Source organism: Beta vulgaris, chromosome 2 (assembly GCF_026745355.1).
Source record: "Beta vulgaris subsp. vulgaris cultivar EL10 chromosome 2, EL10.2, whole genome shotgun sequence".
NCBI classification, from domain to species: Eukaryota; Viridiplantae; Streptophyta; class Magnoliopsida; order Caryophyllales; family Amaranthaceae; genus Beta; species Beta vulgaris.
In genome coordinates this window covers 26,589,601-26,661,689 of record NC_079203.1, presented here as the reverse complement: position 1 = coordinate 26,661,689, position 72,089 = coordinate 26,589,601, and the positions used below count along the sequence as shown (strand labels likewise).

At 38.6% G+C, this 72,089-nt stretch overlaps 1 protein-coding gene and 1 non-coding gene across 2 annotated transcripts; one reads left to right on the top strand and one right to left on the bottom strand.

Annotated features, from left to right (window-relative positions):
• Positions 1-9,047: 9,047 nt before the first annotated feature.
• On the top strand, positions 9,048-9,154 carry LOC125495411 (small nucleolar RNA R71). The gene has a single exon (XR_007272048.1). It is a non-coding gene; the product is annotated as a small nucleolar RNA R71 (small nucleolar RNA).
• A 37,138-nt stretch (positions 9,155-46,292) lies between these two features.
• Positions 46,293-56,973, bottom strand: LOC104906140 (KRR1 small subunit processome component homolog). The gene is given in 15 exon segments (XM_048638901.2): positions 46,293-46,684; positions 46,780-46,854; positions 46,945-47,088; positions 47,397-47,443; positions 47,446-47,477; positions 47,570-47,652; positions 47,953-48,057; positions 49,252-49,290; positions 49,588-49,644; positions 51,596-51,664; positions 51,870-51,980; positions 53,654-53,730; positions 55,799-55,998; positions 56,649-56,790; positions 56,864-56,973. Coding segments are annotated over 14 exon segments (1,194 nt in total). The 5' UTR covers positions 56,687-56,790; positions 56,864-56,973; the 3' UTR covers positions 46,293-46,567.
• Between the last annotated feature and the right edge of the window lie 15,116 nt (positions 56,974-72,089).

Below are 72,089 nucleotides of genomic sequence, written 5' to 3'. Positions count from 1 at the left end.
GGTATCTCGCCCGATCGGCTGGGCCGCCCGATCCTATCGGGCCGGTCTAGCTAATCTTCGTTTCTTGTTCTTCCTTTGCTCAAAGTCCCGAAAATCATCCTCGGGATCTAGAAACTCGGCATCTAACCCCTCTAATCCACTATGCAATCATGTAAAGTAGGTGATAGCTTCCAAAACCTACAATTCAATACAAAATAGCAAACCACAACTAGATGGAGAGAGTTAGTACCAAATGGCTCCTAAGAGCACCATAATCACAACTTTTAGCACATAATTAGGGGAGAAAACTCTATATAAAACCATAACATCAAACTCCCCCAAGCTAAACCTTTGCTTGTATGTCCCTAAGCAAAGCACAACATGAATATGAATAGAATTTGCTTCACCCCTCAAAGTATGAAACTCAAACATTTTGACCTCAAAAACCTTCAAGCAAGCAAAGTTCAAGTTCAGTTGATCAGATCACTTTTGACTACCAATCACTTAAGCAGATTGTCCGAAATAGCAACCATACATATAACTTGCACATCTTGAAAAGGGTCACCAGGATGTCACTCCTCTCAATTTTTGTGGCGAGCATAAAGTGTGCCCGAACGCTCACCAACCCAACCATAATATCCCTTCCCTCTCACACTCTCATGTGTTTAGAAAAGGTAAAATATCGCTCATCCTACTCAAGTCGACTCGAATAACAAACTTAAACTTCGACTTTGGCACATTGACTCTGTATCATTCCAATAAACATTCAAACAAGTGCTCAAAAGGTCTTTCTGAGGGTTGTAATGGGCTCGGGTAAAGGTATGGGAATTATTTGGGAATGTGGTGGAAAAGCCCAGAAAAGGGAGAAATCAACACTAGTAGTACTAGGTGTGGTAAAACAGCTTCCATGGTCTCGATCACATACCCAAAATAATGACCAACTTTAGATTTTTCGAACCAACCAACAATTGTCTCTTTGATAGTTTTCAGCAAAATGTATTGTTCTGGTTTTTACTCTTTTTTCATGACTCGTGACTTCTTGATTCTTTTCATGTGTTATTTTCTATTTGTTTTTTTTTCTTTCTTTGTTTTCTTTTCTCTTATTCACTTCACCTCATGTCATCATAAACATATTATTTCCAATCAACCCGAAAATCAACCACACAGCCTAGTTCTATCCTAACAATAAACATTGAAAAGGCTCAAGGCATGTAATGTGGCTTGATATAGATCCAAAAAAACTCATTAGGCTCAGCGGGGCTAGGAGGGAAATGATTCTTTTGTAGAAAATTCTGAGGCCAAAAATCAAAACAATTGAACGCTCTATACAGCACAATGTTCAAAGTCATCAGAAATCAACGAGTACAATGCCAAAGTCAAGATAAGAATGATATGAGGAACTAACACACAAGGATAATTCGGACATAAATATGCATCCGAAGGCTCGAATGAATCCTTACAATGTAACCAGTCCAAGCATGCAGTTAAAGTAGGTGTTTTATCATCAAAATCTACTCAAGACCAAGGCAATCAAAGATCACATCACAACATCCCAATCACGAATGCCCGATTATCCAGTATAATGAGTTAAATCATTTTTCAAGGCAAAGTTTGGGGCACAGGGAAGCAATTAGACTATTCATGTTCAAATCGTATTTTTGGTATTTTTTTCAGCAATATTTCATTTTTTTGTTGTTTTGTTTTTATGAAAAGAAAAAGTTAACTAATTAACTAGCTTAACTAACCTAAGAACACAACACTAACCTACCTAAAAAGCAATAATAGTGAGAGTGATACTTACAGAAATCCTCCCCCAAGCTGAACGAGGCAATGACCTCATTGCAACAAGAGGAAGGAGAGACATGGATATCAGTCATCCATGTGCACGTCCTCACTAGCCTCATCTCCATCCACCTCATTGCCGGGCTGACTGTAGCTCGGTTCCAAGTATACCACGAAGGATGTGCATCATGCTCAGCAATGCGATGCAAGCGGCAGTTCTCGTCATACATCGAGTACAAAGCCAGGTGTTGATCGTTGGCTAGTGTATCGACCCGCTGACTAAGATTCTGTAGAAGAACACCATTGGCATCAACCTGCTGGCTGATGCCTTGGATAGCCGCTGTATTGGCTGTAATGCCAGTATCCATGCGATGAAGCAGGGTCATCATTTCCTGAAAATCAAAGGAAGGAGGAGCAGTAGAATATGGGGGAGGGGGAGCATCAGAAGATGAGGGAATATCCTCAACATGGGGACGACGATAATAGGTACGCTCAGGGATCTCGGGGCGGGGGTGGAAAGTCAGAACCTTCAATGGGAAGGTGATAGTGAGGTTGGCCAGGTTTGATTTTGGCCAAAGGGTTGGGCAGGTCAATGGAACGCATTCCGTTAATTTGCCACTTGTATGTGTCCCCACCCCGTTCTAACCAATGCAGGCGAGTGAGATAGGCATAGTCCAAGAGGGTAGGCCTAAGGCTGGCTGATACGGTCTCGTCAAAATCTGGAATGGCCCTAGCAAAAAGAGTGACTAGCCCCCCGTTCACGATGGGCCGAGAGGAGAACGTCCCGTCGGCCGCCTCTTAGGGTATGTGGTGGCAATACGCTCCATTTGGAGCGCAACATGGTGAGGGATGTTGTAGTGGAAACGGCGGGGAGTGCCCCGATACATGTAGCTGCCTATGAGATAAAGCTCATCCCGCGAATGAGCTGCCCTTCAACCCTCCCAAACAAGGTCTTAGACATGAAACGAACCCAAATTTTGAAGATGGGTTGTGTATATACTAGCATGACAGTGTTGCAAGGTAAAATCTAGTTTCATCCCCCGTTATGCATAGTAAACGTCCCTGTGATGATAGTCAGGTGGATGCCCAATCTCCCCCCGGTTGAGGACACGGAGTATGCGAGCAAACTCCGGCAGGGTGAGGGTGAAGTCCCTATTTAAAAGCCTATAGGAAACATGCGAGATTGGTCCTGAACGAGGGTGAGTCACATTCAAGCTACTATAAAATTCATACACAAGCACGGGATAGGTATTGACATGAACAGTATAAAGGGTTCCATACCAATGATTTTCATGAATTCCTTAAATTCATTATGAATGCCCAATTTATCCAAGAATTCAATATCAAGGAATGTAGTAGGACTTACCTCGCGCCCCTTGAGGCGCTGAAATCGTTCCCTCTGTTCTTCCGTGGAGAAGATGACTTCCGGGAAAGTCTCATCTCTGGGAATTTCCGGTGGTGGTGGTGGTGGTGGTTGTGACCCCGTTGTAGATCTTCGTCGCCTTGTGAACATTATGCTAAGATGTGCAAAAATATCAACCTTCAACTCACTCTCTAATGGGGAAAAGATGGGGAAAAACTTGAAGCACTCAAATCCTCACTTTAATGGTGGAGAAAAATGAAGAAAAGATGAAGGGAGAGATAGAGTGGGAGAAAAGTAAAGAAAATAGGGTGAGAGATGAGTAGAAAGTGATAGAGAGAGAAAATGGTAAGAATTTGAAGATTTGAAGGAGGGTCTTCAATGGTGGAAAGGGGGTTTGGAGAAGAAGATGGGAGAATTTGGGGGTTAGGGTTTGGAAGAGAGAGAAAATGTGAGAGGAAGTGAGTGAAAAGAAGGGGAAAATCCCTTTAAAATCGCCAGCCGGACCCCGAGCCCGATCGGGCGAGCTCGCCCGACGCCATCGGGCGTTCTTTTTTTCCTGAAATTTTCCCAATTCGGTTGCGGGCCCGATCGGGCGACTTCGCCCGACGCCATCGGGCGTCTGCCAGTTTTTGCCAGAAAAGAATTTCGTGGGCCCGATCGGGTGTCCACGCCCGATCGGGAGTTTTTCCTGCTTTCCCAATTTCAGTTGCGGGCGCGATCGGGCGTTGTCCCCCGATACTATCGGGCGTTGTCGCGATACTTCGGCTTCAATTTGTGCAAATATGTTGACGGACTTCCGCCCGATCGGGCGACGCACTTTCTTTTGGTTTTTCGAATTTTCGTTGCGCGCCCGATCGGGCAGCCTCGCCCGATGGCTTCGGGCGATGCCCAGTAAGCTCTGTCTCGTTTTTTTTTTTTTTTTGGTAAGCACTCCTGCACACATGTAACCTGAAGAGGATATCAGTACCCTCTCACTCTCTCACCAAACTACAAAAAATGAACAAAGTAAAAAAAAAAATAAAATCTAGAAAAAACTACGAAATAAAAAAGAAGAAATCGGGTTGCCTCCCGATTAGCGCTGGTTTATAAAGGTCCCGCACGACCATAATGCTTCATCCCTCAAACAGAAGGGGATGGGGGTTGAAGGTATAACTCCTCCACAGATCCAACAGGGATTCCGGTATAGTACAACTTCAGACGTTGTCCATTAACTTTGAATTTCTCACCTGTTGCATTCATCACCTCAATAGAACCAAACTTGTTAGTGTTAGTGACAGAAAAAGGACCAGACCACCTAGACTCAGCTTACCAGGAAAAAGCTTTAGTCTAGAGTTGTACAATAAAACCTTGTCACCAATATTGAACTCCCTGCTTAGAATTTTCTTATCATGCCATCTCTTAGTGCGCTCTTTGTAGAGAGCGAACTATCATAAGCATTTAATCTAAGTTCATCAAGCTCATTGATCTGCAATAAACGCTTTTCTCCTGCTAATTTGCATCAAGGTTCAACTCTTTAACCGCCCAAAAAGCCTTATACTCTAGTTCGACAGGTAGGTGGCATGCTTTTCCATAGACTAGTCGATAAGGGGTGGTACCAATAGGGGTCTTAAAAGCAGTTCTATAAGCCCATAAGGTGTCATCTAACTTATCACTCCAATCTTTTCTCGATTTAGCTACCACTTTCTCCAAAATAGACTTTATTTCCCGGTTAGACACTTCTACTTGCCCACTTGTCTGAGGGTGGTATGCTAGGCCAGTCCTATGGTAGACACCATACTTTTTGAGTAGGGCTTCAAAGGTTCTTTTGTGAAAGTGGGATCCCCCATCACTAATGACAACTCTTGGTACCCCAAACCGTGGAAAGATAATCTTTTTGAACATTTTCATGACAACCTTAGAGTCATTGGTCGGTGATGCAATAGCTTCTACCCACTTAGAGACATAGTCAACAGCAACAAGTATGAAATTGTTGCCTGAGGAAGAGGGAAAAGGACCCATAAAATCAATACCCCACACATCAAATAGTTCAACTTCTAGGAGTGGGTGTTTGGGGCATCTCATGTCTACGGGAAATATTTCCTGTTCGTTGGCATGCATCACAAGACTTAACAAAAGTACTAGCATCATGAAAAAGTGTTGGCCAATAAAAACCAGATTGAAGTACCTTTGCTACTGTTTTGGAGGCCCAGCATGGCCTCCACATGGAAGGGAGTGAGAGTGCTTCAGAATGTCATGCACCTCCCACTCTGGGATACATCGCCTGTAGATGGTGTCAGCACAGAGCTTGTAAAGCAAAGGGTCATCCCAAAAGAATTGTTTGGCATCATGGAGAAATTTCTTTCTCTGCTGGTAGCTCAGCTCTGGAGGGGTTTGTCCACTCACACAAAAGTTGGCGAAGTCCGCATACCACGGGGTAACAGAAGTGACTGCCAGGAGCTTATCATCAGGAAAGGAGTCGTCAATGGGAAGACCTTCTTCCATATCTTCATACTGCAATGGGACAAATGGTCAGCCACTACATTTTCTGCACCCTTTTTATCTCTGATCTCCAAGTCGAATTCTTGGAGCAGCAAAATCCACCGAATGAGTCGAGGCTTGGCCTCCTTTTTGGCGAGGAGGTACTTCAATGCAGCATGATCAGTGTAGACAATGACTTTAGACCCAAGCAGATAGGTCCTGAACTTGTCCAAGGATAGACCACAGCTAGCAGCTCTTTCTCTGTAGTGGCATAATTGACTTGAGCTTCATCGAGTGTCTTGCTAGCATAGTAGATGGCATGGAGGATGTTGTCTTTTCTCTGACCAAGGACAGCTCCCACAGCATAATCACTGGCATCACACATAATCTCAAATGGGAGGGTCCAATCTGGAGATCGGATGATAGGAGCAGTAATCAAGCTTGCTTATCCTGTTAAAAGACACTAGACACTCATCAGTAAACAGGAACGGGGCATCCTTGAGGAGCAACTGAGTAAGTGGTTTAGCAATTTTAGAGAAGTCCTTGATAAAGCGGCGATAAAATCCCGCATGACCAAGAAAACCTCTAACACCCTTAACATTCACAGGAGGGGGTAATTGCTCAATCACTTGAATTTTTGCTTTGTCCACCTGGATGCCTCGTTCAGAAATAATATGACCAAGTACCACTCCTTCAGTAACCATGAAGTGGCACTTCTCCCAGTTCAAAACAAGGTGGACATCCTCACATCTTTTCAGTACTTTAGTCAAATTCAGCAAACATGCATCAAAATCAATGCCATACACACTAAAGTCATCCATAAATACTTCCATGATGGACTCAATAAATTCAGAAAATATGGCCATCATACAACGTTGGAAAGTAGCAGGGGCATTACATAGGCCAAAGGGCATCCTTCTATATGCAAAGGTACCATAAGGACATGTAAAGGTGGTCTTCTCCTGGTCATCTGGGTGGATAGGGATTTGGAAGAAACCAGAATAGCCATCTAGATAACAAAATGAGAATGACAAGCTAGACGTTCCAACATCTGATCAATGAAGGGAAGGGGAAAATGGTCTTTCTTGGTGGCAACATTTAATTTCCTATAGTCAATGCACATACGCCACCCAGTAACTACTCTTGTAGCAATTAATTCATTTTTCTCATTTTTAACTACAGTAGTACCGCCCTTTTTAGGAACCACTTGAACTGGACTCACCCACTTAGAATCAGAAATAGGATAGATAATCCCAGCATCAAGCAATTTCATAACCTCTTTTTTACAACTTCCTGCATGTTCGGGTTCAAACGACGCTGACCTTGTATACTAGGACGATGATCATCCTCAAGATGAATTTTATGCATGCAAAAGTCAGGGCTTATGCCTTTCAAATCATCAATGTTATATCCAATGGCCTTTTTATGTTGTCGCAAAACAGACAAAAGTTGAGACATTTGACCATCATTTAATGCAGCACTAACAATCACAGGGCAATTTTCAGAATCATCCAGAAAAGCATACCGCAGAGAAGGGGGAAGGGGTTTCAGTTCAGGTTTCTTTACCTCTACCGGTGGAGTAGCACATACTAACCGTTCATCCTCATGAGTGGTAGTACCATCAAGCTCGACACAGGTAAAAGCTGCTTCCCAAGCATCCACTTCAGTAGTCCGGATAATATCATCACCTGTGGAAGAGGTAAAACAAAGCAAAGCCTCCAGTGGATCCCGCATAAGGGATTGAGGCATGTCATCATTAACCAGCACATCAATGACATCTATTCTGTAACAGGCTTCCTCTAGCATGGGACTTTTCAAAGCATTGGTCAAACTAAAAGTTACCTTATCATCCCCCACAGTCAAAGTTAATTTCCCATTTTTTACATCTATGACAGCTCCAGCAGTATGAAGGAATGGTCTCCCTAAAATGATTGGGATTTGAGTATCCTCTTCCATGTCAAGCACAACAAAATCCACAGGAATGTAAAATTTACCTACCCTCACAGGAACGTCCTCTAAGATACCTAGGGGGTATTTAACAGAACGGTCAGCCATTTGAAGAGTAATGTTGGTACATTTTAAATCTCCCATGTCAAGCTTTTTACAAACAGTCAAGGGCATGACACTAACACTAGCACCTAGATCACATAAGGCTTTGTCAATAAATATGGTGCCAATATTACAAGGGATGGAGAAACTCCCCGGATCTTTCAATTTAGGGGGGGATTGATTTTGCAAAAGAGCACTACATTCTTCAGTAAAGGCAACAGTTTCTACTGCATTAAAGGCTCTTTTCCTAGTCAAAATTTCCTTCAAAAATTTAGCATATGCAGGTACTTGAGTAATGAGTTCAGTAAATGGAACAGTTACCTGAAGATTTTTCACTACCTCCATAAACTTACCAAGTTGGTGATCCAGCTTATTCTTTGATAGACGAGTGGGAATGGAACCTTGATCGCAGGAGTGGTGGAGGACTGTTTTCAGGTACTGTCTGCTTCTCTGCATTTGTGTTGGTGGTAGCCTCAGGAGCTGACGAAGTTTCAGTTATGTCTGCATTTTTTTCTGGCTCAACCGGACCATCCTTAGGCATTGGGGGACCATCATAATGTGTGCCACTCCTAAGAGTGATGGCGTTGGCAGTGTCCCTTGGTTGCATTGATTGTGAAGGTAAGGCCCCAGGTGGCCTACTAGCAGAAGAACTAGCCAACTGAGCTAGTTGAGTCTCCAACATCTTGTTATGCGTGCCCAAATTTTCCAGTTGAGCTTTTGTGTCAGCTTGAAAAGCATTGAACCCCTTCTGCATCTGGAACATCATATTCTTCAACTCTGTCATGGCTGGGTCAGCAGGAGGAGCAGGCTGTGGAGGTGCTTGATTTCTCTAAAACCAGGTGGAGCTTGTTGTGAAGGTTGGTATTGTTGACCCTGTTGTTGAGGTGGATATGGTTGTTGAGGTTGAGGGTTCAACACATTAGTACTCCTATATGAGAGGTTGGGATGATGTCTTAACCCAGGATTGTAGGTGTTGGAATAGGGGTTGAATTGGTTCCTAGGTTGTGATTGGAAAGCATTGACGGCCTCACAGTTATTTCCCAATGCAGGACACTCTTGAGAGTTGTGCCCAGATATTCCACAAGCATCACATATATGCACATTATAGTTAGAAGCACTAGCCATCGCATTAACACTCATATGGGAGGAATCATTACCTAACTTCAGGGAGTCAATTTTCTGAGTTAGAGTAGCTAGTTGCCCAGACAGTTGAGAAATGGCTTCAACATAATGTTTACCACCCTTTTTCAAAGAGGAACGAATGGTAGAGGCTTGATTAGATGCTAGCTTCTCCAAAAGTTCATACCCTTCCTCGATTGCTTTATCCATGAAGAACCCACCAGATGCTCCATCAATTACCCGTCGTGTGTCTGCATCAACTCTAGTGTAGAAAATCTGACACAAGTACCACTGGTCCAACCCATGATGAGGACATAGACGCTGCAGATCCTTGAACCGCTCCCAAGCTTCATATAGAGATTCACCAGGATCTTGGGTGAAAGTAACTATGGCATGTCTCATATCTGCAGTTTTCTGGTAAGGGTACCACTTGATGAGGAAAATCTTGGAAAGTTTTGGCCAGGTGGTGATGGTGGAAGGCAGCTTGTTATACCAGAACAAAGCTTTATCGCGCAGAGAGAAACCAAATAGAAGGAGTTTCATCTCATCAGGAGTAACACCAGCTTGCTGCTGAGTAGCACAACACTGTAAAAATCTCTGCAGATGCTGATTTGGGTCTTCAGATGGTAACCCAGCGAACTGATTGTTCTGAACCATATTCAAAACATGAGACTTGATCTCAAAATTTGTAGCAGCAATAGTGGGCATCCGTACCCCAGTAGGCACGTTATCAGGAGATGGTTGCGCATAGTCTCTGAAGGTTCGGGTAACATTCTCACCCATGTTGACAGTAATAGGTGAGGTGGGGGTTTCTTGGTGTGGGGAAGATGGTGGAGATGGTGTCTTTTGGGAGGGTGTCCCTGCAGACAGCTTAGCTTGTTTAGTTTTCTTTCTGAGTCTACGAGCGGTCTTTTCAATCTCTGGATCGAACGGGATGAGATTTGGGAGGGTGTCCCCGGCAACGGCGCCAAAATTTGACAGGCTAAAGTCGTATCACCTAATCAAAAATAACCTAAGGTCCACTAACTATTAGTCAGGGAAGTCAGGATCGAATCCACAGGGAGAAGTTATACTATTGTATCTGAACTCTAATATTATACTAACAAAACAGATGAATGGTTGTGTTACTAAGCTAAACAGGTAGCAGAATTAAATATGAAGGTGTAAATATATCAATAAAGTACTAGAATCATGGATCACTATGCATACAATTCGGGAAATCCAGGATAAATAATAACCACCTAGTAAGTCAACTGTCTAGGGCACATGTAATTTCTCTCGAACATTACCTCCCTCAAAGATCACCCAGCCGCTCTCGCATAGTCAAGGATCACTTTGCCTAATAATTGAAAGCCTATACGGTATCTCTCCTCTCGAAGTAGATTCAGTATTGCAACAGTAGAAATATAAATCAGGCCTAACTTATAATCCTAGCATGAAGAATCAATCAAAGGAAACAATTGAAATACCAGATAATCAAACTAATCTATCAATCCCTTATTGCATACATAGATCTCCACAATTCTAGATATAGAACTACTCACTCATAATCATGAAATCAATAACAAGAATCGTATAAAAACTCATACTTTGAAACATGGCAAATAACTAAGAGAACAATATAATTAACAATGGAAGAAATAACAAAGAAGTAAAGAAGAAAGATTACCGAATTATATTGAACTATGAATAAGCAAAATATGACTTCGTAGAATTTTCTTAATTTATTCATGTTAGGGGACTTCCTAATGTCAGGGAGAAGTGAGGGTTATTAATAAGAGATATTTTCCACATATATCATCTGCCATGCATCATCATAAAATTTGCACTGTATCTTGTTTGGATGAGATTTGAGATGGAAAAAAAAATCTAAACTATTTACGGAAATAGAAATAACACAGCTTAATTAAGGGTATAAATGTGATGAGACAACTCGCAAGCTACTCGAGATAGATTCTGTTAAAACTTTGTCAAAGCTCAATTCAATAACTAACGAGTCGAGTTGAGCTACTACTTGTCTAAAAAAGCTTGCAAAAAAATAATTGTACATAATACTTGTAATATAAAAAAAATAATTCTCGAACTTTTTTAGAAAATTTAATCCATGAAATAAAATCAACACTTATATAAATAGTATTTTCGTAATGAACTTTAATTATAGTTTGTCTTTAGGTGGAATGTTTTCCCATTGTAGTGTTTAAAAAGAAAATAATTCTCAAATTGATGTAAAGTTAGAAATAATTCCATAATATAGTGTTCTCCTATGTTGGGGTAAACATAGCAAATTTTTATAGGTTTGATAAACAAAGTTGTTGCTCAGGTGTAACAAACCAAAATCTAAAACCCTTCATCTTCTCCTCACTTTCTTTGCCCTCATCAGCCATCATGTAGAAACCAAAATTCAAAAACCTTCCTTTGTCTTCCCTGTTAAAGCCTCACGACGATCGCCGACGACATCACACCTTTGCTGCAATTCTCGAGACTTCCCATCGCTTGTTCCACTAACAATGTGGTTCGGTATGTTTTATTTCTTTTTCAAATTATCTAATTCTTACCTTTAATTGGTGAATTTAGAGGTTTTGTAGTTGAATTAATGATTGTTTTCTCTTATTATTGCCCATTATTCATATAAGCTCTATGTTGGGCCCTCATCTTTCCTTGGTTTAGGCGGGCTCCTTATTCATTTTGAATTTACAAAGAGGCTGGCAGTTAAGTGAAGAAGTGGCGTGACCAAGTCAAATGACGTTACATAATGGTATTTTGGCGGTTGAGATATACGGGGGATTGTGCTGACATGGCCCTAATCTGGTGGAACAACTCAAATGGTAGCTGAGGAATATTCTCTTAGTGATATATATGTTTCGTAATCAGATGTAAACCTAGTTTTTTTTATGATCTTTTTATCTCTCTCCTACTCTCTCACAGAAGACACGCACATTTCCCTTTTCCTTAGCATCTTGAGTTTTTGTGGCCATTGTTGCTAAGAAATAATCCTACTTTGTACTTGATACTTGTACTGACGCAGTCAGGATACTAGTGGATTGGTGATCAGGAGCATCACCCGCGGTTTTTCCCTTTTTGGGTTTTCCGCGTCAACAATTCTTTGTTTCTTTATCGCTTTATTCATCTTATGTCATTTATTTCGTTTATAATGTTGATTGCTAATTATATATTGATCTAGTTGTTGACACCTTAACCTTTTGTGTACTTGGTACAAAATCGGCATAGACAATTTGGCGCCCACCGTGGGGCCACAGCAAGATCTTTATGCATCTATTGGCAATCACATCTTTTCGTTTTATTTCTCCGTACTCTTCCATCTTTTCGTGTTTTCAATGGCAGGACAATGGGTCACCACCCAGGAGGTTATTGACGAGCTCAATCGCGTCAAAGCGGAAATGACGGCGTTGAAGGAAAGCTATGTCGCGTCGTGCATGGAAATCCAGAGCCTGAAGTCCGCCAAGAAGACTTCAAAGAGGCCTAAGTCTCCCAATATCCGTGGCGTCTCCAGGATGCCAGATCTGGATGGCGGCGAGTTCGAAACTCCGGTGAATCGTGCTGATCCCGAAGATGCCGATGATTCGGAAAAGGAAGAAGCCGACGGCGGCGAAAATGACGGCGCTGATCCTCCAAAGGAGCCCGTCCAAGGCCGTCTTGATGATCCTATCCAGCAGCGTCTTCAGCAATTAGAAGACATGATCGTTCGCATCCCTGGCGTCCCCGCCATGGAAAAAGCTACTCCTAACAGTTATGCTGATTCTCTTTTGCAGATCCATTGCATTGATGAGGTGCCCAAGCGTTCTCCGTCCCATCCATGAAGCTGTACGACGGCACCACCGATCCCAATGATCATGTCGCGCAATACAAGCAGAGTATGATCACCATCTCGATCCCGAAAAATATGCGAGAAGCATGCATGTGCAAAGGCTTTGGCTCGACGCTGACCGGTCCAGCGCTACAGTGGTTCATTAATCTCGATAACGGGATATTTCTTCTTTTGCTCAATTAGTAATACTTTTAATATGCAATTTGCTAGAGTCGCAAAATGGAAAAACAAGCTAGCGATTCACAGATTGTGCAAAAATCTGACGAGTCTCTTAAAGAATTTGTGAACAGGTTTAACAGGGAAAAGTGTCATTCCAAATTGCGATGCCGGACGGCCATCGAAGCTTCAGCGTGGCTTAGATGAGGAATCGACCTCTACAAGGAGCTGACCAAATATCCTGTCCGACGTTCGAGGATGCTCAAGCCAAGCTTGGCCCAAATCAGGCTGGAGGAAGACATGCAGTCCAGAAAGGCTTATGCCATGCTGACAGCCGGAAGGCAACGTCCAACAAGCAAGCGTCTGGCGTCAAAAGCCTTATGAGCGCCCGCAGCAGGTCCATAGCGTCCGTCATCGGTCGGCCAGCGACTGGAAAAATGATCCTGGCTCCCCCCAAGCTAAGCGAATATGGTTTCAACGTCACCATGGGAGGTATCATTAATACTTTACATTCTTTAGGTTCTGCTGTTAAATGGCCTTTCAGGAAAAACAGACGGCCCATCGCACAAATCCAAATGGTGCGAGTTTCCATGGAGACCATGGGCATCATACTGACGAATGCGTCGCCTTGAGGCGAAGGTGTCCACCTGCTGAAGGGTATCTTAGATCTGTTGACGGAGAAAGGGAAGCAGACGGTGTCAAAAAATGACGACGGACGTCAACCGCCGTCATCGCCACCACATGTCAAGGTAATTAACGTTTTTAGCGGTGGTTCAGATATTTGTGGACTAACATACTCTGCAGCTAAACGGCATGCGCGAGATGGTCCAAATCAAGACGCTGTCCCGAAGGAGCTCCGTCACCCCCGTGACGCTGAGTTGGAGGCCATGCCAATTACGTTCGACGACGCTAATCTCGGCAACGACAGAGACATACATCACGACAGTCTGGTAATATCTCTAACTGTCAGTAATTGCTTGCTTAAACGTGTGTTAGTGGACAATGGCAGTTCAACAATCCTAAGAGCGCTCTAGAGGACATGGGAATCGATGAGCGTGACGTCGTTCGAAAATCCACCGTCCTTGTCGGATTCAGTGGAGAGTCCAAACATTCTATGGGAGAAGTGACCCTGCCCACCTTCGCCAAGAGGGTTAATATGCCAACTAAATTTTATGTCATTGACTGCCCTTCTTCTTATAATGTGATTTTAGGCAGGCCATGGATCCATAGCATGAAGGTTGTCCCCTCATCGTTCCATCAATCTTTAAAGTTCCCCACAAAATGGGGAGTGCAAGAGATCAAAGGGGACAGACGGATCGCCAGAGAATGTTACAAGATGTCTCTCAAACCAAGGAAGTCGGAAGCATAGCAATTACAGATGCAGACGTTGGGAGAGCAAGACTTTGACGAGCAACAAGTGGATGAGGTCGTCTTAGACCCAGCAAACCAGACCAGACAGTCAAAATAGGAGCTGCATTATCTCCCGACGTCCGTCAACAGGTAATAGATTTTTTAAAAGCTAACGCTGACTGTTTTGCATGGTCCCATGAGGACGTCACAGGGATAGATCCCGACGTGATCACACACAGACTCAACGTCGACCCTAACCATAAACCGGTCAAACAAAAGAGACGTAAATTCGCTCCCGAGCGAAATCAAATCATCAACGACGAAGTCCAAAAGCTGATTGACACCGGCAAGGTAAGGGAGGTAAAATATCCTGATTGGTTAGCTAACGTCGTCGTTGTAGGTAAGAAAAATGGGAAGTGGAGAGTCTGCATAGACTTTACCGATCTCAACAAAGCATGTCCTAAGGATTCGTTCCCATTGCCACACATTGACTCCCTTGTGGACGCCAACGCGGACATGAGTTGCTGTCATTCATGGACGCCTTCTCAGGATACAATCAAATACTCATGCATCCCGAAGATCAAGAGAAGACGTCATTCATCACCGATCGTGGCATTTATTGTTACAAGGTTATGCCGTTCGGACTAAAGAATGCTGGCGCAACCTATCAACGTCTGGTCAACACTATGTTCAAAGACCAGCTGGGGGATACCATGGAGGTCTACATAGATGACATGTTGGTCAAATCCAAAGATTCACATGACCATGTGTCACACCTACAGCAATCATTCGACGTCATTCGAAGGTATGGCATGAAACTTAATCCCACAAAGTGTTCTTTTGGAGTGTCTGCAGGTAAATTTTTGGGGTACATTGTTACGAAGCGGGGAATCGAGGCTAGCCCAGATCAAATCAAGGCTATCCTCAACATCCAATCGCCGCGAAATGTGAAAGAAGTACAAAAGTTAACAGGACGTGTCGCTGCGTTGAATCGCTTCATCTCAAAGTCTTCGGATAAATGCCGATTGTTCTATGACGTCTTAAAGAAAAATAAAGGATTTAACTGGACGCCAGAGCATGAGCAGGCCCTCCAAGATCTCAAGTAGTACCTCATGACGCCACCGTTGCTGTCAAAGCCAGTAGCCGACGAGCCATTGCAGCTATATGTCGCCGTCAGCGAATCACCGGTAAGTGCCATCTTGGCCTGGGAGGGGCAACGGCAATTACCAGTGTACTATGTAAGTAAGTCATTGGTCGACGCCGAAACCAGGATTTCTTCTCTAGAAAAGCTCGTCCTAGCAATAGTGACGGCGTCCAAAAAACTAAAACATTATTTTGAAGCACATTCTATCTATGTCAAAACTAACTATCCCGTCAAGTCTATTATAAGACATCTAGAACTGACAGGAAGAATGAGCGAGTGGGCAATAGCATTAAGCAGTTACGACATCACATATCAACCTCGAACGGCAATAAAGTCGCAAGCATTAGCGGATTTTGTGGCTGACTTTAGCCCTACACTAGAGGCGATAGCCCAGACAGAGGTAAGTATGCTTGAAGTTAATACAACTAACAATAAATGGATCTTGCATGTAGATGGGTCTTCCAACTTTCGGGGCGCCGGTTTAGGCGTATTGCTAAAGTCGCCACAAGGGGACATCATAGCCCGAGCTATCAGTTGCGACTTCAAAGCCACCAACAACGAGGCAGAGTACGAGGCACTGTTAGCAGGATTAACGTTGGCTGAAGACTTAAAAGCTACTGAAGTAGAAGCATACAGTGATTCGTTGCTCATCGTCAGCCAGATAAAAGGGGAATTTGCCGCCAAAGACTCCAAAATGACGGCGTATCTGGACGCTGTCCAATCAAAGGTAAAATCTTTTGCAAGTTTGACATTTTTAGATTCCCAGGGACCAAAACATGCAAGCAGATGCATTGGCAAACATTGGGTCAGCCATGAGGAAGTCAGGATTCAAAAGCATACCTATAGTGCATCTGTCGTCACCAGCGGTTCATAAAGCGATTACGGCTGATGATGTCAACCACATTGTGACGGACGTCAACGACATCGACGTCAGTAGTGCCGCCACTGCGTCAACAAGCTGGCAGACCCCATTCATTCAGTATCTTAAAGACGGTACCCTCCCCGAAGATAGGCTACAAGCCAGAAAGGTACGTTTCAGGGCCTCAATGTATGTTTTACTTGACGGTATACTTTTTCGGAAGTCCATTGCAGGACCATACTTGAGATGCCTCGACGGCGATGAATGCCAACAAGTGTTACAAGAGATGCACGATGGAAGTTGCGGCAATCATTCAGGATGACGCAGCCTGTCGAACAGAACTTTACGCATGGGATATTATTGGCCGACGTTACGTCAGGACGCCGTCGAATACGCTAAGAAATGCGACGCCTGCCAGCGACATGCCGCCATGTCACACAAACCTGCAGAAAGGTTGCACCCTACTATCACCCCTTGGCCCTTCATGAGGTGGGGGATGGACATTGTTGGAAAACTCCCCCAAGCACCGGGGCAAAAAGTGTTCATGTTAGCTTTAACAGATTATTTCTCCAAATGGATTGAGGCTGACTCCTTCACCCAGGTACGCGATAAAGAGGTTATTACTTTTATATAGCGTAAAATCATATGCAGGTTCAGCGTCCCCTCTGAAATCATTTGTGACAACGGTTCTCAATTCATAAGCACACCCACAAGGAATTTCTTGGCTAAGTGGAACATACAACTCAACACCGCGACGCCTAGATATCCACAGACCAATGGTCAGGCTGAGTCTAGTAATAAGTCAATCCTCAAAGTCATCAAGAGGCGTCTCAAAGCGGCCAAAGGTAAGTGGGCGGAGGAACTCCCGTCAATTCTTTGGGCAAACAGAACTACTCCAAGGACGGCGACGGGGCAAACCCCTTTCTCCTTAGTTTATGGGTGTGAAGCTGTCCTCCCTTCTGAGGTGCGCGTTTCGACGTCGCGTTATGGGTTGTTGACGCCAGACAGGAACGACGAAGAGCTAAGCCATGACATCGTGACGAGTGAGGAGTTAAGAGAAGCAGCCCTTGTTCGAATGGCGTCACAACATTAGATAGTGGCTAGAAGCTTTAATAAAAATGTCAAGGCTAAAACTTTCAACGTTGGAGATTGGGTTTTAAGAGAGGTCTTTCAGAACACCAAAGAGCTCAATGCAGGGAAATTGGCGCCAGCATGGGAAGGCCCGTATAAAATTCAGAAAGTGGTTGGCAACGGCGCATACCGACTATGTGCACAAGACGGCAAGCCTGTTCCCAGAAGTTGGAATGCCGTCCATCTTAAGTGTTATCATTTGTTAATAAGAGCGTCGTTGTAGAGTAAACAAATACAATAGGTAACGTCGTACTTAAATTGTCATAAATATGTTATGCTTGACAAGTATATTTTCTTTTTACTAACATCGGTACTTGAGTTGTATTAATAACAGTGTAGGTGCGTTTATCATACAAATAAAAGTCGCGACGTCAGACGTCGCTGTCATCAGTTACAAACTCTCTATGGCTACACTCTGACAACACAGGGGCAACATACATCTTACAAAGCGAACATCCTGCCCCGTCAGATACACCTCATCAAACTCTACATTTACGAAGACAAAAGGCCAGAGTATTTAGTTGGAAGTGGTGAACCACCCTTCATTGCAACCAAAACATCTCTTGGTCCACATTACAAAGGTACCTTACAATGCCACACATACATACATACATATTTGTGTTCATAAAACAAACGCAAACACCATTCATGACAGATGTGCATAATGGGGCAAAATACGAAATTGTGAACACAACACAACATTGTCACACATTGATATATAGATAAATGCGAATGTTAAACACACATGTCAATACCATAAAAACACACTAAGACAAAGATAAAAGTTTTGCGACAAATCACACCAAAAGTACCAAAGTTTCGGTGACATGGCACCCAAAAGCATTTATTACAAGCACTAACTACTCATTACAGGTGACGCAACACCTTGCAGGAATCAGAAGAAGTCAAGCAGCGCCGTCGGTGTCGGTGTTGACGCCAGAATCAGCCGTCGCCATGACGTCAGCATTATTCTCACCTTCAGGGACTAGGTATTCCGGCGTCCCGAACACCTCCAGAAACTGCTGAATGTCCGCTTCAGGGGTCCATTTTGACATCTGACCCTCCAAGAATTGCTTCATCAGCCTGGCCTTGGTCTGCCAAGTGTACCGGCTAGCAGCGTCCATCAGCTCTTCGCGGAGGTTGGCTATCGTGGCGTCCGTCTCCTCCTTCATCGACGTCAGGTTGGCCACATGGCTGGCGTTTTGACCCTTCTCCTTAGCCAGTTCTCCGGACAGCTCTGCTACCTTCTTTTCTGCCGCCGTCAGAGCCGACGAAGACCTGTCCAACTTCTCACGAAGTGTCTTGCATTCCTTCTCTAGGGTGATAGCAGTAGAACGTAGAGCCAAGGAGTTTTGGGTGGCCTACATGAACAGTCGGCGTCAGAAGGTGCATGTTAAAATTGAATAACACAACATGAATCAAATGTCTTACATGTAGTTGTAGGGCCAATCCTTCGTTTGCCACCATAATCAGCGGTAAACTTGCAAGACGACGCTGAGGGGAGGGGAACGCCAGCTTCTCCGCCGACGGGAAGATTGTTGGAGCAGTAATCTCACAGAAGTTCTTGGGGAGGGTAATGGTGAAAGTCTCTCCCTCTGCGAGGGGTGTCTTGGCAGGCTTAGGGGTGTCAGTTGGAGGTGCCGTCCTGGCAACCTTGGGAGCACCCATGTATGGTGGCGTCACGGCCAAGTTGCTCGATGCTTGTTTCCTTTTCCTCGCTCGTTCCAGCATCTCTGCCTCAGATAGGCCGACAGTCGGGGTCTTGGACCTTGTAGACATAGTATTTTCTGCAAGACAGTTAGTGTCGTCAGTGTCAAGACGTCAAGAAAAATGTGGGACATCGCAAAGAGATCTGTTACCTGACGCCATGGATGGGCTAGTGTCGTCGGTAGGATCGTTGGTGTTGGCGATATGTTCTTCTTTGGACTGGGGCAAGTTGTCTCCGTCTGACGGCGTCAATTCGAACTTGTTGCGGAACGTGCTTTCTTTGGGCGAGTATTTCTTGAGTAGTTGGTTGATTTTTGCTTTGCTGAGGGTCGAGTCTTCGACAGGCAAGGGTAATATTTTTGCAATCACAAAGAAAATTAGACGATGTCAACGGCGTAGACAAGAGAAAGCATGTAAAGAATAGCTAAGTACCTTCAGAATTCCATCCGTCATGTCAGTAGCCAAAGCTTTTCCCCAAAGAATTCTTGTTTACAAAAAAGTATCTTTTCTTCCATCCTCTGTCGTTAGCCCCGGAGTTTTCCACTAAATATTGTTTCCCCGGTTTTAGGAAAAAAGTGTATCTAGAAACTTCTACCCTCTTAATTTCATACATGTATAGGAGGTCTTCTAGAGTGAATTCTATGTTTGCATCTTGGGCCAATTTGTCAATTACATGAACTACACGCCAGACAAGAGGCATAATTTGGCCGGGGCTAACTTGCATGGTGGTTAGGAGTTGAGTCATGAGGGGGTTGAAGGGAAATTTGTATCCAATCTTGAAGGGGTATTCGTACAAAACTACCCAACCAACGGGGCAATCATCCGGACGTTGCTCTCCGTCAGGAATTCTAGTCTGACATTTTTCAGGTAAGCCGAATTTTTCTATTAAATTGATTACATCTTCCTCAATAAACTCACTAGTAATGCTCTTCCCCCCAATGATGCCTGTTTCTACTATGACTACTTCATCTGAACTTTCTGTCATTTTGGAGGTTCTTTTTGATTTTCTAATCTTAGGGAAGTTGTCTTTGGGTGCCATAAACGAAATACAAAAAGCTTTAAGAAGTAATAGTTACCCAATTCCTGGTTTATCAAGAAGTTGAAGAAACACCGGAGAGAGTAGCCGTTTATGGAGGAAGTAAATTTGCAATTGAAGAGAGAGAAATAAAGTGGTAGAAAGTGAAGATGTGAAAGGACAAAATTAATGATGAGGGGTCTTAAATAGAGAGGCGTGTCCGGATGGAGAAAGTGGGCGGTTGTCTCAACGTGGTGATTGATGGTTTTCTACACAATGGGTTTTCTGACACGCGTCAATCAGGGGCAATTGTTGGGCCCTCATTTTTCCTTGGTTTAGGCGGGCTCCTTATTCATTTTGAATTTACAAAGAGGCTGGCAGTTGAGTGAAGAAGTGGCGTGACCAAGTCAAATGACGTTGCATAATGGTATTTTGGCGGTTGAGATATACGGGGGATTGTGCTGACATGGCCCTAATCTGGTGGAACAACTCAAACGGTAGCTGAGGAATATTCTCTTAGTGATATATATATTTTGTAATCAGATGTAAACCTAGTTTTTTTTATGATCTTTTTATCTCTCTCCTACTCTCTCACAGAAGACACGCACATTTCCCTTTTCCTTAGCATCTTGAGTTTTTGTGGCCATTGTTGCTAAGAAATACTCCTACTTTGTACTTGATACTTGTACTGACGCCGTCAGGATATTAGTGGATTGGTGATCAGGAGCATCACCCGCGGTTTTTCCCTTTTTGGGTTTTCCGCGTCAACAATTCTTTGTTTCTTTATCGCTTTTTTCATCTTATGTCATTTATTTCGTTTATAATGTTGATTGCTAATTATATATTGATCTAGTTGTTGGCACCTTAACCTTTTGTGTACTTGGTACAAAATCGGCATAAACACTCTATTTTTTCGAGTTCGGCACATTAGTTTAAAAGCTCTATTTTTTCGAGTTCAGCTCATTAGTTTGGATTTTCCATTGACATACTTTCAAAGCTCTGTTTTTTTATGTGTTGAGAATTCGAATTTTGTTTCAATTGGTAATGACTATATAGTTTTATGAACTCTTACTCACCTGCTCATAATTAATCTTAATTTGTTTGGAGATAAAAAAAAAATCCTTCTCTTTCCCGTTGAAAAGGATGGGTTTTAGATTTGTTTGGCTGAACTTACATGGAAATACCACATCAGAGTGTGGGTAAATCCATGAATGTATGAAGATTCATTATGTGATGGTCGCTATTTTCTTGATCTCTTTCACTTCCATAGTATATTGAATAATATGAGAAAAGAGAGAAAACAACACACCAAAATTTGATATATACATTCACTCTTTGAAAAGCAAATGTGTCTAAACTAGTTTATTATAACAGCCCGATTCCCGAGCTGCTAGCTAATCACACTTCAGATTCACTAGTCACAATCAATGCTTAATAAGCCTCGAATTAAATAATTATTCGCAGGGGAAATAGAACCTATAAAACCATCCTGGACCTGTAAGTTATTGGCCCACAAAACAAAATTCTTTATATAAGACATCAATTACATAGTCATTCAATCTCAAATTCCATGACAAAAATCCATATTGTAAGTAACTCTAAATAAACTCTTCTATACACAAACTTAAATATCGGACTTTATCCCATAGTACATAATTTGAATCATAACTTTGCTCTCAGCTCGATTCTGGCTCCCAACACAATCCTGCAACAAAGTTTGACTCTGCCACCCACCAAGTGACAGGCCACAGAAATGACAACACTATCAGCAAAGTTGAGTACACACCGTGTAATAGAAAGTACAAGTTTAGGTGTATTTTGAAAACTAACACATAGTTATAATAACAAATAATCACATTCAACTCAATTACTATAGTTTCACAAAATCAAATCGTTTGGCATGAACGCGAATGGAGAGGGGTACCACGCAGTACCAACTATCTCCAAACTGTTGAGGGTCGTCACCCCACCTTTTACTGTTCTACCTGCAAGACTTAACCAGACATGTCCCATAACACCAAGAATTCGCCCTTCCTGGAAGGCGACAATTAGAGACTCTACCCGTCCTAACTCGGGTGCATGTTCATGCCTCACTTTCATATATATATTATAAGATATTTAAAGATTCATACTTTAATCCTCAATACTCAAAACTCTTATCAACTCATCCTTAATACACAAAACTCTTATCAACACTTTTCAAATATCCTTACTTTGATAGTTGAGAAGATTTAGGGTTTTCATACTTGAAACTAGTTTTTAACATAATAACTTTAATGACATTAGCTACATCGACTAGCATCCCAATTCCAGAATCCTTAATTCATAATGAGAATTCTAATTATAAAACTAAACTAACTAGACTTAACTCATTACCTTCACCTAAATCAAGAACAACAACAACACACTGCCACAACAACAACAACAAACAAACAACGAACAATAATAACAACACAACAATTCCACCACAACCACCACAACTACAACAACCATCACAACTACAACAACAACAACATCAACCACACCAACAATCTTAAAATAACAACAGCACCACCACAACAGAGGGGACGAAAAACAGAACAGGACACCAATACAGTCGCAACAACGACATAGCAAGAGCAACACAACCACCACAACAATAACACAACAACTAATTCCCAATTTACAAATTATCAACCTTTACATTCTAGATACTAGGCCCTCAAATCAAAACCATCTATAAGTTCAATAACACTAGCTACACCATATACTAGAATCCCACTTCATAACCATAATTCCAAACTCTTAATTCTAAATTCTGTAAACTAATTCTACATATCTTTAAATCATATAACTAACCAAAACTAGAAACAACACTTCACAACGACGATGCCTCACCAACAACATTACCTCAACCATAACAACAGAACAACAATAATCCAACAACACTACTACAACAGAGCAACAACAACAATAACAACTTCACAACAACTTCACCACAACAACTCCACAACAACAATAACATAATAACTCCACCTCAATCATCACAATTACTCCACCAGTCCATGTACTGAACACCTTCCGTTTAGAAGCATAATCGTAATGACTTAGTGTATAAGTGTTGTTTATGTCAAATAAAACATCTCTATTGAACCTTAGCATGCTATATCCATGTTATATAACCAATATACACATAATAAAATACACATCATAAGTAAATTCATTTAATAAACATGATTTACACTAGAAAGAAACAATCACCTAACTATAGGTAGGGAAATCTCTAGGTTGAAACCAAACCAAGTGTGTACCTTCACTTAGGTTGCTTAGTGCACTTAAAACTTCTTATACCAAGTGGTTTACTCTTCCTACAACTTCCCATGAATATATAAAATGCTAAAGATTAGTTTCAACAAGCTTATAGATATGAAAAACTAAGCTTAAATACAAGAAGTGTAATCTGTTGAACTTACAGCAACTTATGTGATCTTTCAACAAGGTTTTCTATATGAGTTTATGGTCTAAAGGTTAGAACCAAAGCTTGAACTACTTTTTATTGATTTCTAGAAGATTTATATGTAAAGAAAAGTAGGTTTCGAAGAAGAAGATTTAGGAGAAAAGGACGAAAAACCAAAACAGTCTTTTATAGACTGATTCTGGCAGTACCCATGGGGGGAGGGAAACCTCTTATGGGTGAGGTTGGTTTCTTGGTATTTCTGGGAGGTTCTTACTTGAGGTGTTAGCCTTCGGTGTTGGCTTTCATGCATACAAAGGGTTTTGAGAGATCGACACTTAAGTAGCTGCTAAGCAGCTTCCTTTGAGCATAGGTTTGAGCTGTAATTTCAGCTGGCCAATTCTTACAATATAAGCAATTTACCTTATTGAGCCACGTAATTCTTGGGCATAAATGACCATTTTAACCTTAAGACATCCCAAGCATGTCATATATCAAGTTTGGTTAGGTTTTGAGTTCGGATTCAACCCCGAAAGGCTCTTTAACTGGAAGTTCATTGTTACCCTATAAAACAATCTCCAAACGATTTTCACAATATTAATCTTTAAGGTTCTCAAGGAAATTCTAACTTATCTATTGGTTCTTCCTTTCTTAACCACTAAGAATGATGGTTCTTATCCACTTTGACCTTTATTTTTAATCATTAAGAATGATAGTGCTTATCCACAAGCTTTCTTAACCACTAAGAATGATAGTGCTTATCCACAAGCTTTCTTAACCACTAAGAATGATAATGCTTATCCACAAGCTTTCTTAACCATTAAGAATGATGGTTCTGATCCACTTTTGTCCTAGTATGATATTGGAGAGAATTCTAATTACTTAAAGGACCAAAGCCTGATGAAGACTTAATATAGCTAACAACATATTTGAACCTGCTTAAAAATTCAAGCTATTACATTTATGATTGCATATTTGCTCAAAATGGTAATATGTCAAAGTCTACTTTAAGTTAGATTAGTCCTTTCACTTTCCTATCCAAAAAGTGCTTCAATTAACAAAACAACTAATCCACTCCATAAACATAAAAAATAGGGGTGGGGGTGTTGGGGGAGGGGGTGTTAATCCAGGCCCATCATCAAGAATTAAAGACACTCATGATTTCCAACACCTCAACAGACCAACAATCACGAATTTTTTTTTGGTTGCCTACACTAGTAGAATAAATGCTTATTGTTGCGGGCGATTTTGGCCGCGCAACAATTAAGGGGGCAACAATAGGTAATAAATATATTGCTCCGGTTTTAAACTGCAACAATATTTGAACATATTGCTGCGGTTTCTGGGTAAAACCACAGCAATATATATATTTATATCATATTCCTAAAGTATATTGTTGTGGTTTCTAGAGAAAATCGCAGCAATATGCTGAAATTAATAATTAATTACAAGCATATTGTTGCAGTTTCTTGGAAAAACCGCAGCAATAGGTACAAGTGTAAGCAAATTTTTTTTTCTTTGCATTTTTCCATTAAATTCGAAAGATAAAAAAAACAGAAAATAGCAAAAAAATTAGAAACTTCCACCATAAAATGAAATGAAACTAACAAAGAAAAAAACAACAATAAGAAAACTGAACAAAGTAAAAAACAACAATAAGAAAACTGAACAAAAAAAACGAAAATGAAACTAATGAAGAAAAAAAATCTGAGATACAGAAAAATTACAAGAAACGAGAATTACACTACACTAAACAAACGAAAATGAGATAACTACACTAAACAAACAAATTTGAAACAATAAAAAACAAAAAAATCCCATCAGCAACACTCGACTAAAATATCAACCTGTATAAAATTTAACTATAAAATTTAAGTACAAAAAAATAAAGAAAACAAAAGAAGTATGGATGGCCGGCCACAATCCGCGCAGTTTGTCGCACAAACAAAATCGTCGGCAACCAACGTCGTAGTGAACAAAATCGTCCAAAATCGTCGCGCGTCCAGATCTGAAAATCGTCATTATCATCGGCAACCAATCGTCGTTGAAAATCGCACAAACAAAATCGCCGGCAACCAACCGTCGTTGAAATCGTCCAGATCTGAAAATCCAACCAAGAGTTCGTCGCACAAACACAATCGATATGCTTAGTGGACCACCCGAGTCTAGATCTGAAAATCCGCGCAGTTTGTCGCACAAACAAAATCGAACGCCCGCACAAAATTGAATGCGTGAAAGATTGACATCGAACGCCGGCACAAAATCGAACGCCGGCACAAAATTGAACGCGTGAAAGATTGACACCGAACGCCGGCAAAAATCGAACGTCGGCACAAAATCAAACGCGTGGAAGAGGGTTTAGAGAGAGAGGGAGAGTGGAGAGTGGCGTGAAAGAAATTGATGAGAGGGAGAGGTGTGAAAGAAATTGATGAAAGGGAGAGGGAGAGGCGTGAAAGAGATGAGAGGGAGAGGAGTGAAATGAGGCTGAACTAATGAGAGGGAGAGGAATGAAATGAGGCTGAACTGATGAGAGGGAAAGCAGTAAAATGAGGCTGAAACCCTAAATGAATCCTTTTTATATTAATCTAAAAGCCTATTGTTGCGATTTTTGGTAGGAACCGCATCAATAGGTCCAAATAATATTTTTTTTATATTATTTTAATATATTGTTGTGGTTTTTGATAGAAACAGAAGCAATATGTTTGGTCAAATGATGAAAAAAAATTCAAAAATTCCCTCTAAATCCATATTGCTGCGGTTTTCGGAAACCGCAGCAATATGGTTATTTTTTTTTTATTTTTCTTTTTATGTTATATATTGATGCGTATGGGTAAAACCGTAGCAATATCACCACATCAATAAACAATTATTCTACTAGTGTTATTTAGTTGTTATAGCCTTGGAAATTTCTAAACAAAAACACCGGAACGTATTAGAAGTGAAAGTAGGATAACGTATAGCACTAATAATTGTATTAGAGTCTACATAATAGGTTTTTATTTACAAAAGAATTTCTACTTATTTTATATCTATAGAGTCACTCCTAGCTTATTGAGACTGGTACTACCTTATAAATCATGCAATACTATATTATGTGAATGGTTAAGGACACAAATGCTACCTAGAATTTTTATACTAACACAAAAAGTGGACCACTATATCCATTTGCACGTTTGAGATAATAATAACAAATCTTTATTATATCTTAAGTATTAGTGTTAGACTGACATTATATGAAGTAATAGTAAAAGGGATGCTGAAGAAACAGAGTTATTTGTGACATGACATTATATGATTCATTATTCTATACTATTCTAGTAAATTTTAATTATTCCACTCTTTATTGCAGATTTTCATAAGACGACCATAAGTCTTTATGATACAATCAACAATTCACTGCATTTTCAATTAGGATTTGCCCTAGCCTCTTTAGGTGTTATAACTTTCTTAGTAGCCCAACACATGTATTCTTTACCTACTACAATAATTCAAAAAAGTGAACAATTGAATTGGATTCCTTTGGATGGTACCAACAAAATGGATTGCTAACTCCTATTTCTTAGTTAATTAATCCATCAACTTGCTATCGGACATTGCTTTTTTTTTTTGGATTCGATAATTTTCCATTGATGGATTTTACGAGGATGTTCATTGATAATCAGTTTTTCTTCAATCAAGTGAATGCTTTGGAATCCACTAGATGCAATGAAAATCAAATTGAGGAAAATCGGTTTGATGATTCTCAATTAGTGTTAATAGTTTCCAATTATGCTGATGCGGAAGATAAAGATAGAGAAGGGGACGAGGCGAATGCAGAGTTCCATATTATCAATAAAAGAGGGATAATCATTAATGAGGAAGAAGTATGTAGAAATATGCCTTGAATCATTGTGCATCGAAGTTGTTCGACAAAATGCGGCAAAGAACGTCTTCGGGGTTCCGCCCGATCGGGTCGGGCAAGGCCGCCCGATCGGGCCCGCAACGGAGAAGAAGCTGAAGAAAAGGGGGTTCGCCCGATGACATTGGGCGTGTTCGCCCGATCGGGCGAAGTACCGAATTACGACTCGGGCGACTTCGCCCGACCGGGCGCGCAACAAGTTCTGGCGAAGTTATAATTACCGCCCGATCGGGCGGGTTCGCCCGACCCGATCGGGCGACTGCCCGGTTAACGCGTTTTCGCGTTTTTCTGACGGGATATAAATACTCTGTTTATATTCTAGGGTTTCTTATCACGAAATACATTCTTTTCTCTCTGTAATCTGTTCTTCTCATATAATAAAATATTCTCCCTCTCTCTGCCGTGGACGTAGCCAAATTGGTGAACCACGTAAATCTGGTGTCTGATTTTATTGTTTTTGCATTCATAATTTGTTTCTCTCTCACGTCCGTTATAACAAATTGGTATCAAGAGCTTTGGTGATCGATCTGTGTGAGAAAGATGTCTGGGATGAATGTCAAAATTGATAAATTTACTGGGAGGAATAGTTTTAGTCTGTGGCAAATCAAGATGCGGGCTTTACTGAAGCAACAGGGGTTGTGGGCACCGTTGGCCAAGAAGGCAACGGATTCGGTTACCGCTGAGATGGAAATTCTGGAGGAGAAAGCACATTCAACAATTATGTTGTGTCTGTCTGACGACATAATTACTGAAGTTGCGGAGCAGGACACTGCTGCTGGTCTGTGGTTGCAGTTAGAGAGTTTGTACATGACGAAATCTCTAACCAACAAGTTGCTTTTGAAGCAACGTCTGTTCAGCCTGCGTATGCAGGAAGGTACGTCTTTAAGAGATCATTTAGATAAATTAAATACCATCTTACTAGATCTGCGAAATATTGATGTTAAAGTAGATGATGAGGATGCTGCTTTAATTCTGTTGGTATCTTTGCCTATGTCATATGAGAATTTTGTGGATTCATTTATTGTTGGTAAAGATAGTCTGTCGTTAGAAGAAGTAAGATCTGCTCTGCATACTAGAGAAGTCCGTCACCAGGCTTCTGGGTCTAGTACAGAAAATCAGGCATCTGGATTAGTAGTTACTGGAGGGAAGGGACAAAAGAAATCTGGTAAAAAGAAAACGAACTTTAAAAATTCGAATTCTAAAGGTCCTAAAACTACTGATATCTGTAATTACTGTAAGGAGAAGGGGCATTGGAAGAATGAGTGTCCTAAGAAAAAGAAACAGCAGGATAAAAGTGAAGGTTCTGCTGCTTTGGCAGAAACTGGAGGTGATTCTGAGGAAGATCTGGCCCTAGTAGTTAATAGCCAGTCACATTGTAGGGATGTGTGGGTTCTTGATTCTGGGGCATCGTATCATATTAGTCCATGCAGGGAGTGGTTCTCAAATTACAAGCAGATAGATGGAGGCAATGTTTCTATGGCTAACAGTGCTGCCTGCAAAGTAGTTGGGATAGGCTCTATAAGGGTGAGGACTCATGATGGTACACTCTGTACCTTGAACGAAGTTAGGCATGTTCCATTAATGACAAAGAATCTGATATCTCTGAGTCTTCTAGATAGTAAGGGGTTCAGTTTTCAAGGTGAAGGTGGAGCTATGAGTGTCTACAAGGGTTCAAAGGTGGTTCTGAAAGGTATTAAAGTTGGTACCTTATATATTCTTCAGGGGTCTACTATGACAGATTCTGCTGCTGTTGCATCATCTGAGATTCACAAGGAGGAGTTGACCAAGTTGTGGCATATGAGACTTGGGCACATGGGTGAAAGAGGGATGCAAATTCTGTCAAAAGGGATCTTCTATGTGGGCACAAGGTGCAGAGCCTAGAGTTTTGTGAACACTGTGTGTTTGGGAAGCTTCATCGCAGCAAGTTTCCAAAGGCGGTTCATACAACTAAAGGTACACTTGATTATATTCACTCTGATTGTTGGGGACCTTCCCGAGTTGCATCTATTGGAGGTCACAGGTATTTTGTGTCTATGATTGATGATTATTCAAGAATGACTTGGGTGATTATGATGAAGCATAAAAGTGATGCTTTCAAGAATTTCAAACAGTGGAAGGTTTTAGTGGAAAATCAAGTTGAAAGGAAGATCAAAAGGCTGCGAACTGATAATGGTCTGGAGTTCTGTTGGTCTGAGTTCGATGAGTTCTGCAAAAATGAAGGGATTGCTCGCCATCATACTGTTAGAAACACGCCACAACAGAATGGAGTTGCAGAACGCATGAATCAGACACTTCTGGAAGGGCAAGGTGCATGCTCTCAAATGCTGGGATGGCTAGGAGGTTTTGGGCAGAAGCTGTAAGTACAGCTTGCTATCTGATCAATCGGGGACCCCACACAGGTATTGACTGCAAGACACCTTATGAGGTGTGGTCTGGTAAGCCTGCAGATTACTCTTTGTTGAGAATTTTTGGTTCTACTGTCTATTATCATGTAAATGAGGGAAAATTAGAACCTAGAGCTAAGAAGGGTAGATTTGTTGGTTTTGGGATTGGGGTTAAGGGCTATAGAGTATGGTCACCTTCTGAAAATCGTGTCATACTTAGTAGGAATGTAATATTTGATGAAAATTCCATGCTTAACCCTTCTGTAAAGTCTACTGTGGAGTCCGTCAGTGGAGATGTTGATAAACAGGTGGAGCTGCAAGTCACTCAGGCTGAGAGTGAATCACAGCACCAAGGTGGAGAAGATCAACATGAAGAAGAGCCATCTGAAATTCATCAACCAAGCATAGCACTTGATAGAGCTAGAAGAGTTGGTGTGGGGCCTCCAAAGAGGTATGGTTTTGAAGATATGGTGGCCTATGCACTTCAGGTTGCTGAGGAGGTGGAGGTTGAAAATCATGAGCCATCCACCTATAAGGAAGCTGTTTCTGGAAGTGAGTCTACTTTATGGCTTGCTGCAATGGGAGATGAGATGGAATCTCTCGATAAAAATCAGACTTGGGAGTTAGTTAAACGTCCTAAGGAAAGGAAGATTGTGACATGCAAATGGGTCTTCAAGAAGAAAGAGGGGTCTTCACCTACTGAGGGGGTTAAATATAAAGCTCGGGTTGTTGCAAGAGGGTTCACACAAAGGGAAGGGGTAGATTATAATGAGATTTTCTCACCAGTAGTCAGACATACTTCCATCAGGGTGCTACTAGCAATGGTTGCACATCAGGATCTTGAACTTGAGCAACTAGATGTGAAAACAGCTTTCCTACATGGGGAGTTGGAAGAAGAGATTTATATGACACAACCAGATGGGTTCCAAGTTCCGGGAAAAGAAGACTATGTTTGCAGATTGAAGAAGTCCTTGTATGGGCTAAAGCATCCCTAGGCAGTGGTATAAGCGGTTTGACAGCTACATGATTGAGTTGGGCTACAACAGGAGTGAGTATGATTGCTGTGTGTACCATAACAAGTTGAGTGATGGTTCTTTCATATATCTGGTTCTGTATGTAGATGATATGCTTATAGCTGCTAAGGCTAAGTCTGATATTCAGAGGTTGAAGGGTCTTCTCAGTGCTGAGTTTGAGATGAAAGATTTGGGTGCTGCAAAGAAGATTTTGGGGATGGAGATCTATAGGGAAAGAAGTCAGAAGAAACTTTTCTTATCTCAGAAAGGTTATATTCAGAAGATTCTATCAAGGTTTGGCATGACAACTGCAAAGCCTATAGACACTCCAAGTGCTTCAAATAATCATTTGTCTGTGGCTTTTGCACCCAAAACTGCTGAGGAGAAGGAGTACATGAGTCGGGTTCCTTATGCTAGTGCAGTAGGGAGTTTGATGTACGCTATGGTTTGCACTAGGCCGGATCTTGCACATGCAGTCAGTGTAGTTAGTAGGTTCATGGGTGATCCTGGTAAGGAGCATTGGCAGGCAGTCAAGAGGATTTTTAGGTACCTAAGAGGTACTTCTGATGTTGGTCTCATTTATGGGAATGATACCCAGTGTTTAGTCACTGGTTATTCGGATTCTGATTATGCTGGAGATGTTGACAGTAGGAGGTCAATGACTGGTTATGTATTTACTCTTGGTGGTTCTGTCGTTAGTTGGAAGGCAACTTTGCAGGCTACAGTTACTTTGTCTACTACTGAAGCAGAGTACATGGCGTTGACAGCAGCTGCTAAAGAGGGAATATGGCTAAAGGACTAGTTAGTGATCTTGGGTTGCATCATGATCAGGCTACTGTTTACTGTGACAGTCTGAGTGCAATATGTTTAGCTAAGGATCAAGTCCATCATGAGAGGACTAAACATATTGAGTGAGATACCATTTCCTAAGGAGTGAGACTAGGATTAAGGTGAAAAAGGTAGGAACTGCTGATAATCCTGCTGACATGTTCACCAAGCCGGTTCCGCAGAGTAAGTTTCAACATTGTTTGGACTTACTCAATGTTCGTGATTGTTAATTGCCCTCCTTGGGCAATTCTGGGGTCCTTAGGGACTAATCTGGTCTGGTTGTCTTTTGGGAAATCTGGTGTTTGGGAGATTCTGGGCGTTGTGATCAATGCATCTGTTTTTGGGTTATTATGAGAGGATTCAAGTCAAGGTGGAGATTTGTAGAAATATGCCTTGAATCATTGTGCATCGAAGTTGTTCGACAAAATGCGCCAAGAACGTCTTCGGGGTTCCGCCCGATCGGGTCGGGAAGGCCGCCCGATCGGGCCCGCAACGAGAGAAGAAGCTGAAGTGAAAAGGGGGTTCGCCCGATGACATTGGGCGTGTTCGCCCGATCGGGCGAAGTACCGAATTACGACTCGGGCGACTTCGCCCGACCGGGCGCGCAACAAGTCTGGCGAAGTAATATTACCGCCCGATCGGGCGGGTTCGCCCGACCCGATCGGGCGGCTGCCCGGTTAACGCGTTTTCGCGTTTTTCTGACGGGATATAAATACTCTGTTTATATTCTAGGGTTTCTTATCACGAAATACATTCTTTTCTCTCTGTAATCTGTTCTTCTCATATAATAAAATATTCTCCCTCTCTCTGCCGTGGACGTAGCCAATTTGGTGAACCACGTAATTCTGGTGTCTGATTTTATTGTTTTTGCATTCATAATTTGTTTCTCTCTCACGTCCGTTATAACAAAGTAGATGCTTAAAATAATGTTGTTCCATCTAGTGCTCAAACTCCAGGGTTTACGCAATTAAGTGAAATTGATGAAGCTAAAATTAACAAATGGGTAACTTAAATTTCAACGACATCTTATAAAGCTGGTTTGGAGTTCTGTGTCGGTCAAGAATTTGCCAAAAAAGCTGCATTAACCGAAGCAGTCATTACTTACTCTCTGCAAAAGAATCAATGTCATAGAGTATGTGAATCAAGACCCCGTACAATCACTTTCATGTGTGGATGTACCCCTGAGGTTCTCGTAAAAACAACACATCAGACCTTTTCACAATTGTCTCGGTCTAAGGTCCTCATTCGACATGCGTTAGTGACAATCTTCCACTTGATCATTTAAATATGGGTTCCAAATTCATAAGTTATCATATTAAGAATCTTGTGGAAGCAGACATGTCCATAAAGGTAAGGGTGATAATTGAGGTCATAAAAAACAATTTCATTTTACAATATCATATAAGAAGTCCTGACTTGCAAAACAAAGAGCAACAACAGAAGTTTTTGGTAATTGGGAGAAATATTATGAGTTGCTTTCGCACTTCATGCAAGCTATGATAGAAGCTAATTCAAGAACTATTGTGCACTTTGCCAACCACCCAACAACAGATCATAACCTTGAGATTTTTCAGCGAGTTTTTTGGGCTTTCGAGCCTTCAATACAAGGTTTTGAACATTGTCGTCCACTTATCACTATTGATGGGACTCACTTATATGGTAAGTACAAAGAGACACTCTTTATTGCTATGAGTCTTGATGCAAATGATCAGTTATTCCCCCTTGCTTTTGCCATTACTGAAGGCAAAAATGGCTCAAGTTGGCCATGGTTTATGACATGTATCAAGAGATTTGTTACGCAAAAGAATAGGGTTGTGTGTTATCTCAATTTGACATAATGGTATCATGAAAGCAATGAATGAAGATCATAGTAGATGGAAAGAGCCATTTGCATATCATAGGCTTTGCATTTGCCATTTGACGTCAAATATAAACACGAAATTCAAGAATAGAGAACTAAAAAATAAAGTTGGCCGGATAGTTTGCCAACATCAGAAGAAATTTTTTGATAGAGGACTTAATACTATTGGTGAGATGAATGTTGAAGCTCTACGATATTTGGGTAAGATTGATATTTCCAAGTGGACCCTTTGTCATGATGGTGGCTATAGATACGGACTGAAAACAACCAACTTAGCTAAGGTGTTCAATAATGTTCTAAAAGGGGCACGCTTCTTACCTATAACAACTTGGGTAAAGCTTACTTTTTACAGAGTGAATTCTTATTTTGTGAAATGTCAAGATTTATCGAAGAAAAGGCTTCTTGATGGTCACTTATATAGTGAGAAACAAACAAAGGTCTTGGATGCTAATATAGCAAAAGCGGTACATCACAAAGTTGAACTATTCAACCACAATCATGGTATTACCAAGTCATAACGGGTTGAGGCGATAGAAGACCAAGAAAAGGTGGACATACTCATCCGGTGTATTTTAGCAACAAGACATGCACATGTAAAAAGCTTTAAATATATAAAACGGCATGTTCAAATGTGCTTGCTTGTTGTAGAGCTTACAGCTTATCCCCTAATCAATTCGTGGAGTCTTTTTTCTCATCTAGAGAATATATGGGTACTTATAATGGTGACTTTTATCTCATTCCCGACAAAGACTATTGGACCCAATATAATGGCCCAAGGGTTGTTTTTGACATTGAACTTAAACAAACAAGGGTGCGACCTTCAAAGCGCTTGCGAAATGAGATGGATGAAGTTAGTCGGGGAAGATAACATGTAGTATATGTCGGCAAAAAGGTCATAATAAGAAAACATGTTCATCAAGGTATTTAAATTATTTTTCAATGAGTATTTTTTTGATGCATGCTTTGTACTAAATAATGATATTTTCTCCATATTCCTATCATATATTGATAAAATTTAAGTATTAACATGAGTAGCTTTTAACATATCATATGCTGATAGAATATATATCATCAGAATAAAAATATGCATATGGCAGATCAAATGGAGCATCCTCGTCTGCTACTGAGACCAAATGATCGTTCTGTCATATGGAAGACGTTCAAAGCACGGATCAGCTACCTTAACTAGTTTGACATGGTTTGTACTATTATTGTAGAAATTTGATTAATTTTGGACGAATTTTGAAGAATTCTTTTATTTATTGGCAAACTCTTTCTTGTTTGTGGCAATAAAATGGTGCAACATTTCCTTATCTAGTCATTTTGTTATTCAAGATGTGAGATGTGTAGGGTACCCTTGTTGTTAGCAAAGATGACTTAAATTTGCAACCATCAATTTACACCTATAATAGTAGTATGTTGCAAAAGTTAAGACACACTGATATTATATGGGATGTATATGATGAAATGTATGAAAGCTACATATATCGCATAGAGCTGATTTATGAAGGAAATGATAGTGGGTGTCCATTGTTCATGTTGTAAAGTCTTTCTTTCGTATGATGATAAAGTATGAAATTATCCCTTGTGTATACAACTACAACATCCTAAACATGACAAATTATGTATGGCTGAAGGTGTACAAGAAGCTTTGAAGTTTAGAGAAAACATGGAGAAGAATGGTATTAAACCTCATATTGCAACCTGATATTTTAAAACTTTATGTTTGAATGTTGTGGCCAAACCTAACATGAACACCAAAATGGGGAAATAATTTATCCAAACCTTCATTTCACATCACCATATAGGAAATTGCTTTTATCTAAACACTAAATTGTAGAAATACTTTTAGTTGAACACTAAATAGGGAATTACTTTTTTTTTAGCACCAGTTCAAGAAAACGCTCCTTTAGGTGATGGTTAACAAGTCGAGTATAAAATTTTAACGAGCCTTAGCTTGACTCGGCTTGAAAGCTCATGAATAAACTGGAAAATTATTAAAATCGATCTTTAATGTAAAATATTAAGGAAAAATTGTCAAGAATAAGTTAACTTTTAGGCTACTTAAAATAAACAAACTTTACCCTCACTTAAAAGTTACCATTGATTTATTTTTTTCATTTTCTGATTTCCCACTTTGTATTTTTTCTCCCTTGATTTATTTTTTAAATCAATGTACAAGCTCTCTCTTCCACATTCACCTCCATATATGTATACCACTCCCGCTCCCCAACCCCAGAACCACTACACCCATCAACAGGGAATTGCATCCATTGCTCAACAAACTGATTTGACTTGATTGATCTAAAATCAAACAAACCCACAAACAATTTCAATTTAATATGAATTAGAGAAGCTCCAATCTGCTTAAGTACAACAACGGCTCACATTCCATATGAACTTAAGCACAAAACTTATAAAGATCAAAACTCTAAGCCAAAAAAGTACCCACAAATCTTCGAGCTACTAAGTCTATTGCATGCTACCTCCGTAATTTTTTTAGTTGCATGATTTTATTTTGTGGTACTATTCATCAACCAACTTTGTTAAACTATCTCATATTATAAAAAACATAGTTAAGTAGGAGTCTTGTTAGATTCGTCTCAATGCGAGGATTCCAAATATAAAATTTTATAATTTTTACTTATACCCAATAAGAGATATTAACATTCAAAGAATCGTTTCGACAAATATGAAAAAGCAAATGTTGTAACTAAAAAATACAAAGATAGTATTATTGGAACTAAAACAATAAGGTTAGCACTTAGTAAAACAAAAGATAAAATTCTTGAAAGCTGAAACATAGCAATAATAAATACCCAGAAAATTTGGACAATCAACAATGTCATATCAAAGACAAGATCAAGTAAAAAGAGCAAGTGATTTACCAAACACAACTCTAGAAAACCAACCCTTTAACCTTGAATTAGCAGGGGAGAAGAAGATATCAAAAGCAGAAAAACCAACTAAAAAATTTATGCAGTCAAACAAATAGGTTGTAGGGCCTTGAAACTTTCATATTAGCAAAGAAAGAATTAAATATCAGTTAGCAAGAATCATGGTATTGGCATTGACTTTGGGTATAACTGCTGGAGGAAAATCAGGAGGAAGTTAGAGATAACCAAGGCACTACATATCTTCGAGGGAGTTTGGCAGCATCTTTGAAGGATATTCCTTAGCATGCATATATATATATATATATATATATATATATATATATATGAGTCTTGTAACCTAAAAAACTACGTGAGTTATTAACTTATTACTGATTACTAGCTAGCCTCCATCTAGTTTTCTCTCTCTCCTTTTCATTCTCCATTGAACATACATAAAAACTCCTGTTTTATTGATTGAACTCACATACTTGTATTGACGGCGACATCATAATAGTGGATTGGTGATCAAGAGTGTAACCCGCGGTTTTTCCCATCATTTGGGTTTTCTGCGTCAACAATTGTTTGTCTTTCTGTTTTTTTATTTACGTTCTTGTTGATCATTATTTATTTTGCATTAGTTTAAGTATATTGTTCTTGTTGTTGGCTCCACAATAGCTTTTGCGTACTTGATACAAAATCGGCATAAACAATTTGGCGCCCACCGTGGGGCCTTCAGCAAGATCTCTATACATCGTTCATCACATTCTTTTTGTCTATCATTTCGTTTGTGCCTTCTCTTTTTTCTGTGTTTGCAATGGCAGGAGATTGGGTAACCACTCGATAAGTCATAGATGAACTCAGCCGCGTCAAGGCTGCTATGGCGGAATTGCAGAATAGCTTTGTCGCACCATGCATGGAGAATCAAAGCCTCAAATCTGCTCAAAAGTCCAAAGGCTCTAAGCGCCGCAACATAAGCGACATCTCCAAAATGCATGACGCCGACATCGAGCATGACGCCGTCATCGAGCATGATGCCGACATCGAGCATGACGCCGTCATGGAGCATGACGTCGACATCATTGGAGACCAGGCCAAGGGGCAACCGCGTTATGTCGCCGACGATCCCATCTAGCAGCGTCTTCAGCGACTAGAAGACATGATCGCCAGAATCCGGCGTCCCTTGCCCTATGGAGAAAACGACGCCGAACAGCTATGTGGACTCACCTTTTGCTGATTTTATTGCCATAGTCGAGGTTCCAAAGCGGTTCTCCGTCCCAACCATGAAGTTGTACGACGGCACTACAGATCCAAATGACCACGTCGCCTAATACAAACAACGGATGATCACCATCTCAATTCCTCGTAGCATGCGCGAGGCATGCATGTGTAAAGGATTCGGATCAACGTTGACTAGACCAGCCCTGCAGTGGTTCATCCACCTTGGCAACGGCACTATCTCTTCCTTTGCTCAAGTGATTAAAATTTTTAATTTACAGTTTGCTAGCAGTCGTAAGATGGAAAAACAGACTAGTGACTTACATAGAATCGTGCAAAAATCTGATGAATCCTTGAAAGAGTTTGTTCATAGGTTTAACAGGGAAAAAGTGTCGATTCAAAATTGCGACGTTAAGACGACGATTGAAGCTTTTCGACGAGGACTGAATGAAGACTCAGATTTGTACAAAGAGCTTACCAAGTATCCTTGTCCAACTTTCGAGGATGCTCAAGCCAAAGCCTCAGCCCAGATGCGATTGGAGGAAGACATGCAGTTAAGAAAGGAATTCTATGACATCGACAGCAGGAAGTCGATGCCAAACAAAGAAAGTTCGTGGCGTCCAAAGCCTTATGATCGTCCACAATAAGTTCATAGCGTCCGTCAGACTCATCAAGCCAACAACTGGAAAAACGATCCTAATTGGACGTCGTCCAAAAAGTGATGTCGACGTCAACAATTGTGACGACGTCTGGCAAGTGGACGTCATCCAAAAAGTGATGTCGACGTCAACAATTGCGACGGCGCCTGGCAAGTGGACGTCGTCCAAAAAGTGATGTCGGCGTCAACAATTGCGACGGCGTCTGACAATTGGACGTCGTCAATTATTTCATATCTCAAGGAGGGTAAGCACGTTCCCTAGAGTTGGAACGTCGTCCATCTTAAACTCTATCACTTTTAATCGTATTATATTGAGAACAAAAGGGACGCCACTACATGTAAGTAACCAAGAAGTTAAATTGAGTTATTTCATTTCATTTTGTTCTCAACATATTTTTATTTCTTTCGTATTTTAAGCGTTATTTCTTTATATTATACTAACTTGAGCGTCGTAGGACCGTTGGGGTAACCAACGATCATCTCACCTTTGTTGTATGAAGATATACATGGGGACGAGGATTAGTTGACAATCAACTTTGACACAATCGAACACCACAATGTTCACGTTCACCTGACGCCATCATCAGCATCGACGACGACATCATAGTTGACGCCGACCTTTATTATGATGGCGACAATTTTAAGCTGGGGCATCAAAGTTTGATGGCGTTCAGGCACACACAATATGACTTCTATACAAAAAGGGACACACACCTTAAGAAGTCATCACAACAGCATACAAAACACCACACGCAATTAATTAGAAGAGGCAATTTAACCCTTCTTAACAATTAACACTGCAAGTTGTTTCAAACATCAAAGGTACCCACACACATACATATACACATTCATACAAACATAAGGGCCCTACACTTGACGACATATCCTGGATGACAACATTTAGTTTTAATACTAAACCTCTAGTCATGATGGAAAAGTTACATACATTCATACATACATACAAAGATACTTACAAACATACATTTGCATAACACACAACAAAGATATACAACGACTTTTATACACAAAAACTAACACTCAAAACTAGTTTGTCTTCAAGGCATCTTTGTCCTCTACAACAGGGGCAGATTAAGCAGTTGTCGCCGTCTCAGCAGCGGCAGCGACGTCGTCAGGAAGCAGGTCGTTGAGAGTTCTAAAAACAGCAAGGAATTTATGGACGTCGTCTTCTGGAGTCCATGACGCCGTCTAACCTTCCGTGTTCTAGCATCTATTGCCTCCTTCAATGATGTCTCTTTGACGATTTTGGCGTCATCAAGGATGACGGCGGCAGTAGTTATTACAACAGCAGCGACGGCGGCAGACGACATGGTGTTCTCTGACGACAGCACATGAAAATAAGCAAGGAAACTAAGTAAAGACAGAGTGACGGCATCCGAAGGAACGAAATACACGAAGCCATTTGAAGGAGAAGATTTTGATGATGCCACTTCCCAAGACGGTTGAGCAAGTGTCATCAATTAGGGGTAATTATTGGACCTTGAAAATTTCATATTAGCAAGAAAGAATTAAATATCAGTTAGCAAGAATTATGGGATTGGCATTGACTTTGGGTATAACTGCTGGAGGAAAATCAGGAGGAAGTTAGAGATAACCAAGGCACTACCTATCTTCAAGGGAGTTTGGCAGCATCTTTGAAGGATATATATATATGAGTCTTGTAACCTAAAAAACTACGTGAGTTATTAACTTATTACTGATTACTAGCTAGCCTCCAGGCCCTCCACCTAGTTTTCTCTCTCTCCTTTTCATTCTCCATTAAACATACATAAAAACTCATGTTTTATTGATTGAACTCACATACTTGTATTGACGGCGACGTCATAATAGTGGATTGGTGATCAAGAGTGTCACCCGCGGTTTTCCCATCATTTGGGTTTTCCTCGTCAACAATTGTTTGTCTTTCTATTCTTTTATTTACGTTCTTGTTGATCATTATTTATTTCGCATTAGTTTAAGTATATTGTTCTTGTTGTTGGCTCCCCAATACCTTTTGCGTACTTGGTACAAAATCGGCATAAACACAGGTATGATGGACCAACTAGGTGTAAGAGTATTAGTGTAAATTATATACTGCGGTTAATATTAATTAAATCAGAGGAGTAAGTGGGTATGTAGATCAGAAAATGGGTAAAAAGATAACCTATCAAAGTTCTTGTCACTCGTTGGTCGAAACTTTCTTTATTCAATTTAAAAATGGTAGTGCGTGATGGACCTTATCCGGATTCGTTGATCCAAATTCGTTTTTTACGGATTTAGATCCTAAAATTTTGGACCACATGGACCCGGGTAGGATTTGGATCCTCCTTGGAAAAAACATATCTGGACCGAATACTAACTTATTACCCGAATTCGGATCCGTTTACCTGTTTTTATAATAATATTTTATTTAATATTATAATATTAATTACTATATATAATAACCAATTTTTGCTTGAATTTTGAATTATTGTTCTAATTAATGTGCGAATTTACTAGATAATTGAGTCCGAAAATGGATTGATAATTGTTAATTTTTCAAAAATAGTTGATTGATCTATAATTTTTGATAATTAAATAGTTGTAGTGGTTTTCATGGTTATTTTTATGAAATTACATGTAAGTTTTGGTTGATATTAGATGACTTTATTGTATAAAATTTTTAATTATTGTAAAAATTAGGATAATTTGAGAAAATAGGCACGGATCCGTTTACGACCCGAATCCATTGGATCTATACGAATCTGGATCTGAATACTCATTCTTATTATCCAATGGATCCGAGTAACATTTCCATCTCTAATTGAATTAGCAAAGTTTATGGAAATTATGGGTGGAAAAATTGATGACATTTTCTAATTATTATCGAGCAAAATTTAAGGAGTCAAAGCTTCAATCCTCCCTCTTACTCACTCGCACTTCCTCCCTGCCAATTTTGGTGTAAGTTCCGGCAAGTGAAATGAATCGTTTGCCTCCTGCGAACCACCGCTAGTTAAGTCGGGTGGTTGTTCCTTGTCTCTCCTGAAGAGATACATGTCCGCCCTTTTGCTTTCCTCTTTTTTTTAGAAGAATGGGTGGGTAGTTGACAGAGTGAGGAAAAAGGAAGTCAAAAGGTGAGAGGAAGATGGGTTCAACCGATTATCAGTAAAAGTAAAACAATCCATTTCAACTTTTTTTTTTTTTTTTTTTTTTTTTTTTTTTTTTTTTTACGAGAAGGAGTGTAAAGTTTGCTTATTCTAAGTTAATCCAAATTTTGCCTTATTTTGATAACACCATCTAAAAGTTAACTTATTTTGGGCAATTTTCCAAATATTAAATATACCATAATGCTTTGTAGGAGAATCTTTTTAGTAAACCTGGGTGTACCATGCTCATGGTACACCCAAGGCTATTTTCGCCAAATGAGCAAAATGAGCAAATAAGCAAAATGGGGAAATGAGCAAAATGAGCAAATTAAGCAAATGATCAAATGAGCAAATGAGTAAAATGAGCAGATGAACAAGTATTTCTACTCATTTAAGAAAATGAGTAAACTTGGTGCAAATGAGCAGTTACGAAAACGAACTAATTACAGGTGAGCAAAAAAGAAAATGAAGAAAGAGATGAAATGAATAGAAAAAAAAAATGGTTTTTTCACCAAATACCCCCGAGTTTTCATGAAATTCACCGGGTACCTCCGCACTTTTGAAAATACACGGGGTACCCCTCAGTTTCAACATAATACACCAGGATACCCTTAATGACTAACGGCGTTAACTGCCGTTAGTCATTAACCCCTTTTTGTTGTTTTCAACCCTAATTAACCCTAATCCTAACTCTAAACCCTAACCCTAACCCTAACTCTAAACCCTAACCCTAAACCACCCTCCCACCACCTTAGCAAACCCCACCCTACCCCCCCACCCCAGCAGACCCCCCTCCCCAACCACCGATCGCCCCCTCCCCACCCCAGCAACCCCTCCCCACCCCCGCAACCCCTTCCCTAACCCCCTCGCAGTCGCTCCCCTCGCAGCCGCCCACCCCACCAATCCCCCCACCCCGACGAGTCTCATTCCCCTCCCCCCACCCCCGTTTAGTTTCAATCCCCTCCCCGCACACCTGTCGAGTTTCAATTTTTCAGGGATTGATGAAGGAGCGAAAATTCGTCGGAGGTGAGAGGATCATGTGCGCGGCTGCAATGAGTGAAGGAGCGAAAATTGACGGAGGTGGGGAGGGGATCAAACTCGACGAAGGTGAAGGGAGGGGATCGAAAATCCAATGGGGGGTCGGTAGGTGGCGGTTGCGAGGGTGTTAGGGAAAGGGCTGCTGGGGTGGGGAGGAGGGCGGCCGTGGTTGGGAGAGGGGGGTCTGCTGGGTGGTGGATAGGTGGGTTGGGAGGGGGTTGGCTGGGGTGGTGGGGAGGGTGGTGGGTGGATGGGGTGGTGGGGAGGTGGTTAGGGTTTAGGGTTAGGGTTTAGAGTTAGGGTTAGGGTTAGGGTTAGGTTAGTGGTTAATTAGGGTTGAAAACAACAAAAAAGGGGTTAATGACTAACGGCAGTTAACGACTGTTAACGCCGTTAGTCATTAAGGGTATCCTAGTGTATTATGTTGAAACTGAGGGGTACCCCGTGTATTTTCAAAAGTGCGGGGGTACCCGGTGAATTTCATGAAAACTCGGGGGTATTTGGTGAAAAAACCGGAAAAAAAAAAAAAGACTAGAGCAAGTATAAGAGTTGACTAAGCAGCAATAATCATCCAACACAAATTATGTAAATGAGCACATAATCTTCAATCATTCTAAATAAGCATAGATGCTTGACTCATTTGAACATTAGAATTCAAAATTACTGCAGAATACATATGCTCATTCCTACAATGATAATTCAAAATCAGCACCCATAATTTTGTTCATGTCCTTATCATGTAAAACAACAAAAAAATATCTGATTTATGCAATACGAATAACTGAGGGGAAATGAGAAAAACAACAACAACAAAACAAATGAGCAAAAATATAATCAGATCTGGGTCGTGGGTCTTCATCATCGTGGTGGATGGGTTGTGGGTCTCTTCAGTCGCCTCATCATCATCATCTCCTCGAGTCCGCGTCATCATCATATCATCGTTCATCTCGCGAATTTCAGATCTGGAATTTTTTTTTCGCGAATTTCAGATTTCCATTGTTGTGTTTGGAAGGTTTGGAAGGAAGAGAGAGAGAAGAATTGAAAATTAGATTTTTCTGGTGAGCAAGAATTGAGAGAAATGAGCAAGAAAGGAGAATTAGATTCAGATTTTTGCTTATTGCTTTTTGTCATTTATTGCCTCGAAATTACCAGCGTGCCCCTTAACTTGCAATTAATTACATAAGTACCCCTGGGTGTACCATGAGCATGGTACACCCGGGTGTACCATGAGTGGACTCGCTTTGTAGTGTAAATAATATTACTAGCTTTTTCCTTTCTCTATAAAATATTACTACTTTAGCTATATTTGTCGTTTGAATTTAAGTTGTCCCACATTGGTTGGTAAACAAAAGTTTATGTTTGTGTTCTTCAAAAATGAAACAAAAACTATTTGTTGCATTTCTTTGTTTGGTGGAAACTATTGTTTTTCATGAAAGTTTGTTTCGTAAAGTCTCACATTGAATGAACAATGAAACACTAACTTTTTTTCTCCATAAAAAGTTGCTCCAAATTAGTGTTGGCAAACAGTGACCCTACCAACCCTAACCTAACCGGAAATAACGGGTTAGAGTTCGTATTATTGACCCATTTAAGGAAATGAGTCACCACAACTAAACCATTTAATTAAACGCGTTAGATTCAGGTTGGCCTTTTTTATCCGAAATAACCTGTTTTAACCTTATTAACTTATACATATAAAAAATTCTCCAAAAATATTTATTGTTAAATCTTAAATTTTGTTAAAAAAAAAAGTAAATAATATTTTTTTTTATTATAATAATAATTATTATGATTAAATTGTTAAATGGGTTATACAGTAACCCGTTTATTAAATAGGTTGGGTTAGAGTTGAATTTTTCAACCTGTTTATTAAATAGGTTAGGTCTGGGTTGAGGGATTCTTGACCCATTTATTATCGAACCGAACACGAGCCCGGCTTGATTGTCAATCCTACTCCAAATACATAACTCAAGGTACATGGATTAACTCAAGTTTAAGTGAAGACTTGATTTGAGTTCGAGCTTCGGGTTCGAGTTTGATTCGAGTTCGAGCTCGAGTTTGATTTTTCAATGCTAGCGAGTTTTCAAGCCGAGTCGAGCTTGATTTTGAGGTTTTAAATTTGATTCAAACTTAGCCAAACTCGAGCTCGACTCCCATCATTTACACCCCTAAACTTAATGACACGTTTGTACATGTATGGTACACTCGAGACAATTTTATAATAACTTCTCCAAATGAGCAATTTTTTACTCATTTCTAATCACTTATTTCTCTCTTCTTTCCTCGTTTTCTTTACTCCTCTTCTTTATTGTTTCTCTTACCTGCAATTTTCTTTGTTCTCGACTGTTTATCTTACCTCCAAATTTCTTTCCCCCATTGTTACTCATCTGCAAAGTTATCTCTCCTCAATATGTCACCTCCAACTCTTCTCATATATTGTTTCTCTCTCTCTCCTCAACATTTGCAACCTTCATTTGAAATTAATGAATGGCAAAATCAAATGCTCTATATGCCATCAGTGGATGATTAATTTTAGATTTCATAATCAACATTAGAATTTCAATAAAATTCAAGAACAAAATTAATGTTAATATTGCAAAAATTGATTTAAAATTAACTCTAATATTAAATTGCTCTTACCTCCATTGTTTCTCTTGCCTCAAAATGTCTTTCTCCTTTATTATTTCACCTCCAAATTTCTCTCTACTTCATGTTTTCTCTCTCATCATAGCCAATCAAATTGACGTAGAATAGAATTAAAAAGTTACGCTTCATCAATGGCAAAAACAAATATTAAAGTATCAAAATAATCTATATATATATTTAAAACCCAAGACAAACAAATGACATATTGCCACATGTACATAAAAATGTGTGTTTCAAGACTCAAACCCATGACCTCTCATTTGAAATGCTAATGCACTAACCAACTACATTACAATAAGGTTTTACTATTTGACGCCCTAGTATTTCCTACTAACACCCTATATACAGTATTTTTATACCATATATTTATACCTCCATTTTTGTCTCTCTTCTTTTCTTCCCCTCCCCCTCTCCATCTCCCTTCACCACCAACACTGCTGCCACCACCAACACCACACCAACACCGCTGCCACTAACACCACACCAACATCGCCACCACCACCACTAGGTAATTATTTCGTATTTACCAAAAATCACTCACTTCCCATTCCCTTCTTCCACACCACCTCTGGCGCCGCCACACCACCACCGGAACTTTGTCTCCACTGTCTTACCACCACCACCATCACGCATCACCACCACCGGCACACCAGAGGAGACCATTTTTTTTAAAGAGAATATATATATAGAGGCGTCCACAATGGATGCCCCACCACTGGTGGAGGCGTCCACAATGGATGCCCCACCACTGGTGGAGGCGTCCATGGCAAGTGCCTCACCGTATGGTGGAGCACCTGCCATGGACGCCAATTTTTAAAATTTTTTTAAAAAAAAAGGAGTCGTCCACCATGGACGTCCCACCATCGGTGGGGGCGGCCATGGCAAACGCTTCACCGCGCCTGCCATGGACGCCTCCCTTCTTTTTTTTAAGAAAAAATTCCTGTAAATTAAGAAAACAAAGAGAAGAAGGGTGTGGGTGTTTATGTGGTAGGGTCCGACGGCGGTGGTGACGCCAGTGGTGGTGAGGCGATGGTGGTGGGGCGTCAGTACCGGTGCCCAGTAGGTATGTGGAAGAAGTTGGGACTTGAGAGGGAAAGTAAATAAAAAAGGGTAGAAAATATGAAATTAGAAAATATGATATATTATACGTATTTAGGGCGTTACTAGGATATTCTAGGGCGTAATTTAGCAAACCAATTACAAGTACTCATGTTGGTATTTATGAGGAGAAAAAAATCATTTAAAGACTATAATATTTTTATTTTTGAAGATTTCAAATGCACATTGATAAATAATTAGGGACCTATTGTCCGGCACAAGAACTATTTAATACTAAAATCAAGCAATTTTAAAATAAGCAAAAACTTGAGCTCATCTGAGAAATTGAGTAAAAAAATTTGTTCATTTAGGCAAAAGTGTCTCCTTATAAATTTAGTAAATACGGTTAAGTGAAGACATTTGGCTTTTGAATGGAAGATTTCTTTTTCTTGATTACAAACTGGAGTTGGACTTTTGGACTATGAAATCCACATTGACCTAATCTAATGTTCACGCTTTAATTAGTCTCACTGAGATCAAAATTGACAAACATGGACTACTCAGTGAAACGATGTTAAGTATGTTGGACAATCAATGACAACAAGTCCAAGATTCATCGGTTAAGATTTGGACTTTTTCATCTTTTTCTTTGAGGGTGGTGCTTCTGAACCAGCTATATAAGCTTGAGGATCCAGATTCTTGACATTTTTCTGCTTCACAATTTCTTTTGCTTTTTGCTGCAGAACAAAGAACAAAATCCAAGTTCAAACGAACAGACAATATATGCCAAGCCTGTCGTTTTTAATAAAGATGAAATCGCTGATAAATTTACCTTCAATGACTGTGCCATGGCGTTGACATCAGTTTTATCATCTGTTGTACTCTTATGGCCTTGCATCACAGGCTCCTATAACAGAAAAGTGTTGAATTCTTGCGTTAAAAAGCCCATCAAATAAAAAGTAGAAAAAATTCAACTGCTAAGATCAACGTCTCAAACCTCAGGTGGAATAAAGGCAGCCTCTCTTTTTCGTTTGTTTTCAGCTGATTTCTCAGCCTGTTTTACTTCCTTTTCTTGCCACTTCTTCGCCGACTTTTTTTCCTCACTCAAGAAGTACTCGCCAGTCTCCAGTTGTTGGTCAATCTACATAATATGCTTGTTAATGGTGCTCACAAGAACAAAACAGAAGGCGATCAAACATCATAATTTTAGTGTCAACCAAGAATAGTTTTCAATAAATCTTTCTACAAATGTATTGTAGGCAACAGGTTTAATTACCCCAAATCACATACAAATTTAATTACCCTAAAATGCTGGCTATTTGAATATGCACAACAAAGATAGCATTGAAGACAAAAGACAGTTTTTTTTATCACCACAAGCAGGACTCAATTTGAAAGATAGAAACTGGCACTCAAGAAAGACTAGAAATTTCACAACATAACTCTCACCTTGCTAGGCTGTTGTGGAGGGGGGAATGGCGTATACGGTTTCTTTCCTTACCCTTACCTTTCTTCTTCTGAACATTCTTCCTGAAATTCAAGACAGAAATAAAATGACTAAAATAATAATAATGCTTCTTAAAAATGAGCATTAATTATTACAAGTCATCCAGTTGTCGTACTTTTTGAACTGCGGCAGAAACCTATCCCAATTCTCGTTTTCAAGGGTGGGATCCTTGGCGAGTTCCTTCTTCATCATGAGAATCTATCAGTGAAATTTGACATGGAGAGTGAGTATAGCATATTAATATATGACAGATGTCTAATCTCAAAGACAATAAGCAATAAGCAACTGCAACTGCCTTGTTCCACCAATTTAGATCCAACTGCTATGCAGGAAGCCAGCACCTATTTTTCGATATAAACAGAGAAATACTGACAAGCAGCAGTATGAAGAAACCTGAACAAAACGAAGAAAATAATGCACACGAAAAAGAGGAACCTACCACGCGATTATCTTTCTACTGTAATTCCACAAGACAAGAAGAGATATACAGACGAGTACCTTGATATGATATATTGGATGCATTTTGTTCTGTATGCAGTCTTCTACAATTCTTCTGACTTGTTTCAATCCTTTAAAAGATCCCATAGATGCTACTGTGTTTCCCTGGATAAACACCAGGAAGAAGGGAGGATGTACGGAATCAATAATTCATCCCTCATCACTAATAGGAAACTTTATAGTAATATTCCCCAACTTTGTCTGGCCCTCTTGATTATCAAACTTTGCATTAACTCGCAATAATCCAAATTTTTTGGGCATTGCAGAACTACCAAGTTTGCAGTGCCTATAATTCTGAGTTTGGTTTATTCTTCATTGATCCCAGACATCCTTCCTACATTGTTTGTTCCCAGCTCAAAATTAACGGGTTAAGCAGGTAAGAATAGGCCATGTGTCAAGTTATGATTGATAGATGAAGTTTATCTAGAAAAGGTTGCAGTATCTGAGTCAGAAACTTTGAACCCCACAATCAAGTCTAAGGCTGTATTCTCCTCGCCTTATTAAAATAAGTTTACTTTTACAAAAACAAATTTGGTAAAACTAAGTTCAGCAAAAATAAAATCAATAAAAAAAGGTTCATCAAAAATAAATTTAGTTAAGAAAAAATAAATTGAAGAGAGCATAACCTAAATTGAAGATTATCACCAGGATAATCCATTTCCTCATATTTGGTCCTCAATTCAATAGTTAAATTAAGGGAACAGATAATATTATCATCAGAGAATTACTCAGCAATTTGCACCAGCAACTAGGACCATCCTCTTACTCTACCCTAATACTTCCTATTCACTCCCTTCCCCTCCTAATTCTCAAACACTCTTCTCCTTTCCTGATTTGTTGCCCCCACCAGCCCCTCCCCAAAATTTTCCAGCTACCCCTCCCCCTTCCTCTGTCCTTGATTTTCCCAGAACGAGCTCTCCCATTCTCCTTATCTTTTCGGATCTTCCCCTTCCGTTTGTACAGTGTGTTGCGGCTTGTGAAGTGGGGCCAACGGCTAGGAAGGTCGGGTGTTTTGGTGGCTTGGCAGGGGCAACGGGGTGATGTTTGTGGCTATTCAGGGATGTGGTAAAAGCAATCAGCAGTTCAGCACCTATTAATGCAAGGCACCAGGGAGGCTATTCAGCTGTGAAATTAAATGGATATCCAATGGCTATGATCAGAAGGGTTTCCCACTGAGAGTTCTCTGGACAGCTTACTTTAGGATTATTTTACATCCCCCACAAAAGTTTTGGATCGTTTCAATTAAAGTTTCCTACAGAAAAAGGAATTTCAACATTAACAGAAGTTCCTGATGCACACCTGAACAAGGATGTAGCAGCCCGTCAAGATTTCAAGTGCCTGCATCAGTAAGAAACAGTAAGTCAAAGCACTAATGTGCATATTCCCAACAACCCACCCGATTTCCCTGCACAGATATCAAAAGCATGAACCACAGGAACAGTTTTTTCACTTTTCTTGTGTGTGTGTGTGTGTGTGTGGGGGGGGGGGTATCTCAAAAACCCAAAAAAGCAAGAACATGTTGTCCCCCTTGGCCATCAGGCCAGCGTAGCACCATAATGCCTAAGAAATCTCACACGAACTTACTTCCTTACTTTTTCTCCTATATATGAAAAAAATCAATATCACCGAACAAACCTTCAAAGTAGAATTGTTAGGACCAAGAAGATGTTGCCGCCGTTTGACAAAGCGCGCCTGCAATCAGCAATATAAACCTATCAAGCTTCCTTCCAGAGAAGTAATCAATATGTAGACATACAGCCACAAGTTATCACAGTTACTTGCACAATTTGGATAGCAGACAAGAAATACAAAGTTTGACATCAATTTTATTATTACATATCGATGTGCGGATAATGGAGTTGGACATTGTATGATATATTAACCATCAATAAGAAATGAGATCCTCAATCATGCTATCATCTGACATGGTGATGCAAAATCTCACAGCAGTTTCATAATTCCAGTTTACTTTACTATTAGGGATGTTCGAAATTAAAATTGTAAATCTCAAGTCATTTTGAATTTAGCTTACATATAAGAATTGTGAAAGTTGAAGAGTTGTAAATTACGCCTTCTTATAATTCCTTCATAACTCATCCCATTCCTTACCCACACATGGACATTTCAGAGATGAATGTGTGAAGACACCCATATGCCCCACCCAAAAATAAAGAAGAAAAAGGCCTACTAGTCACATCACATTTCTTCAGCCATAGGACCCATGATGGGCGAAGAAAGATGAGTGCCAAAGGTGTTTCCTGTGCCTTGTGTCCACCAGGAAGTTGAAAATTCTATTGTGCTCCGACGAGCCCGGTGCACACCATGCACCCAGTAAATTTGTTCCATTTCTGATAAATAAATGTTTTTTTTCAACAAATGTTCATTTTAAGCATATTTTTCAGCAAAAAAAATTTCAACTTTTCGTAAAAATTGTTCTATTTTTAATAAGCAAATGTCCTATTTCAACAAATGTTCGTTTTAAGCTTATTTTTCAATAGAGAATCATGTTCTATTTTTCGCAAAAATTGTTCTATTTTTCGCAAAAATTGTTCTATTTTTCATGAAAATTATTCTATTTTCGTATTTTAGTAATTTAATTCTAGTAATGTTCAACTTCAACAATTAAATGTTCATTTTTGTAATTGAATTCTGGTAATGTTCCACTTCAACAGTAAAATATTCTTTTTCGTAAATGAATTCTTGTAATGTTCCATTTTAACAATAAAATGTTCGTTTTCGTAAGTGAATTTTTGTAATGTTCCACTTCAACCGTAAAATGTTCGTTCTCGTATTCGTAAATGTTCTATTTTGTATTATGGGAGCACAGTTCTCATTGTGCTCCTGGGAGCACAGTTCTCATTGTGCTCCTGGGAGCACAGTTCTCATTGTGCTCCTGGGAGCACAATACACGCATTACCAGGAAGTTGTGCTAGCCAAATAACCCACTCCATCTTTACCACCTGAAGACTGGGGGTAGGTTTGTTAGTGATGACACTGCAGCATAATACATGCCTCTAGGCCTCAGTTAGATGAACACAACATTGCAGTGAAATTAATGTCTCTAGGCCTCAATTAGATGAACACAACATTGTAGTGAAATTAATGCCTCTAGGCCTTAATTGGATACATAAGACAAGTTAACATTGTAAAGTATTGAATGCCTCGAGCGTCAATTTGATACACATGACACATACTCTTCTGGTCTTTAAATTTGCAACTTCGTTTGTCTTAAGCAGATTTCCAGACAGAAGCCTTCACTATACAAGCCTCTGAACTCAACATAGATCACAATCTCACATAGACCAAGGGTAGATTATTCTTGCTAGTGCTTGAAAAGGACTACCACCTCCCTAGCACAATATTTTTCCTTTACATTTTGATAATGATAGTTCAGAAAAAAAAAAAAGAACTTCAACCTTTAGTCTAGTGATTATAGAATCTAATCACTCAAATAATAATACTCGTAAACGCTTAATATGATAGTTCAACAAGCTCTGGACAAAACAACTATTATTTTAAAGAAAAAGGGTTTCATGCAGCTATTCAAAGCTCTCTCAGAATGGACAATGTGTAAGGATTCTGCACCACAAATGAGATGAAAAATATTGCATACATAGTATATACACCGTAAAACAAAACATACCTTATTTCTCACTAAATTACCAATCTTGATTATGTCACATTGCATTTCATCATCCAGTATCTTGATTGCCTATGGCAACAACACATAGATCATATCAGAGAGTATACCAAACCACTATCATTTAAGAAGGGGGATACAGGATCACATTAATGGAAATAGGCATCTTTGTTCTTTAACAGAATTAGTACTCCAAACATACCCTTAAGTGGTGGGGAGATAAGACTAGTTGTACAGAGTGAACAAAAATGAACCCAAAAAAGAATTAAAGACATACCTGAGGTGCAGGAACGCTTCTTGATAAAAGTTTAATGAGGTCCCTTGATTTCACTATAATGTATGGATCCCTGGTCTTCCTAGTTGTTGAAACAGTCATAGTTCCTTCAACCTGGAAAAACCAAGAAAAAAGAGTCAACCCCAAAGTTTTCTCCCCATAGCCTACAAGAAAACAAGAGACAACAAAAATGAAAATAAAAAATACTGGCAACGGGAAGTGAAGATGCTAATAAACAACTACTCCTCTCTCTTAATGTTATTCCACTTTCTGGAATCTCGATACAGTTGCCCAAATTGTTACAAGTTCCTCATTTGGAGAAAAAGCACTTACTACACTACCAAAAGACATCCTTATGAGCACTTGGAATAGGTGTTTTCTTGTTTTAAGCACCTTAGGACTCTTTGTTCTTATCTTAATGTTTTAAGAGCTATCATATGAGTATGACTTAGTGACTAGTGTTAAGCATAGTAAGATTAGTAGTTTTAGAGTATAAAGATTAGTTGATGTTATTATTCGATTCTATGCATTAATAAAATAGTGACTTTAGTTACTTGAGTGTTTAAACACAAACCTTCAAATTTGTTGGGGTTTTGCCTTTATGCTTATTCAAGCCTTAGAGTGTTTTTTGTGGTGGCTTAGCCTTTATCATTAACCATCTAAGTTCTATCCTTGGTTACTTAGTTACTTTGTTCAAACAACATTGTTTACTTAGGCACGAGTTCCGCAAACCATTTAATCTTCATAAGATTATATACATCATGACACTTATATTCTTTTTTTAGGGGGTCCTAGAGAGCCACCAGACTTATATCTTGTGCCAAACACTATTGCAACTCATTGGCATCATGAATTGAGATATTATTTTCTTTTAGACAAAGAAGTCTGAAAAACAATCCATTCAATTCTTAAAATTCAAATAATAAACATCACAACCTTTCTGCACATGCCCTCATCAAACAAGGAGAATGGAGCTAAAAGAACAATTTTAGCACAACAATTTTTTAATACTTCAACGAGAGACCAATCCTACGCCTAGATACCACACGTCTACCATATTATCAAACACTTTTTATCTCTAGTACAATCAATTTTCTTATTCCAGATTTTAACGAAACATTTATGCCATTTCATGAATAAGACCACAGCCTCTCCACCCTACCTACAGGCCTTGCCTTGCACCTAGGCTTTAGAGACTTGGCCTCTTTGTGCCTCAAACTTGGAAAAAACTACTAGAGTAATCGGAACTATGGTCCATCTTCTCGTATTAATCCCCAACTATGAATTATTCCATATTAATCCTGACTATGGGGAATGGATACTCATAATGATTCAGTGACTTAATACAACCAATATAGTAGATATAATTAAGATGTTCCAAAGCTCTATTTAGCTTAGCAAGGGGAGGAGAAGAGAGAAAAAGTTGAATAAATCGATAAAAATTTAACAAATTCTTATAGGGTATCATTAATGCGTTGAAGCTTAGTGAGATCGCATAAGCTATTAATCTGTCCCTCCAAACACCATATGTGAACTTCATTAATTTCTGTAAATAAACAATATGCCCATGGAATTCCCAAATAAAGAGGACTTGTTGTCAATCACAGCCAGGAAGTGGATTTTTGTTTGTGGGTTATTTTTTTTAAGCGGGGAGGGGGAAGGTAAAGTTTTCATCCATCCAACGAAGCAACAATATGTGACAATTCTACCGTCAATAGCCATGGAGTTTTATGTCAAATGCACACACTTAACAATTATTGACCGATTGTGAAGGTAAAGAGACTTACCAAATTAAGCTCACATGAAATACCATGCTCACGCAAAGCAGCCTTCACAGTTGGCCAAACATCTTGCAAATATTTTTCTGCAAATTATTGGAAACAAGAAATCAACATTGACTAACCAACAAGATTACTAACCAACAAGATATACCAACTGAAGTAATAAAAAATCATATTCACAAACAGGGACTGCCAGCAAAATTGAAGACATGCAATTAAATTGATACTAAAAGATGTTCTTTCATATTAATTTACTTAAGTCATTAACTTGTAACTCACTCTTCTGCCACAAAGTCTCATAAATCATAATATCCACCAATCCATAAGTAGATCTGGAATACAAATTATTCAAATAGTTGTTTTATATCAAAACTAACATCATGGGGCTTCGGGGTAAATTTAGTTCCACAATTTCTTTTCAACATTTTGCAATACTCACATAGTCCTCGGCTTTTAGCATAGATTGGCTATAAAAAGTAAATCATCCACTACAATCTTTCATAGGATCTCTCCATGAATCATTAGTGCGTAAATATTGAACAAGATTCAATATGAAAAGAATATGTCAAATGTCTCATTCGGAATAAAACTATTGTCCTTTTTATTAATCTTTCACTTCTTAAGAACATTAGTAATAGGCCCTTTTCAACAAGTTCTTGACGCAATGGAACGTTTCTTAAGAGAACTTCATTTTTGTTGGGGGTTTTGAAAAAGGAGGTGCTTCTCTCAGACAAAGGGGTTTGCATAATTAACAAAAGCAAAAGGTAAGAAAGACCAACAGAATATGTGGAAAAAAAAAAGAAGACTTGGATCCTTGTGCAAACAAAGAAAGCTTAAAGTCTCAGAGCTTAAGTTTCCACGCTGCCAAAAGCTTGGTGAGACGATTTTAGCAATTGAATTTCAATGACTTGTGAAGAAACTGTGCACTAGAGTTTAACAATTCTAGGATGTGATAGGTGTTTCACATGAAGGGGAAAGGATGTGTAAAGAGTGCTTCTCGACAATCATATTCGAATAGTTTATGAGGTTTATGTAAGGCAAGCACTAAAATGTCAAGATTGATTAAATATATAATTTTGTAACACTATTTAACAAATAAATATTTAGGAACTTTCAAAATTCCAGTGTCATATGCAACATGGAGCAAAGATTTAACCAATTTAAAGAAGAAATTCATCCTAGGGAAGCCACAGCTATGGCTAAACACTTGTCACTTACTTTTATTCTTGAATGTCTTAATTTCAAGGTTCCTAGAGGATAGACCCTCACAAAGCCTAGACACAATATAATTTTCCTTTCCCTCCTCGGCTCCTCTCTCGACCACCTCATTTAAGATCCAAATTGTGTTCTGAAACGGTATAAACCATTGGATGGAACTTGATTAGCATCAATAGTCAATGGGCATTTGGTTCAAATAATTGGAATGAAATGGTATGAGAATGAGAATCCATTACTTCTTTTCTAATTGTTTGGTTCACTCAAGGTATGCATTTAAAATCCATTACTAAAGGGGAGTTATGGGATTTTAATAGCAAGGATAGACTATAGAGCCTCTAGATATGAGGTTTCATTTCCATGTTACCTCGACCAAACAACTTTTTCATCACTAATTGTTTCACACATTCCATTCCAAAACCTTTAACCGAACACCTTCACAAAAGAACATAGCATAGGTTTAACGACTATTCAACCTCGCCCAAAACCAAGGAATGGAATCCAACTGTTCTGACTAGACATAAATAACAAATATAACCACCCAATTCAAAAGCAATCCTAAAAAATGCCAACTTATTATCCCACCTAACAAAACATACACCATACACCTTGGTGTACCATACATCCAAGACTATTTTTGCTCAGACCTCATTTTTTGGGCTCATTCAAAGCTCTACAAATGATAGATGAACAAAGAAGTACCCTTGGGTTTACGGTACATTCGGTTGTATAATATCAATTGCACCCACCTAATGATAAACAAAGAAATTGCAATGCAACAAACAAGATAAACAAACCCTAACATGACACAAATCAGACAAGAAAAACTTACGCTAAAAGCAGTTTCATGGATGAAAATAAACAAGACCCATTTCAGATAATGAGAAAAGGAAGCCATAATTAAGCGGAAATAGGAAGCTAAAAGAAAAAAAAAACCTCGATATTGGGGGAAAATGGTAGAGAAAGAGCTGACTTCGAGCATGCCAGTTTCATTCCAAGAAGGGTCGAATTTTTCAACTTTCCAATGGTCGATACTGGAGTCATCCCATGGCTTATCTTTGTCGTGTTTACCCTTGTGTTTAGTCCTCTGTTTCGGCGCTTCATCGACATTGCTTTGCGCCTCCATGGCTGCTATGCTGTGGAGAAACAAGTGTGCTAGAGGTCAGTGACGGATCCAGGAATTTATGAATAGTTGGTCACTACCGACTAGGTTGCATAGAGATGGATACGGCTACGAGTTCGGATACGCGTATCCATATAAGATAATCCATGAATTTTAAAAAACTACTCAAATAAAATCAATTGGAGATGTGTTATAGTTCATATTACAATAAAATAGTACCTAAAATAGTACTTATTACAACCAAATAGTACGTAGAAAATATTACAATTGTTCTCAACTAGTTTTCATATTTTAATATCGATTTATAATATCATCCTTGCTAACTTTCAAAAACATTTCGAAAACATTCTAATTCCTAACCTTAGTAACATAATTCCTAACTCACCAATTCACACTCATAATCTAATTTCTAAATCACAACACAATCATAATGAAATCCAATTGACAAAAATACAAAAATAATTAAGATGCTGCAGCCTGCAAGATGGAGTAAAGAAGATATCTTCGTGGGTTTATTTTCATATATGCGAAAAGCAAATACAAGGAAAGCCAACAATCAGTCCAATACCCAACAAACCTCCAGTGCTATTCACGCACAATTAAGATGGAATTTCATCCAATTTCCAGTATAATCTTTTGAGAATTCTCTTATCTTCTTCTCACCTCAAATACTGAATTTGTTTGGGATATATATTACCCATATTCTCACGCCAAAAACCACACGCACGATTTAGCCAAGAAATACCGAGAGTTGAGCGAGGGTTTGATTGACTTGGACATTCTTTGCGAATAGATCGAACAAAATCTAACAAAAAGAATAGATCGAACAAAACCTAACAAAATCAAACAAAATAGATCGAGAAAAATGACAAACTCACCGGCGAGTCGGCGACGAGTCGCAAGTCTGAACTGTCGCCTGAAGATCTACGTTGCCGATCTGAACTGCGTCGCTGCGTCGCCTGAAGTTTTCGCGTTGGATTCGCGAAGGAGAATGAGAGAGAAAGAGGAACTGGGTGTCTGGGCTAGTTCGCGTGCTAGAGGAGTAGAGGTTCGTTTGCGGCGCCGGGGTGTGTGCGAATTGCGGCAGATTTTTCTGGAGGAATCATATATTGATAAGTTGATAGGCGATAGAAAAAAATTAAAAAAAATGAGTTTGTTATATGTAGTACTCCTTCCGTCCTCCGTTAGTTTACCCGAATTCTTTTTGAGGATGTCCCTTATTAGTTTATTTCATTTTTTACTAGTCTTACATGCACGCGATGCGTGCGATAGCGTGTGAAGTAGAAAATTAAATTAATTGGGTAGAAAAACGTCTTTACATTTTATTTTCTCAAAAAACTGATGTTTACTTTAAGGGGGTGTTTGGTATGGATTTTTCAAGGCATGGAAACAGATTCAAATAACACAATCCGTTACCGCCTGTTTGTTTAAGCTCAAGGAGTAATGCTTACCATTACTTAGGTGTAACAGTTTCCCCCATTTTAATTCCGCTCATTGACCCACGGAAACAAACTAATAAGAGGTTGTCAAAATCGCGATTCTACTTTAAATCGGAAGGGCCTGTCAGAATCGGATCGTAAAATCGAATCGTAAAATCGTAAGATTCTACAAATTTTGCGGGAATAAGATTCTATGATAAAATATGTAAACTGTTTACCTATTTTTTCAATGAACAACACTAAAAATTCAATTTTATGCGTAATGGTATCAATATGAGACGAAAATGAAAATGTTCCATAGTACCCACAAAAGAATCCATAGTACCCCTTCCTCTTTGAAACTGAAAATGTTCTTCTTCCTCTCCAATGTCATTAAGTTTGTTTTTTTTTTTATTAGACTTCTCCACATTAGCCTTTAAATTAGAGCTTGACATGTTTCTACAAATGATTCAATAGAAGGAACTTAATTGATTAATTCAGTACTAAATTATTCGAAAATTACCGAAAAAAATGGAAAACTAAATTATATATCAATTAAAAATATAAAACAACTATTGATGAGATCGAAAGAAAGAGATAATACGCAGCAAAAATTTCGAAAATAATTACCTGGAGTGGACGAGTGGTAGCTGAATCTGAAGAGTGAAGATCTGAAGAACACAAGAACTGAAGAACCGAAGGAGAGAGAGAGAATTGGCAGCGACGCAGCGTGTTTATTTTCAGTGAGAGGAATTGGGTGTGTTTACTGAGCAGAGGCCGCGTGCGTGTTTGATGAGGGTGAGAGAACATGGGCCTGGCCCAATGTTTAAATCCCCAGCTACAAGAATTGGGCTAAAAAGAGAATCGTTAAAATCGGTTTTAAATCGCGATTTTAGCGAGTCTAACCGATTTTAACGATTCTACATGCGATTTTTTTAAAAAACGATTCTGTGTGCGATTTAAATCTTTTGGCGAAAATTGAATCGTAAAATCGTACGATTTTACGATTCAAATCGCGATTTTGACAACCTACTAACACTTATTATTACCCTTTCCCCTCCTTATCAAAATCCTTTCCATTCCGTTTACGGTATTCATACCAAACACCTCCTATATATCCTACTTTCCCCCCTTTTTTCATTCAAATGAAACGGTTAGTTATCTCCCTATTTTTTTCCTTTTATTTCTTTTTCTATTTTTTGGTGTCCCCCATGTGTTGCCTTATATAATAGAGATTTTTTTGCTATTTCTGTAATGGGACCACAAACTTTTCATGACACATACATACAACTTTAATATGAAATAATAGTTTCTCTTTTTTTCTATGACCCACAACATTATTTCTCCTAAAACTCTGTGCAAAAGAAAGGGGTAAACTAATAGAGGACGGAGGGAGTATTATCTAAAGTAAAATTTTACATCTCGCAAGCTCATGTTCATCGACCAATTTTAAAGCTTCACAAACTAAAAACTCTCAAACGCTTAAAAATCGTGATTTATATTGATTGATTATTTGAATTAGGCAATTAATATCATGATCTCATATGAGATTTCCGGAAATCAAGCATATTCCATTTATATATTAATGTGATTGACGTTAATTATGATTACAATTACGAAATTATTGTAATAGCCCTGTTTTTAAGAGCGTTTATTTAAAGGCTAATCATAATTATTAAGTTAATTACGTTCCTAAAATCTTATTTTATTTGAGTTGGAGTATGAATTATTTGTCGTGTTGTAATATATTTATTTGTTTAATCTTATGAGGTTATTATTATTATTAGTTTACATTTTGGGTCTTATGCAATTATGAGTAGTGTTTGACCAATTATAAAACCAAAGTCGGTTTTTATCCTTGTTTTCTTTTTCGTCCCTTTGTCGTTTGGAAAGTCAAGTAAAACTAACAATCTTTTTCTTACGGTTGGAGAAATCAGAACATAAACCCCAACCCCGTGAAAATCCCGAAAACCCCAAAATCGTTTCTCTCTCTTCCCCGTCAAACCCACCGTTTCTCTCACGCTCTTCTGCAACGCGCCTTCGCCGGCGTTTTCTGAGTGCGGAGATCCCGCGACACTTCTCCTTCTCTATTTCCTCTGCTTGCAGTTTTCTCCCTCCTCTTTGGTTGTCGGTGTGTCGGTTTGCCAGTGCTTTGCTTGCTCGCGGTTGGTCGCGTGATGTCGCGACTGTTGCTATTGATTGCCGGAGGTTGGTCGCACAACCCTCGTTGGTGGTGCGACTGTGAAAGGGGCCCTGCTCGTGTTTCCCTCTCCTTTCATTGTTGTTGTTGCTGCAGTTGTGTTATCTCCCTGCCGCGTCGATTTGTTGGGTGCCACCTATAGTGGTAGCGGCGTGTCGGTGGTCGGCGAAGTACAAAGGTACTACACCGTGTTCTCCTTTCTTCGATACTAATTCTGTTTTTTTTCTTTAATTCTAATTGAAGATTAGTGAATTGATTATGAGTTGTTGATGTTTGATGTATTGATAATATTTGAATTATTGTTGATATGATGATGAATTATTGTGAATTGGTTATGAATCAATATATCAAATTGATTTGTGTTTGTGCTATTGATTTCATAAATGGGTTCTAATGTCTTTTCGTGAATTGTTGGTGGTAAATTGAGATTGAGGAAGCTCTTTTACTTAAGTAATAATTAAATTGAATATGTGTAATGTTGATTTCTGAGAGGATTTGTAATTATAAGTTCCTAAATCAGTTTACTTAGAAGGGTTGGTTTAGTTTGACTGTTTGAGTGACTGAATTTTACTCTCGCCACGTTGGATAGTAAGTAATCTATTGAATTGTTTATTTTACTAGAGTTTGTAATTTAAATTCGTAGGATCGTTTACAGTAAGAGTGACAAGATATGATTACTGATATTACTTGGATTGGTTTATTTGATTCGTTAATTAGTGAGAAAGGATAATTGATATTACTTAATAGTATTAAAGTGAAATCATGAATTGAGTTATGAAGCGAAGAGTTATTTGAAGAGCCATGATTGTTCTTAGAAGGTTATTAGCATAAGGGTGAACATGTCAGTTTAGTTGTCTGCTAATCAATGAGTTGTAATTAGATTATTCATGAGGGATGATTTCTTTATTTAAGAAAAGTGGTTTGAGTTAGTTTTATATAATGAACTAGATGAGAAATACTTGTTAATGGTTAAAGAATTGGAATGTTGTGAGCTATCAAGAGTTAATCTATATTGCTTGGTTCTAATGATAATAGAAAGTTGTTAATCCTTAAATAATATTCATAATATCAATTAGAATAGTACGTTGTTCGAGTTCATTGTTAATTATGATATAGAAGTTCTGGTTTTGGCTTAAATAGTCTTTATTAGCGTTTAAAGGCGACTTGAGTACAGATTGATATAGTAATGAAATTATGTTATTGATTTTGTTTATACGATACATGAAAGTTGCTTCTACGTTGTTGATGGAAGTTCACTGAATTGTGGAAGGTGGCATACCTAATGTATAATTAGAATTCTAATTGTACGTTATCATTTTGTTAAAGTATATACTATATTAATAAGTTGATTGATGTGGTAAGTTTGTGATAAGTGTTCTACTTATTACTAGAATGATGTTTTAGAATTGGTTGGGTGTAATTCTATAAATAAAAGATTAGTTATATGAAATCTGATTAGAGTTATCAATGATACTATGGGGAAGAATAGTTTGAGTAGACTGTTTAAATGGGTCAACCTCATTAATAACCTCACATGAAGTCAAAGAAAGGATTAACTAATTACTATAATAATATGAAGAGTATGAAAGTTAGATTACTTAACTATGGAGTAGATCTGGTGAAGATGTGTATGATAAAGTATTTTAGTTGGATAGCTATAATAGAATAATATAATAAAGTGATGTTATTGATTAGAATTCGGAGGACTAAGTTGGTTTATGAGATTACTTAAGTAAGTGCAAGTTTGTGCATTACTTTAAAGTAGTTTGAGTTACATAATTAAATGGCTTCTAATTAGAAGGGAGCTTGACTCGCTATGCTAAGTAAGAATATGATCCATTAATTGTTGACATTTATAATGGTATTGGAATCGAACTTACGAGATAACATGGCCCATGATTGATTAGGTCTAATCGACCTTTGTTTCATGAATCTCGAGTTGTGGAATCTACGCTAACTCTCCTTAGTTAATTCTAAGAGAGAGACTTATTGTAATTATCGATGGTGTTTGATAACAATTATTATCATTATTGAGATGAATCTACATAGATATCAGTGAAGTGAACAGAGAAGTAGTATGAACTATCTATATGCGAAAGTATGTGATGATGTGTGGAATCGGGTTAGTAACTCTCGCTAGTTAATTCTAGCTGAGAGACCTATTGTCACTATGGTTAGTATTTTACAGAATATGATTGGTTACTTGTGTGGTAAGTATGTTTTGTAATTGTAATTGAGTTGAATCGAAATGCATAACTATATTGGCCTCGAAATACTTAAGTGATTATAACTCTCTAAGAGAAAGCCTTGCTTGTTGTTCAAGGATTGTCAAGGATTACTATAACTATGAAATAGTTCTAAGAATGACGATTGAGTTATGAACGATAATCAATTAAAGGAATCTGAAAGGGGAAAGTAGCCTCGTCTGAGTCGACGGATGAGGTGACATGAACAGTGCCCCATGGACTGTGAACCTTGGGGGCCCCATAGGGAAACCTGCCCATTACTCTGTGGGGCGATAATCGGGCGATATATCAGGTAATGTGAAACCTGTGGATGGCTGATGAAATCAGGGAAAAATATACTCCGGACTAGTCGCGGTTATTGGCCAAAAGTAAAGTGAATGGTTGGGTGACGACCCCCACTGTCGGAGTGTAAGCTTTGTCTCCTCCGCCGCGTTCTCTTTCCCCCTGGTTAAAAGGAATATAATCTCAGAGTATGAAAGTTATATCGATAATGGATTCCCGATAAGGAATCGTATCGTGGTAAGTTGTTCGATATTGGATTCCCATAAGGAATCATATCAGGTAAGTAGTGAATGTTTATTCAGTATATGAATATGAATATCGATATTGGTTTCCTGATAAGGAGGCATATCATGGTAAGTGATACCAACGTTAGATTCCTGATAAGGAATCATATCTTGTTATGTGGATTCCTGATAAGGAATCGTATCTCGTTATTGAATTCCCGATAAGAATCGTTATGATAGGGAAAGTTATTATGTTATTTGTTGCCTCATAAAGGTTTGTGTACGACAGTATAAGGAATGATTATAGCGTATGAAAACATAAGTTTGGATTTCTGATAAGAAATCGATTAAAGGAAGTAAAGTATATTGCTTATATCAAAGTTGGTAAACCCAGATTCCTATAAGGATCGTGATATGTTGAAAGGTTAACTAATTAGTTTCTATATAAGATATGTATCAATTACAAGATTGTTTCAAGTCATGTTGTTGGGTTTGCTGTTATTGATTGACGATGTAGTAGAAAAGGAACAATCAGATAAAGATGTTTATGTTGTCAACATGAGTTGATGTGATGCATGCTATGACAATGTGATTATGTTGACTGTTGAGTTGTTTTAAGTAAAAGCCACCAAAGCATGTGTTACTCTTATTTATGGGTTAATACTCAGCTTTGCTGATGTGTGTATGTGTTTGTCATTTATGTGGCCTGTCACTTGGTGGGTGCAGTATTTTATATGTTTCAGGTTGAAGCGTGAGTTATTCTTTTGCAAGTTGAAGCGGATACGAGATGGTGCAGTATTATATTTGTTATTGAAGTGAGGACGCTCCACTTGTAATAGTTAAATCGTTTATTTTCTATAATTTATTTATACATTTAAGAGTCGCTAGTTAGTGCTTCTGATTCTCTGTTGGTTGTTGCTCCGCGAAAGTGTTGAGGTTGTTGAGCTTTGGGATTTGGAAATATTTTATAAATTGAAATTGCAACAGGTTCATATTATTTCTCGCTTTAGCGTTGTCCTATTTTCAAAGGAAACTCTGCCGGATTTTCTATAAAAATTCATGAGAATAGAGTCTGAGAATCAGAGCATAGTTATAATAGTTAATTTATTTGAATAGAGTTGAGAATTGAGTCCCACATTCTCCGATGTAGTTCGGTGAGTGTGATGGTAATAGTTCGGGTTATCTCGACTAGAGTCTCTTTCGCTGTGCTTAATCCTTTGTAAGCTGGTCGGGAGAATTCGGGCTGTTACAATTATAATCTCAAATTCATATATGCTTTTGTCTGAAATTTATAATTGTCATATTGATTATGTTCGAAAATTTTAATAACCAACTAAATATGGCAATTAACTTAAATTATCAATCAATCTTAATTATTGTCTCCGTTAATGGTAATTGCCAATCAATCACTTAATTTAAATTGATAGTATTCGAAACTCTTAACAAATTTCAAACCCATATTGGTTACATTCGAATTCAAACATGGTAATGAAGTTAATTTATCAATCAATATTTATGTTAATTGTCAGTCAACCATAATTTCCAATACTAATTAGCTAATTAACATGAATATGCAAAATTAACATAGCATTTTTTTGTATAAATAGGAAAGTTTTATCTTCAATGATCACAACTCATTTTCATCTTTTTAATTTGCATATTGATGTCAACTTCTTCCCCTATCTCTAAGTCAATATTATGCTCTCCACAAAACATAACAGAAGCACAAAATCCAACCAAAAAATGGCGCCCTAAACTTGAATATTCGAATTTCCTGGATGTTGAATATATGGTTTTAACCCTTTTTCGTGGAGGTCATCTTTATTTCCACAATGCGTCTAGTATGTTCACACATCATATTAATAAAAGCAATGAGAGTTGGGCTTATGTTGAAGACGTTAAGACAACAACACATGATTTTCGTCCATATTTTGATTTTTCGTATATGATCTATAATGCATTCCACCAAGAGCTTACAAGATTGATGATGAGTATTTTGAAGATATTGATTTAAACAATACAGAGTGTTGTGGCGTTAACATCAAAGTATCCGTTGAATATCTATCAATTGATTAATACGTAATAATTAAAGTCATTATATTATTTTTTATGATATTTAAATTCGAATAATGTAGTTGTCATAAACATTTTTTTTATCTAGCTCCTTTTTTCATTTATTTTTTTGCATATTGAATTTCTAATAAAATCGAATAATGTAATAAAATTGAGCTACTACTTTATGCCCTTTATCTATGTACTTATTTTTGTTCTCCACATGTCACTATCAATGTATTAATTAATTTGCTTTCTCACCATCAACTACTGTTTAGTAAATGGATTCTTTGTCCAATGTATTGATTTTGATGATGCATTTATTAGGAAATTGAGCAAGTTTGACCCATTTAAAGGTTTCGCCATCAATTCATTAAAACAATGACCTACAAATATAAATGCAAAAGTCACACCAAATGACAATAAATTTTTCCCTAACCTACACATCCATATCTTTATATATAGTCTATCTCCTTTTTTTTCATTCCACCAATTCACAACACAAAAATTTCGGCTTCCTCCTTAGTATTTTCTCTCTTGAAGTTTCGTACTTATCAATCTAAAAATCTCAAAGTAAGCAATCAATTTAATGGATCCTCAAATTGCCAAGCATGTCTAAGATGTCAATGAAGTAATGATCGAATCCTTGACCATTGGTCCACGGTTGATGAGAAGATTGCCAAATCTCTTCAAGATTTAGATAAACTAAAAGAAGAAGGGATGGAAACCATGGGTTATATTGGTACTAGCTTTTAACCCATGCAAAAATGCATGGGAGGCTTTATGTAGATATGACTTGAACCCGTGCAAGACGCGGAAATTGTTTTGTTTATTTATTAGTTGATTTTATTTATCCGACTCGTTTATTAACTCGTTTATCAAGCTTGAACATATGCATAAGCCAAACAAATCAATCTCATGATTTTTTTAACCCACTTCTTTTTTACTAATATTTTACCAAAAAAATAATTAAATTAAACAACCCGATAATTTCATGTCGGATTCGGATTGAGTTAGTGGGTCGTATGACTTTTTGTCACCTCAACAAAAATGTCACATATAAAAAATTAAAATATATATTCAACCAAATAAGATTTTAAATTTACAATTAAGAATGTAGAAATTATATGCTGGATGTACTTCACTAAAACTACCCAACAATATCGTCTTCATCACACACTACTTTCCCCACCTTCTTTCTCCTACTATCAATAACATCTTTAGTATTCTTATTCTTCTTCCTTTTTTTTTAATATCCTCTACAAAGGTAATCAAAAATATAATCGACGAAAAAAAAACTATTATGCTCCTCTTGTCGGTCTCGATAAAATTTTCATTTGTCTTGTAAATCCGTGTGCTCATTGAAAACTCATAAAATTCTTGATTACCTGTTAATAAAACTACACATGCTAAATTTATCCATTTGTCAGTTTCAATTCACACACTTTTAATACAACAATCATGCTTTTTAATATTAGATAAAACTAAAGATTAAAAATCATCATACATATATATTTCTGATTATATTGTATATATATACCTTTTGTCTATAACTACAAAATCTTGTAAGTATGTGAAGCCATTTTCAGCTAATCTGATGGAACTTGCATATACAATGATATCAATTATGTTTACAATAAAAAGAGTAAATATGTTGAAAGTATATATAGATGAAATTTCAACCTAATATACATTTGGTCCTACCTAATGCTGAAAGTCTGAGTAGCAATTTGTCATGCAAATTAATTTATTCAAATACCTTAAGTATTTGGGCCTCGTCAAATTAAATAAAAAATTAATGGAGTTGATTAATGATAAATGGGTTGATATATGTCTGCAATAAAATTATAGCTTTATACATGTTATACATTATGTTGGTAGTCATCTGGAAGGCACACGAAATATATAAATTCTTAGATATTATTGAGTTTCATTGATTATTAGAAAATTAAACATATTATTATAAAAGAGTATTTAAAAATAGTTTACGACTAACATGCTTATAAGTTATCATTGAGTTTAATTCATTCATCAAGCAACTGATAATTCAGCATAAAATTAACGAAAAATGATTGAAATAAAAATAAATTTGCCAATCAATTACTTATAATATAAGTATGTCTTCAAAATGGTGAATCATATTGATTTTGCGCATGCTTACCACTCCCTTGGTAGTAGGTTGCACATACTTGGGTGATGGTGAGGCTGAAATGTCTATCATGTCCAAATTACTTATAATATAAGACATGTGTGATATTATTTTCTCTATTTCCACCTTTTTCACTCCAATTTCGGATATATAAATACCCACCATTTTCCTTCTTGAAATTACGCTAAGGTTGTTTTTTGCAAACAATTTTTTTAAAAGGTATTACGTTGTTAGAGAAATTTTAAAAGGTTGTTTTTCATAAGAACTAACATATAAAAGACATGTTATGATAACTTTTTCAATATTTTATTATTACTTTATTTTCAGCAATTAATTATATTTAAGACATGTATCAGTATTATTGAGTGATTGACACGTGTACAAACTTAATGTTACAAAAAACTTGACAATAAGGGATTAATTGTGCATGTGAGCTTATTTTTCCTAGTAACTTTGTTATTATTTTATTGACTGAATCTACTTCGTTCGAAATAAATGACTTGACTTTTTCACAATATGTTAGTTCAACTTGCTTGATTTTTGGTAATGGTGCAAACTGTGACTTACAAACTCCAGCCACTGCTTTGGGTAATTTTAGAAAAGACTATGGGTATAAGCTTTCATATAACACCTTTTGTCATACACTTATGGTTTAAATTATTCATTTATTAGTAAATTAGATTACCTCTTTCAATAGTTCTATTTTTACGTTGATAATTCCCAATCTCTGGTGAGGACATAAACTTACCAAAATCTTAGTTTCTTTCTTCTACCTTCCTTCATTTACCCTATGACTCCCATCAATAATCATCCCACTTCCGATCCACTTCTCGATCAATCCCCTGTAAGCATGTTCATCTGCTCCAAACTATATGTTTAGTTATCATTCTCTTACCGTCTCATTTCACACTCTCTTTGTGACATCTTGCAAGTGAATGGAAAGGCATTAAGAATTCAAGCTTGATATATTGTAGTTAAAAAAGTGTATCCATCCCTAAATATTTCGAAAACATCAAAGGCTATGAATAACACTGCAATAACTTTTTTTTTCTAGATTGTGAAAATCATGAAGCAAAGGCTACGAGCACTCTATCTTCGTTGATTTTTAGAGATTTGATGACTGAATTGTTCCTTAATTAGTGCCTAAATTATAGTTGATTTTGTGCTTCTGATTATCAAGTTTCCTAATTATACTTAAAGCTGAATCAAATTAATTCCTAATTTATCGTTCATTTCTCACAACCAATAAAAAAGGTCGTTACCTAAAATAATTTTTTAAAATCCAGTTATGCATTAACCAATAATGTAACGCCAAGCGTACAAAAATCATTACCATATATGTCTTGCAAATCAGCATAATTTCGAAGACTAAAAGTATATAATTTATTGCATTTTCTCGACAAGCATAATTTAAGCAAAGGTTTATAACTTATCAAATTAGTATGATTATGATTGAATCATTTTGTATATAGAATCAATTTTGTCCTTCATTTGCGGAAATTAAGCATCATGCCACAGGCATACTTGCAATGTGGAAGCAACACATCAACAATTTTGGATCATAATACTATGTGGCATAGTTCTTGTGAGGAACATTTTGGAGGCAACATTTGGCAGAATTAATATTAGCTTGACATGTAGGATTTATATACCTAGCTTTATATATATATATATATATATATATATATATATATTATATATATATTATATATATATATAGGTTTAAGTTCATATGAGAACCACCCTTATAGTGAGAACCGTGAGAACCACTCATATTTCCTCATTTTACGAAGATTTTGATCATTTCATAATATTTTTGCTCATTTTTGGATTCACTTATTTTTATGGTTTTGCTCATTTTACTTTCTTTCTCATTGAACTTTTTATGCTCATTTTACGTGTTTCTTCTTTTACATTTTTGTTCATTTTACGTTTTTGATAAATTAATGTTTTCTACTTATTTTATGTTTATGCTCATTTGTTATGTTTTTTTTGCTTATTTTAGGACGTTTTTGCTCATTTTAAGTGGTTCTCACGGTTCTCACTCTAAGAGGGTTCTCATTAGAACCCAACCCTATATATATATATATATATATATATATATATATATTGCCACAAAAGAAGCAAAGAGTACGGTTGAGTTTATGGAAACTCTAATGTAGAAGTAGCTAACAAAATCTAGTGTTCGTTGTTAGTATTAGTCATCAGTCATGATGAAGGATTTATATAACTTCAAGTTGTTGTTTTTTTAGTTTAAGTTGTTATGTTTAGTTCAAGTTTTTTTTTCGTCATGTTTTTTCCCAAATTCGTAGTCTTTGATGTTGTGAAGTGCATCATTTCATTGTGTTGTTTGTATTAATCGTTATTTTTAATATAAGATATTATGGTGTGTTTATTGTAATTTATATTGTTGTAGCTTGAAAATCAATGACTATAAATGTGAAATGTGGCTTCATCACAGCTCTACAAGTGGCACTCTCCTGCTGTTGTAAAGTACATGGGCCAGAAGCTTGTATGGACTAAAGTACATTTTTCTGAAATAAAGAAAGGTGTACTAGCCCTTCTTATGGCCCAATCTGTACTTAGGCCTAGTAAACACTACAATCACCTTTTTATAAAGGGTGATGTGTACTCTCCAATCAGTGATTGCCACGTGTCATAGCATTATTGCTTAGCCAATCAGATGCTCCCAAATTAGGGTTACATCAAGGTACAACAGTCATTTCAGACACTATATATAGTCCTTGAAATCAGGGGAAAGGTACGTTTTTCAGGGCATATTACTGTTATTCTGCCATAAATTTTCTCTCTACTTTCTCTCTCTAACAGTTCCTTTTCTACTTCTGATACATGACTTAAGCTTCGAAGGGGGAAATACCACCCAAACCTCCAGGGTGGGTCCCTTTTTATAGGTATAAAGACGGAGCTTAGGTTCGGGATTTGAGTCCAGACATTTTTGCATAAGTCTCCTACTGTTGAACCTACTGTTGGGGATAGTAGTATTTATTTACGAGTCTAGCACTACGTAACATTTGGCGCCGTCTGTGGGGAGACACAACAATGACTGATTGTTACTCATCCAATGTTGCTAGGAATAGAAGTTTTGAGATTCAAGTGGAAGATACGGTGGGCGATGAAAGGCCACCTAGAGGAAGAGATAGACCCTCTGCTACTGTTCGTCTCTCTGGACGGAGCAGGGAACCTATCATTCAAGAAAATCTTGAGCGTCTAGTGACAGCTGCCCATCTGGAAACTGTCTTGAATGACTTCCAGACTAGGATGACCGTTGCTATTGAGGAGCAAATCAAAAATAACATGCTGTTTTTCCAAGTCAACCCAAACCAGGCCGTTGTAGTGCCGCCTAGGGGGCAGTCTCTAGAAGGTCGTCCAGGGACAAGCCGGTCTCCTCGGCAGGAAATGTCCAAGCAATTGTCGAAAGGGAAGCAGCCAGCAGCTAGTGAACCAAGAAGAAAGATGGAATGGAAGTTGGTCGTCAGTCCAGGAGATAATATTCCTCCCAGTGGTCATAAGATGGAGACGGATGCGAGGGAGTATCCGGAGGCCAAGAAGGCAGCTACTCTTCAGCGTTCAGCCTCAGGGTCTACTTCTTACATGAAGGATCCTCGGTTAAGACTCCCATCAATAACTGAAGGAAGAAGTCAAAGACCTTCGGTTGTTCAGCCAAGGCAAGAAAAAACGATTTTACAACCTATGATGTATAGGCGTCAAGCCCTAGATAATACCTCCTCTAATCCAGTGTTAAAAGAATATCGTCTGGAGCACATACCCACTGAGGGACATGCTGGGGCACTCAAGATTAACTGGCCGACCCCATTCTCGGCCATAATCATGGAGTATCCCCCATTCCCAAAGGTTAAGCTACCGACAACAGAGCCTTTTGACGGAACCACAGATCCAGATGATCATCTATCAGCCTAGAAGCATCAGATGTATGTTCAAGCGGTTGATGACGCTACCTGGTGCAAGAATTTTCTAGCTACTCTGAAAGAAGTAGCTCAAAAGTGGTTCAATAATCTTCCCCCTAACTCAGTGAATAATTTCACTGAGCTTAGTATCTTGTTTACTAGCCACTTTGTAGCAAACCGGCAGGAACAGAAGACCAGCATGCATTTCGGTAAGATCATCCAAGGGCCTAAAGAAGCCCTAAGAAGTTTTGTGAAAAGATTCAACTTAAAAGCATTATAGATCCAGGATCTGAATGCGGGAGTAGCCTTTGACGCCTTCGTCAGGGGTATAAGGCCAGGAAGATTCAAGTTTGATTTGGTGAAGAAGAAGATTTCTACTCTGACCGAAGCCCTTCGGGAGGCAGAGGCAATCATTCATGTTACAAAAGTTTATGCGGAAGCAAAGCATCCGGAGGCAAAAAAGATTGAAGAAACAATTCACCCTAAGAAGAGCATCCCCAAGAAAGCTGAAACTTGGGCGGTGACTTCAATGACAACCTCATCTAAGAGAAGTAAAAGAACTGAACTAGCAACATCGGTTGAGCCGATAGAATTCAGCAAAGATCAATACTCCATTCTTATGGAGATAAAAGATCAGTATGAATTGAAGGCACCAGCCAAAATGAAGACTCCATATAGAAATAGGGATAAAAGAAAATATTGCCATTTTCATAAGGATTGTGGTCACGAAACAAATGAATGCAAGCATTTGAAAAGAGCTTTGGAAGATTTAGCTCGCAAAGGTAAGATGAGTTCCTATCTACCTCAAGCGGGTAGAAAATTTCAGAAGAGAGATAGCCGTCAAGGCCGAAGAAAGGAGGACGAGAGCACTAACGAAGATGTAGTGCTTGTGTTATCTGGAGGTTTCGCAGCAGGAGGTCCCACCAACCGCGGCCATAAAAATTACTTACTGGAACTCGACCAGATAATGCTTACCAATCAGGCAGAATCTGACCCTTTCCCTAAGGTTATTGTCAGTGAGCTGGATTGCGGGAAGGTAAGAACCCTCATGACGACCCGTTGGTGGTGGAGATGAAAATAGCAAACCTCAGAGTAAGACGGATTTTGATTGATACGGGGAGTTCAACCGATATCATCAGTGCAGATTGTTTGTCAAGATTGAAGTTCGATGAAAATGACTTGGTCCCAGTCAACAATCCCATCATTGGATTTGGGGGAGGAATAATCCACCCAATGGGAACTGTCACTTTGCCCGTCAGGGTAGGAGACAAGGAGGCCTCCAGGACACTGTTTGTTAAGTTCTTGGTGGTACGAGATTTGACGGCTTACAATGTCATTCTCGGACGACCCACCTTGAACCACATTAAAGTTGTTATTGTAACCCATCTGATGCTAATGAAGTTTGAGTGCGATGGAGGTAAGATTGGATCCCCATATGGAGATCAGCAAGCAGCAAGAGAATTCTACCTCACCACTCTAAAACCTTCGTCATGGAAAAGAGAAAAACCAGAGCGGCCAAAGGTCATAGAGGAAGGACCAGCCGATAAGGTGAAAGGCCAGATAAATGGGCTGAAGAATGAAATAGAAAGAACTCAGTTGAAGGCCCC